Source organism: Temnothorax americanus, unplaced genomic scaffold (genome assembly GCF_048541705.1).
Source record: "Temnothorax americanus isolate GAGA-0224 unplaced genomic scaffold, ASM4854170v1 Scaffold247, whole genome shotgun sequence".
NCBI lineage: Eukaryota > Metazoa > Arthropoda > Insecta > Hymenoptera > Formicidae > Temnothorax > Temnothorax americanus.
The window spans coordinates 3,263-65,807 of NW_027509388.1; the positions used below are offsets into that span (position 1 = coordinate 3,263).

Consider the following 62,545-nt stretch of genomic DNA (forward strand, 5'->3'; position numbering starts at 1 on the left):
TGTTATATAGCAAAACGATGGCAGAGAGCTGGAAGAAATCTCAGAAGAGGAGGATTTCGCGGAAGAGGAAGTATAAGGGGAATGAGAGGAGCAATATGTACAATGAGAGGAAAATTTACACACGACAATATCCCGTAATAAATCACTATTACGCATAATAATGATTTATTAGGGGATATTGGCCCATTGTCTTAGACCCAAGTCCAAGACGAGATGGATTTGGCAATGTCTCTTATGGGCAACCACCATTCTTACATTTTGTGATTCATTATATTTCATTAGATATTTATTTTTCTTTTTTGCATTTTAAAGATGTTATAAAACGTGTAAAGTTCCATAAGTTAGTTGACGTTATAACAGGTTCAAATAGATAGCCATGATGTGGCCATATTTTTATTTTATTACTCTTGTGCTAATGCAAAGATAGAAATGGATATTGGATCTATAATTAATTTATGTAACGCGAACAAATATATATATTATTGTAATAGTATAGTACTATTGTAATAGTATTTTATAATTATAATTATTTAATTGTTATAGTACTATTGTAATAGTATTTTATTATAATTCGTATGTAACTGCCAAAAATAATTAAATTGAATTTAAGATAATTACATTTTGCTATTTTTTATTAAAAAATCGTTTATTATAATTTTATTATCTAATTAATATCTAATTATTATCTAATTAAATAACTTTCACAAACGTTTAATTAAAATTAAAAACACTTACCAATAGCTTATTTTTGACAGATTTTTAACAAATTTATCGTTTCTATTTTCTCTATTTTTTCTTTTTACTCTTTTTTTTATTCTGTTCCTCTTGCTTTTTTTTGTAAATTTTTTTTAACATTATTTTTATTTTCGTTTCCAAGCTTTCGTTTTTTTGCCTTTTCTTTTATGATCTCTTGAAGTATTTCATCTATGATCAATTTCATAGATGTTACAGTTTCTTCGTAATTTAACAATACTTCAAGAAGTTTTTGGTCCATATTATCATCCAAAACTAAATAATTTAAAGAATATTATTTATTCTAAAAATTAAATTATTATTTATATTATTATTTATTAATTATTACTTTTTCTGCATTCTTTACTACTTGTATATATTTCGTAAACTTCGTTATTAAAATCTTCCATTTCGACAGTTAAATATATCTTCCAAAATATATATTTAAATATTCAAACGCCTCGTGTATTCACAGATTACTAAAATGAGATTAATATGTGAAACTATCAGCTTATACAGTCTTTTTGACGTAGAACTACGTTTTTCTCGGGGGGTATGCGAGTACGACTGCAACGTTTTCTTGCAACGTTTTCATGCAACGTTTTCTTGCAACATTTTCATGCAACTTTTTCTTTTTCTCGAAAAGTATTAAAGAAAAATATACTTTATTATATATAGTTTTTAGAAGCTCTCGATGTAAGCTAAATGTTTTCGTGGTTAATTTTTCGATATGGGTTTGTTCTGAAAAAGTATTAAAGAAAAATATACTTTATTATATAGTTTTTGAAAGATCTCTCTCTCGATGTAAGCTATGGGTTTTCGCAATTTTATAGATAAATAAATGAATGAATAAATGGATGAATGGATTTAATAAATACATAAATAAATGAATGAATGGATGAATGGATTTAATAAATAAATAAATGAATGAATGGATGAATGGATGAATGGGTGAATGGATGAATGGATTTAATAAATAAATAAGTGAATGGATGAATGAATGAATGGATGAATGGATGAATGGTTGAATGGATTTAATAAATAAATAAATGAATGAATGAATGAATGGATTGATGAATGGATGAATGGATGAATGGGTTAATGGATGAATTGATGAATGGATTTAATAAATAAATTAATGAATAAATAAATGGATGAATGGATAAATGGGTGAATGAACGAATGGATTTAATAAATAAATAAATGAATGAATGAATAGATGAATGGATGATATATATATGGATGGACGATATATTCAAGATCTTGTATACTAAATTATTTAAAGAAAGATATATTTTTTCAGTAAAATTTTATTTATTTAATTTAAAATTGATAAATATTTTTTTATTTTTGTAGCATTAACTTTTTAACATTTATTTTCTTTTTAATTTTTCTTCTGCTGTAAATTTTGTTCATCCTTTTTTTTCATTCTGTTTTCGCTTCCTATACAAAGAATAATTTTTTATAACGATATTTATACAAAAACAACAAATATACATGGTTAAAATTTTTTTTATGGTAAACGCTTTTCAGTTTCCTTTTTCTTAGTCTTCCGTTTTACATTTTCTGCTTGCTTCCTTTCATATTCTAACATAGCGCTCAGCAATCACCATTAACCAATCACAGAGCCGTATTAGCATCTTAAGATATTCCTTAAGACGGTCTTGAAATAAGATCTTGAGATATCGGGCTCATTTTTTTTTAATTGATAGAGAATTATTCAACGAAAATTGGTATTGAATTGGGCGATGATCTGTAAAAGGGTTCTTTAAAAAAAAAAATTTTTTTTTAGAAAAGTGTGTTTTACGCTGTAACTTTTTTAATATTTGAGATAGCAATCTATATTTAATTCTATTGTATTTTCCAGTTTTTTCTACCCCCATTTCATATATAATTAATTAAAATTTAGTCTGTAGAAAACTTCATAAGTTGCGAGTTTCACATGTCACATGTCATTTAGTGAATTTCAAGATAATATATAATATCGATTTTTAATAATATATTTTTACGAGAAACAAAAGAAAATAAATAAGTAATGGAAGAATATAAGAATTATTAAAAAAGAACCCCTTTACCGATCATCGTCAAATTCAATACCAACTTTCTTTAAATGATACTCTATCAATTAAAAAAAAAAAAAAAAAAAAAAAAACAGCCCGATATCTCAATATTTGCGAAAGTTAGAGCAACTACGGACATTTCTAAAAAAAATTAAAATTTTTTAAAAAAGAACCCCTTTACCGATCATCGTCAAATTCAATACTAACCTTCCTTGAATGATACTCTATCGATTAAAAAAAAAAACGGCCCGATATCTCAATATTTGCGGAAGTTAGAGCACAACATCAAATGTGCACATACGCACACACACATACATACACACATACAGACATTTTTTTTTAGGCGATATTTTGACGTTTTACAACAATCTGAACATATTGGCAGAAAAAACTAAAAAACCAATCTCTTCGTTGGTTTCTTCTACCCCTATTTCATATATATTTTTTTTAAATTTGGTTGACTAGATCCAACTTTATACACAATCAAAGGTTCATATACAAAAATCACGAAAACAAAGTTTCCTCTATGAGGAAGCAATTTTTGACATTATTTTGTTAATAATGTATACAAATGTGCTTATTAAAAGATCTAAAAATTACTCAAGAAAAGTTATATAACTGACAACTTTTCTTGAGTAATTTTCAGATCTTTTAATAAGCACATTTATATATATTATTAACAAAATAACGTCAAAAAAATTTAAATTTTATTCTACATATCACCTGTCAAATGCGATACAAATCCGTAATGTGTCACAACAACAGTTTTTAGGTTTGTTTCCTATCGCTGACTGCATTAGTTCAAAAATTGTACATAAATATATAATAATAAATAATATATATATATTGTATACAAGATTACTAGTAATTACTTATTATTATGTATTTTAGATAAGAGCAGTATGGAATGTAACATATTGGGCGAATTTGATATTAATTTATTTGATAGTTCTGAAAGCTCTTCGGATGAAGAAAATGACAATATTGGCATAATACGTGAAAAATGATATGTACGAGATGCTATTAATCCATTTACAGCTTATCGTGAATACGAATTCCATATAAGATACAGATTTTCAAAAGAATCTGTTATGTATGGACTACTGCCTTTAGTTATTGATAGTTTAACAAAGCCTGATATGCGAGGTCTTCCAATTGAACCAGTTATTCAATTACTGATTTGTCTAAGATTTTATGCTACTGCTAGTTTTCAGGTAACATAAATTCTTTGTATTACATGTTTTTAATTTTAAAGAAAAAATACAAATAATTGTATTATGTATATTGCTTTATGGTTTAGAAAGTAAACGGAGATCTTATGGAATTACCACAACCTACAATTTGCAGAATCGTATTTAGAGTAACTGCTACATTAGCAACTTATCTAAATACTTATGTCAAATTTCCGACAAACCAAGCAGCTATACAAGAAAATCGAAGATTGTTTAAAGAATTAGGATATGGTTATGGAGCTATTGGGCTTCCTTGTATTAATGGAGCTATAGATTGCACCCATATAAGATTATGTGGTAATAACTTTGGAGGAATAGCTGAAATTTATAGAAATAGAAAAGGTTATTTTTCCTTAAATGTCCAGGTAAGTTAATAAGAGTAATGTTTATTTACATATATTTATTCTTCTTTTTATTTGGTTATTTTTTATGTGTAAGGCTGTAGTAGGTCCAAAAATTCCATTTGGTCCAAATGGCCATTCTGGCTGTAGTAATTCCAAAAATTCCATTTGGACCAAATGGCCCAGAATGGCCAGGAAGTCAACATGATAGTAGAATTTTCCAAAATTCTTGAGTTTTTATGCGATTTCAATAACGTGAACTAACAGGAATGTTAGTTGGAGATTCAGGATATCCTTCTCTCACATTTCTTTTAACGCCATTCAGAAATTCACAAAGCGATGAAGAACAAAGGTTATAAAAAAGCAGAATTTAATACATTTTAATACATTTTAAAGCTTCTGGAGGTTGATTGTGTATTTTAAAATGAAATAAAAATTGCAAAAGTAAACAGTTTAACTAGATTTTGACAAATAAAATGTAGATTAGTGAATTTTTTCACTGTTATAATTTTCACCTCGATTCAAGATACACAATTGACTCCCTGGTCTTTTGTCGTGATTCTCTTCATTTATGACGTTAGAAGCGAGAAAATACATTCTTTTAAAATTCTTGCAAAATACGATGACATAGAAAGATGACACTTGCAATAGAGTAGATGCAATAGATTATTATAAAATAGTCCAAAAACTTTTTTCTTACTCTACAATCTTACTTACAATCAACAAATAACTGCATAATTATTAATGAAGAAAATTGTGACAAATACCCAGAAGCTTTAAGAGATACACAGATAAAAATGTATTTTCTATTAAAAATTTCTTACTGTAGGTATAACGAAATTCAATCACAAACGAGAATGGTTGTGGAGAGAACGTTTGGAACATGGAAAAGACGATTTCCTTGTCTATCGAGAGGACTATCTTTAAAACTTTTAACATGTACTGGAGTCGTATCAGCTTGTGCAGTTTTGCATAATTTATCACTACATTTCAAAGACATTCTCCCAGAGGAACCAGAACCTAATGCAATAATTGAAGATAATGAGGAGCTACCTTACAATGAACCTCATTGGCAACCTGGAGATAATCATATTATTTGGCAAAACGTAGTTCGAGAATTATTTTATTAACTATATTTTAATGATATTAAGAATCAAACCAGTTAATAGTAAATCATTACTTTTATTCTTCACACCTTATTACACTGTTTATTAATTGCGTATTTTTATTGCGTATTATTATAACTAAAGCGACGTATAATCAACATAATATATTAGTTTCACATTGTTAATAATTATATATCTCATATAAAACTTATTCGAACTAATCAATATCCGAGACTTAATCATCCCCCCTAAAATTTAAAAAACGTTTTGAAATAAAATTTTTAGTTAGTTTGGAAGAAAAGTAATTGCTTACATCTCTTTTTGAGCACGGTACTTTGCTAACTTAAATTGCTCCTGCAATTCCTTTTTTTCTAATAATAACTTTTCCATTGTAATTTTATTGATAAATTTTTCTCGTTGTTTCTTAAGCTTACACATCTCGATTTCATGACTGATTTTTATATTTGCCAATTTTATTTCTTTTTCACTAATTAATGTAATTCTTTCCAATTTCTGTATCTTTGGATTGGAACATGAATTGGCATCTATACGTTTGCTTTTCTTAAAATCTATTAAGGCTCTGTTTTCTTTGTCAATTATAAATATATCTAAAGCATGATTTCCAATTGTATGCATATGTTAAAAATAAACAACATTTTATTTTAAATATTTGTATAATTTTTGAATGATATTGTACCACTAGATTGATTGCTGGATCCTTTATCCATAGATATTGAATCATCAATTTCAATTTCCACATTATTTACTTCTTTGCCCACTATATCTAATAAAAAAATTATACATGCAGTTAACAATAATTATCTCATTAATACAATTACTATTTAAAAAACTGTATTGAAATTAATTATTTAACCTACTTATATTCAATGCTGGTTCAATATGGGTGGTAAGGTTAATGACTTTTGTTGTCCTTTTGAAAGTCCTTCATTAATAATGTGATCAAATGTCATAGAATTCTGCTGGATTGCTTTCAAAATCTCTTTTTGCCGATCTAGAATATGCAACTCAATCATTCCTCTTGTCAAATACAATTTCTTTAAGGAAGGATTCTAGTGTAACGGGTCAAAAAAATCGAAATTTTTTTTTGCATAAATTAAAAGTATAACATCTTAAAAATATGCTCCTACAGTTATAAAGTCGAATTCGCAAAAATAAAGAAGTTATAGCTCTGTTTAGTGAGACGCGTCAGAGTCCCAAACAGCAGATAGTCGGCCGGTAAATACAAGAGCCTAACGGATCGATATTTAGGGTCGGCTATTGTTATGTTTGGAATAATTGTTATGTTATCTTTAAAAGTACTTTTCTGTTCACACATAAACACGTTTGTGTGTGTATTGTTTCACTTTTCGACCAATATAGACGTGTCTAACGTAGAAAGTAGAAAGATGCCTCGCAAAGGTGATAAATCTGGAAATTTTCGTCCAGGAAAACCGCGAAAAAAACGTTTCCAAGGAAATCAGCATACATTAGAAGAGGAAACTGAAGCAACGTCATCTGCTGCAAAAAAACTGAAATCTGCGGATTGTGTATTTCTTATCAATCAAAATCATGGCTACAGATTCATCGAAATCTTTACCGTTTTCAGCGCTATTTCACAAATGTTAATTTGTAAAAAATGTAAAAAAGATATAAGTTTAGCTGAAACGGGAAATCGTGGATTGGGTTTTAAAATTGCCATTACATGCTCATGTGGTATAAGAAAAATTGACTCAGGTCCTTTTGTAAATAATGCCTTTGAAATCAATCGAAGAATCGTACTTGTTATAAAACTGTTAGGAATTTGTAGAGAAGGTATTAATATTTTCTGTGGTCTTATGGATTGTCACGACTTTTTCACTCCCGGACCGCTCCGGGACGTGTGCCGGATCAAAAGGAGTAAAGAGAGCGGGATGACGGGCCTCTCCGACGATTCTCTCGCACCTCCGACACTTCGCGAAACGAATTTACCGTTGGGCGCCAGACGCGTCAACGCGCGTCCGCGAAATCGCGAAAGAAAACCAACACGAGACGCACAGCGAGACGTGCGGATGTGCGAGGAATCGGCTAGCTCGACCTAAGAGCTGGGGCGGGGGTGATGAAGGGCGGCGCGATATTCGGCGGGGTGACACGCCATAAATAAGGTTCCGAACTCAAGCAATCAATAAATCAAAATAACATTTATTCGGTAGGAATTTGCGCGTGAAACAATAAAGACCGATTCGGCTTCGGTCGGTTAGGCAAATTATATAATCAGTCGCGCGAGCGTCAGAGATGAAACAAAAAGAAATAATGATAGCGCGGACACCAAAATAAACGAAGTACGGCGTTATCGTATAATAAACGCGCAGAAGGCGCTGAGAGATACAGTATGACAAAACTTACAATTAATATGGAACATCAACCGTAAACACGAAATAATCACGGAAATAGAAAATAGGATCTCGCAGGAAAGATCGCGAGAGGACGATACCTCACGCTTGGAGCGCGTGAACGCAACGCCGGGAGTCGCACGAGAATTCTATCGCCAATTATCTTAAGCCTAACGCAAGTATGAATCGTGGCGTAAGCCACGTCCCAACGTAATGAGGACCGAACGCAACACAATAACGCGAGATCAATTTCGGCGCGATCGCAAGGAGACGCGGAATACTATAACAAACGCGAAAATACGGACTTAATCTAACGCGAGAAATGACCAAGGACAGCGCCAGTTATTCGGGCGAATACAACACACTGTCCTCAGTGATTTCCGAACGCGAAAAATGAGACGCCGAGGCACTCGGCGTAGCGCGAAATACTGGAAGGAACGCGAGAAAAATTGTGCGGGATTACCGCGAGCAATAATAACACGCAATCACCGAACAACGCATCCGAACATAACTACCCTAACACGCACGATTCTCTGAGGCAATTAGCCACTCACAGACGGCCGATTAACGCGAATGATGTGCCGACGCGGGCTACAATGCAACCTACGTAATATTAAGTAATCCGATACGCCGTGAACACGGAAGGCGCGAGACACAACCACGAGCGCGGACATTATACGAAATGGACTCGCAGTAACAGATTTCGCCACTAATCTATCGCAATCTCCAGAGGCTTGCAATCGCGTCTTTATTTCAATTCCGCGGCCACGATACCATCCTGAGGCCCTTCGCTCTCGCTGTCGATCGCCATTCGATACGCGGTCTCAAGGGACCGTACGCGTCGCGATATTACAACGTTTTTCCGGACGAGAGCGTGCACCGGAGGGCGGCGTCGTGGCTTTACATCTCGATATTAATTACTGCGGGCAACCTCACCGATGTGATGTCTCCTCGTAGGGCTCCTTGCCGTCACCTCGTACGGAGGATCGTCGCAGCGTAACAGATTTTCCCGACTCGGGGCGGCTATCGCTTAGTTTAAGAGAACGTTCGGACTTGCCGACGAACGACCAGAGAGTGTCTCGCTAGATTCGCTCGATAACGGAATCGATGCGGCACCCCCTTCCGTAGGAGCGTGCCAATCAATCGAGAGCGGGTTTGCAAGCTCGCGCGATATTCTAACGCAGGATCGTCGTAAGGTGGATCCTTCGGGGGTGCGCAACGGTCCCTCGGTGGCGTAGCGACTTCTTCAATTTGTCCCTGGGCAGCGGACTGGACTTTGTTCTGGCCGGTGTGCCTCCGGTTGCCCTCGGGGCGGTGATCAGTCACCCCGCGGGCTGGTATTTCGTGGAGGCAGATTGCTGAGGCCGGGTTTGCCCCGGTACCTGAGGCCCCGCTATCGGCGGCCTTGTCCATCGCTGCCTCATTTGCCGCATGCCTGCCGCGTTGCTCTCGCCGCCCGTGATCCATGTAGCTTCCGCTCTCGCCACCCCTCCTCGGTCCTTGGTCCTCCCGGACCCCTCTCGTTATCGGTACTCCCTCGAAGATTCGCCGTGGTGTGGGTGAGGCGCCGTGCGCATTACAATTTATACATGAAAATAAAAGAATAGTCAAAACGCGGAAACGATATCGACTTTTTGGCCTCTGGAGATCTCGTCGTCGCCTCTCTGGCTCGTCCCTGGGCGCAAATTTCCGCGCCTTGTGACGGCGGCGGGGCGCTGCCACGAAGCGGCGGGCCGCAACGTCACAGGATATGTGTACAGGATTGAATGTTTCTGTATATTACGCTGCTGTAGAAAATATTCACACTGCAGCAAATGCAGTTTTCCGTGCGTTATGTCGCAAAGCAGTAGAAGAAGAAAAGGAATTAATTTCACAAAAAGAAAATCCAGTTGTAAATTTCACAGTTTCTGGTAATGGAACTTGGAAAAAGCGTGGCTTTTCATCATTATTTGGTGTGACAATGCTTATAAGACTAAACTCTGGAAAAATATTTGACCTTGTAGTAAAAAGCAGTTACTGCCAATCTTGCACATTTTGGAAAAATAAAAAGGATACTCCGGAATATTTTGAATGGCTCGAGACTCATGAAGAAACATGCACCGTTAATCATTCTGGATCAGCTGGAAAAATGGAAGTGGATTCAATGCAAGAAATGTTTTTAAGATCTGAAGAAGAATTTGGTGTAAAATATACTAATTACGTCGGAGATGGTGATTCGAAAACTTTTAAAGCACTTCTGGATTTACAACCTTATGGCGAAGATGTAATATTAAAAAAAAGTGAATGTGTCGGACACGTAGAAAAACGAATGGGTACTCGATTGAGAAATATTAAAAACGTAGCAAAACTTGGAGGAAAAGAAAAATTGATAGACGCACTTATAAAAAAATTAACAAAATACTACGGATTGGCGATAAGAAGGCATCCGGATTCCGTTGAAGAGACGAAAAAAGCCATCATGGCTACTTATTATCACTTATGCTCAACCGATGAAGAACCGCAACATGAATACTGTCCAACGGGATATGAAAGTTGGTGCAAATGGCGAGTAGCAGAAGCGACTGGGAAACTTGATGCATTTGAACACCCGCCTGCTTTGCACAAGGATGTTCAAGAGAAATTGTTGCCAATTTACCAAGATTTGTCCAAGGATAATCTATTGAAAAGATGTTTAAGTGGATACACACAGAATTGTAACAAAAGTTTCAACGCATGCATTTGGCGTCTAGCTCCAAAACATCTCCATTGCGGTTCGAAGACTGTTGAAATTGCTGCTTATCTGGCTACCGCAATATTTAATGAAGGTTATTTTCCAATATTAAAAATTATGGAAATAATCGGCATTGTTATTGGACAACAGAGCAAGACATTTGCCGAATATCATAATGAGAAACGACTATTGAGTGCACACCATCGTAGTATATTTTTATTGTCGAAATTTGCATTTTGGCTTATACGTATAAAATTATTGCAAAAGCGAGTACTCACAGGTTGACAGCGTTCAAAGCACACGCGTTGCACTGGAATCTTATATTGTCGCTGCTGGGAAACTTGAACGCGTTAAAACTAGCCATAAACGATTTTCCGCTTCTGCCGCTATCACCAGAGCCAGACCACAGCTGACTTCTCCGCCCCTCGCGCCAATTTCGATACTTCTCGACGAAACAATTGCCACTTCTGGAGCTCCCTGATAGAGTAGCGGTCGTCGGAACTTCCTGGCTTGCGACGCTTCGGCCTGTCCACTGTCCCTCTCTCTCGCTCTCTCGCTCTCCCCTTTCGCACTCGCTCCTTTTGCTCTTCCTCGTCGTTCTCGGCTGCTCGTCTCTCACATCGATGACTACCGCACTTTCCTCGTCACACCTCCTCGCCTCGAATATCGGCGACTCGAGTTTACTCGTCGTACCTCCTCGGAGGGAAAACACCACCAATGCACCCGTCGCTCTCTTTAAGGTTAATCGTCGCGGTACACGACGCGATGATGACGGCCACCGGCCACGACGGCGAGAATGACGCAATCCCCAGCAATCCCGACACTGGAATATCACCACTCGCACGGAAACATCACCCGGGTACAAACGGGTATACTCCCTTCGGTAAATCTGAAGAATAGTGGCCTCCTCACCGATTTCGTTCAACTTGGACTTAATCGACGCGTTTTTGCACGAAACGACCGAATCTGGCAGAAAAAAGGGTCGCTCTGCCCCGCGAAGCGAGATATTAACGGTTAAAGTTGACAGGAATCAGGTTATGATTCCTGTCATACCGACGAGATGCAGCGACTACGACCATGCCCTGCGGCCACACGCGCATGCTCAGTGGCCGCACGCGCATGCAGCAGATCACGTGACAACTGTTTGGTTGGTATAAGTCAGAAGTGTAACATAATTTGAAATGATATTTACATGTACTTTTCATACACCAACTATTCTCTGCTTTAACAAATTATTTCTGTTACAAATATTAAGCGTTTAAGTTAACGAAACATAAATAATTTGTTAAAGCAGAGAATAGTTGGTATAATGAAAAGTATACATAAATATTTACTTTTCATATATCAACTATTCTCTGCTTTAACAAATTATTTCTGTTACAGTTATTAAGCGTTTAAGTTAACAAAACAGAAATAAAATTGTTAAAGCAGAGAATAGTTGGTATATGAAAAGTTCATATTTACATGTACTTTTCATATACCAACTATTCTCTGCTTTAACAAATTATTTCTGTTACAGTTATTAAGCGTTTAAGTTAACGAAACATAAATAATTTGTTAAAGCAGAGAATAGTTGGTATATGAAAAGTTCATATTTACATGTACTTTTTATATACCAACTATTCTCTGCTTTAACAAATTATTTCTGTTACAGTTATTAAGCGTTTAAGTTAACAAAACATAAATAATTTGTTAAAGCAGAGAATAGTTGGTATGTGAAAAGTACACATAAATATGTATGTACTTACCAAGCAGACAGTTGTCACGTGACCTTCTTTTGCATGCGCGTGCGGCCACTGAGCATGCGCGTGTGGCCACAGGGCATGTTCGTGGTCGCTACCAGTCGCTACATCGCGTCGGTATGACAAGAATCATAACCTGATAGTCGTCAACTTTAACCGTTAATATCTCGCTTCGCGGAGCAGAGCGACACTTTTTTCTGCCAGATTCGGTCGTTTCGTGCAAAAACGCGTCGATTAAGCCCAAGTTGAACGAAATCGGTGAGGAGGCCACTATTCTTCAGATTTACCCTCCCTTCTTCAAACTCGCTGAGAAAAGAGAAGGGAGTATAGTAGTGTGCACTCGGATGACGTTTCCGAACGCAGCCAATGTAGCACATAACCTCACAAAACCGTCTTAAGTCGACTATTTGCTCGACTTGACCAAGACCGGTTCAAGACAAATCTTAAGTAAGAACTGTGCATTGAATAATGCCATTTCGGTCTTAAGATTTATTTATGCAACGTTATTTGCTTACTTAAGACCGAGCTCAAGATTAAACTTGAAAGTCGGTCTTAAGCAAAAACTATGAATCGATCGTAGTTTTGAGAACGAGCTTAAAACCGTCTTGACTTTGAAGTTTGGTCTATGAATTCCGCTCTAAGCAAGTCGAAGATCAGAACCAGAGAAATGCAGTTAGGCAATCAGTCGGTAGCAGATGGTAATGCGTGCGAAAGCCACAGATGGTAACAAGCAGTAGCACGTGCCGAAGCACACAGATGGTAAATCATGCGTAAACCGGTGTGAAAAGTAGGACAGCGTAGAGATGAGAAAAGCAGGAGCATGCACAGCGAAGGTCCAAGTCAATCCAAAGCAATGAGGCGGAAGTGAGGTTAGAATAAGAAAGATATTATATTAGAACTGTTTAATTATGAAAAAGACCCAGAAAAGCGTGCTGCATTATTGAAAAAAAAGAAATGTACATATTTTGACGTTCACGCCGTAGCAAGAATGCTAATTTTTCACGAAAATAAACGTACCAAATCATATTAGTAAGCACTCTTTTTTTTTAAGTAAACATTTATTTTTTTTATTGTAACATTGTAAATGGCAATTATTTTATTATATTTAACATCCTTGGAGAATACACAATAACATTTATTAATTTCGAGTTGTTTAAGTTGAATCAGACGAGCGGAGAAAGGGCAATTTCGTTAAAAAATATTGGTAATTAATAGGAGTGTCAATCGATGCTGCAAAAAATTTTGCAGTGTCCCATTATTTCCAATCATTTTTGAGAATGTCAAAGACATGTAACGAAAAGCAAACTAGATTAATGCATGTACAACGAAATCCATCTTCGAAATTTGGACAATTGTCTATTTTTAAGCTAGATTGGGCCAACAAAAAAACGTGTCTCACTGTTCCCCATGTTCCACTACATTACAAATATGACGATTGTTCTCCAATATTTTGACATTTTTGTGCAGCATACCACCCTCAAGATTGGAATTACTGGCGGCAAGTGCAGCAGACCTATTCAAAGGTTACCTAAAAGAAACCTTTTATAGTCCTGGAAGCAGTGACAGTAATGCCCACGGTGCATTGCAAATGTTTTATAACAGATTCCATGAAAAGTCCATAGCGATCGGCAAAGTAAACATAAGAAAACAAAACTACTCAGAATCAGGTTAAAACTGTTCATATATTTTTCAAATTTTTAAATTTTTATATATTTGAAGATGACATGTAGAATATATTAATAGTATTTTTGTGTGATGTAGTAAGTGTAAAATTCAATTTAAAGCAACATTTTTAGTGCGTAAAATATGTTTTTGCCGCGGTCATCGCACGTGTGTGACATCATAAATGACCCACAAAAAAAAAGACACAAATTTCAATATTTTTGGTCAAATAACTCAATTGAAAGAATTTTTTTTTAATTCTTTTCCGTTTGTTAGGACATGCATTATACAATATAATAGAACTTGTCATCCCTCTCAAGGACAATAAACTCTATTTTCCGCGTTTGTTTCATAAAATATTATATTCGGCTCGTGTTACGAATATTGCACTCATAATATATGTATAAATCTCTTCTTCATCTCCCATTGCCCATACTATGATTTATGTACCGAACATAAAGAACATTAATGTTTTATTTTAGAGGAAAATTTATCTTTGGCTTACAAGAGCTTCAAAATCCAGTTTAAGTAATAGATAAAGAGTATAAAAAAAATGGATAAGTACGTCCCAAAATGAAAGAATTGCATATTACGAAAAAAATTACTTCAAAACAATTTTTATTATCTTCACCAATTTAAGGAATCTACTTGGATACATATTAGTAGGTCAATTTTTTATTTTTGTTGTTATATTATTACCTCAAAAAAACCTAAATAACAAGTTTTAGATTTTTATATCTCGAAAAATCTCAAAAAAATCTAAGCAGTAGTATCTTTATTTCCGAAAAATTATAACCCAAGTGATACACGTCACAAAATTATGTTACTTTATCAAAAAGAAAAGTCGCGCTTCAAGTGATCTATTACAATTACAAAAAAGAAATAATATCTCTTTAAATTAGAGCGCCAATTACAGAGAGAACATGTATATTGCCTCAAAAAATAATTGTTGCACTACTTTGAAAAATCTTTACATTGTTGTCAATTAGAAAAGAATGTATAATAACAATTTTATAAGATTAAAAAATTTTATTTAAATTTAACAAGGAAATACAAGATATTTAAATACAAAGTTATTTACATGTGTATTTTTTAATGGCCACAAAGAATTACAGAGGTAACAGTACAAAATAAAAATATTTTATTAAAATACACAAATTTTTTTTTGTAAAAAAACTTGGGGCGCTGCTAGACCTATTAAATAAATAAGGACAACAATAAATAAAAATAATTCAGAGAAGAATGCAATGGGAGTAATATTAAATGATTATCAGCGTGGATGTGGGAGTGAGTGATATGGGTGTGCGTGACTACGCGGACGGCGGATAATGCGGCTTATAAATAAGTATAGAATAAGTTTATTTATTTATTAAAAATTTTGAAGTCTAGCAACGTTAAATTTTTTTACAAGAAAAATTTATGTATTTTAATAAAATATTTTTATTTTGTACTGTTACCTCTGTAATTCTTTGTGGCCATTAAAAAATACACACGTAAATAACTTTGTATTTAAATATCTTGTATTCCCTTGTTAAATTTAAATAAAATTTTTTAATCTTATAATATTGTTATTATACATTCTTTTCTAATTGACACAATGTGAAGATTTTTCAAAGTAGTGCAACAATTATTTTTTGAGGCAATATACATGTTCTCTCTGTAATTGGCGCTCTAATTTAAAGAGATATCATTTCTTTTTTGTAATTGTAATAGATCACTTGAAGCGCGACTCTTCTTTTTGATAAGGTAACATAATTTTGTGACGTGTATCACTTGGGTTATAATTTTTCGGAAATAAAGATACTACTGCTTAGATTTTTTCGAGATTTTTCGAGATATAAAGATCTAAAACTTGTTACTTAGGTTTTTTCGAGGTATAATACTACCACTTTCTTTTTTTTTAGGTAACAACATATACACTACTATACGTGTAATTGGCGCCTTTTTTTTAACTTTTTTTAAAAAAGGTAATTTTGTGCGGATATCACGTCTTTTTGTAGTATATTACGCATTGTATAAACAGTATGTACAGGATAAAGCTATTTGGAGGTATAATACTACCACTTTGTTTTTTGGAGGTAACAACATAACAGGGTAACAACATAATACATATACACTATTATGCGTGTACTTGGCGCTCTTTTTTACCTTTTTTTTAAAAAGGTAATTTTGTACGGATATCACGCCTTTTTGTAGTGTTACGCATCTTAATCTTATAAACCGTATATAATACAAGGTATGAAGCTAAAAGTGTTACGGACTACTATTTCTAAAGAAAACAACAATTTAATATTTTGCTTAGTTTTTTTTAAATAATAATCTGTAACCCTTTTAGTTGTACACCTTGTATATATTTTTCAATTTCAACATAAAACATAATCGCAATAAAGCATGATTAATGTTAATAAGTCGTTAACTGTAAAATTCTTTATTTATTTTTATTTGCGTGTCTTACTGAATGTTGTTCGCAACTGTATATGTACCGATATCTTCAGGTATCGATGTTTTTGATAATTATTTTTACGTCAGACATAATTTTAATTCATCCAATTTTTATTATGTCTAGACATAATTTTTGTCCAATTTTTATTATGTCTAGACATAATTTTAATTCAGCGATTTTTATTATGTCATGACATAATTTTAATTCTGCCGCTAGAGAAATTTTAAGTCGATTGTTATGAATCAAGCTTGAATTCAATGTTTAAGTGTCCCAGGTTGCCGATGACGAGGTCCACATAGCGCGCTCTATAGTTTTCGGTGTCCAGATGTATTAATACCTTGAATTCGATGGCCACGTGTTCCAAGTTGCCGATGACGAAGTCCACATAGTGCGCTTCGTAGTTTTCGGTGTCTACATGTATTAATACCTCAAATTCGATATCTACGCGTCCTACATTGGGTGCGTTCAGCCGATACTTTGCTAGCGAAGTATCGGCTAAACGCACCCATTCAGATTTAAAGTTATTAATACACCTAGACACCAAAAACCATGAAGCGCACTATGTGGACCTCGTCATCAGCAATCTGGGACACCTAGATATCAATTTTAAGGTATTAATACACGTAGACACCGAAAACTACGGAGCGCAATATGTGGACCTCGTCATCGGCAACCTGGGACACCTAAACTTTGAATTCAACATATTATTACATCTTGACACCGAAAACTATGAAGCGCATTATGTGGACCTCGTCATCGGCAACCTGGGACACTTAGACATCAAATTCAACGTACGATTACACCTGGACACTGGAAACTATGAAGCGCATTATCTGGATCCCGTCATCGGCAACCTGGAATACGTGGACATCAAATTCAAAATATTAATACACCTAGACACCAAAAACAATGAAGCGCACTATGTGGACCTTGTCATCAGCAATCTGGGACACCTAGACATCAATTTCAAGGTATTAATACACGTAAACACCGAAAACTACGGAGCGCAATATGTGGACCTCGTCATCGGCAACCTGGGACACCTAAACATTGAATTCAACATATTATTACACCTGGATACCGAAAACTACGAAGCGCACTATGTGGACCTCGTCATTGGCAACCTGGGACACCTAGACATCAAATTCAACGTACGATTACACCTGGACCCCAGAAACTATGAAGCGCGCTATATGGATCTCGTCATCGGCAACCTGGGACACGTGAACATAGAATTCGAGGTTTTATTACACCTAGACACCGAAAACTACGGAGCGCGATATCTGGACCTCGTCATCGGCAACCTGGGACACGTAAACATTGAATCCAAGGCATTAATACACGTGGACACCGAAAACTACGGAGCGCACTATGTGGACCTTGTCATCGGCAACCTGGGACACCTAGACATCGAATTCAACGTACGATTACACCTGGACACCGAAAACTATGAAGCGCATTATCTGAATCTCGTCATCGGCAACCTGGGATACCTGAACATCGAATTCAAGGTATTAATACACGTAGACACCGAAAACTACGGAGCGCACTGTGTGGACCTCGTCATCGGCAACCTGGGACACGTAGACATCGAATTCAACGTATTATTACACCTGGACACCGAAAACTATGAAGCGCACTATCTGGATCCCGTCATCGGCAATTTGGGACACGTGGACATCGAATTCAAGATATTAATACACGTAGACACCAAAAACTACGGAGCGCACTATGTGGACCTCGTCATCGGCAACCTGGGACACGTAGACATCGAATTCAACGTATTATTACACCTGGACACCGAAAACTATAAAGCGCACTATCTGGACCTCGTCATCGGCAACCTGCGATACATAGACATCAAATTCAAGCTTGATTCATAAGAATCGACTTAAAAATTTCCTAGCGGCACTTTCAGCCAAGCGTAGAGAACCTTCTTTTCCGTTGACTCAATATTTATTATATATATACCTAATTTACCTAAATAGAAATCTTCCTCCTGACCGATAAGTCTATCGACCTAATTTCGAAATACGCGCGCGATATCGAAACTGGCGATACCTGCGCCGCCAGTGTCGAAAAAGTGAAAGTGACGTTCTCTGTTTGTTACATGTATGTTATAAAGAGCGGTCGACGTAGACGACGACGACGACGTATCTTAAAAATAAATTTTCGCATTTGGACTTTGCGTCGCAATATCTCCGCTCGTAGGGCACGTAGTGGAATTTTATGAGAGAAACCCCCCCCCTAATTGGACCCCAAGCTATCGATCAAGCCTACTTAGAACTTGATTCGTTTACTCGTTATTGAGATCTCAACATCTCGGGTACTCGCAACCCGTCGCGTCGCGTAAAAGAGTCACGGTCGGTCTCGCTCCGCGTGTACTTGGCGCGAGACACTACCGTGTCTCTTGATTCGTATATGTATGAAATTATTATATTTCATTTGTAGCTAGAAGCTGATTTTTGCTCTATTTTCAACAAACCAGAAAATTTATTTTCTCAAAATTGGCCACCAATCGCCCAAAAAATCTTACGTCTTGTGGGAACAAAAGCCGACAAAGAGTTGAAAAAACTGTTAAAAAAAAAAAACAGAAAACGTCGTGAAAGACGGTAAATTACGTTGTCTCTAAATCGTTCAAAAATTCATTTTGATCATTTTTGTTAGGTTATGTACGTTTAGTGCTCGTATAAAAGCGTGCATCACATTTACATGTGAGATATCATGCAGGGATAGAAATTGCATGGAATAGTATCAAATCGCATTCAAAATTTTTGTATGCGATCTTGTTTAATGGGTTAATAATTTATGTAAAAATCTTTAATAGAAATTTATCTTCTTTAAAGGATAAAAATTTATTTGAACGGTGTATGAATTCACCAACATTAATTTGCATTCATGTGTAACTGCAGTTATCGAACAAGTTATTAGAATGTAAATTTATTAAAAACAAAGAAAGTTTTTTCGTGAATATAAAAATTGATTACATAGTATAAAGGTTTATTTATTTAACTTGATAATGGATTCACAGGAAACGTTTCAAACATATCCGAAATCGGTAGAGACATGCTTGATAGAGAGATGTAAAAGTTGACATTATCCCTTTACAATCATCCTTTTCTATCTCGTAAAGCGGTTAACGATGTCATCGATATGTTTGTTTGTTTCGCAATCGTTCCTTACATTCATTCAAAACAGAGTAAAAATGTGTAAAAATGAAATGAATGATTCGTCGTGCGCAAAAATACAGTACATATTAGAAGACTGTAAGAATATGTTTGGAAAGTTTTCAAGTGAACATTTTCGGTTCCAAACATATAAACAGGAAAGTCTGTACATCCCTCCAGAGACATTTGAAATCGGAAAACAGCCTGTCGTTGAAAATGACAATGAACAAAATGAACACATCGTAATGAAACCAGTATTCGGTGTTCACATTCCTCTAAGAAAAACGTTGCAAACAATATTTGCCATTCCTGGTATGTTCGAGCAAATTCAAACTTACATGGATGAAGTATCGAATGAAAAAATACGACTTTTGAATTTCATTCAAGGTAATTTATGGAATAAAAAATATAACAATACAGATAAAGTAGTTCTTCCGTTGTATTTTTATTATGATAAATTTGAAACCGGGAATCCGTTAGAAAGCCATGCGGGAGAAAGAAAATTAGGAGCAGCATACGTTACGATCGCCACATTGCCACTTTATGTCTCTGCTAAATTGAAGAACATTTTTATTTCTTCGGTGTTTTATGCGAAGCACATAAAGAAATTTGGCAACAAAAAAGTATTCACGAAAACAATCGATAATATTAAGAGTTTATCCAAAGAAGGAATAAACCTCAGCATCAGTGGACAGAATATAGGATAATTTAGGACTGAACTCTCAATATTTGGATTTTCGGAAAGCTTCAGTGCAAATTATTATTGCAGAATATGTAAGGCTTCCAAATCTGAATGTAGTGATCTACTGGAAGAAAATGATGCAGTTTTGAGAACGGTCCAGTCGTACAATGTTGATGTTGCAAAGCAAGACTTCCAGCATACCGGTATTAGAGAAGAATGCATTTTTTACAAAATTTCAAATTTTCACGTTGCGGAAAACATTACGGTTGACGTAATGCATGATGTGTTTGAAGGCGTAGCCGCTTATGACCTGGGGAACATTTTGATTGCATTAATTAAGGATAAAGTGCTAACATTGCAAACTATTAATTTTAGAATCGATACATTTTCTTATAACGAAATCGAAAAAGGTAATAAACCAAGAAAATTATATTTTACTTCAAATCAAAAGGGAGGGCAACGGATAAAAATTAAGCAGTCAGCCGCCGAATTGCTACGTTTAACGCGATATCTTGGATTAATGATAAGAGATTTGATTCCTTCAAATAACAGATATTGGGAATTATATAAAGGACTTCGGAATATAGTTGGCATAGTAACATGTCATTCACTTGACAAGGGTCAGATAATGCTTTTTAAAGAGTTTGTTAAAAAACACCACGCTTTATATTTGGAATGCTTCGGACCATTGAAGCCTAAAATGCACTTATTAACCCATTATTCAAAAATAATGCTTTTAAATGGTCCCGTAATTCATTTTTCAGCCATGAAGTTTGAGAGAAAAAATAAACAACTGAAAGAATTTACAATAGGAACCACGTCTGATGTTAACTTGCCACTGACCTTAGCTATCCGACATAATTTAGAATTATGCTATATACATGAATTCAATAAAGAAATTCAAGGGAAGATCGTAAATGGACCAACAAACAATGTTGATGGCTGAAATCTTTTGACAAAAATGATCGATTTAAAGGAAAAGATACCAGTCACAACGTTGAAATATGTGACAGTAAATGGCATAAAATATTCACCAGAAACAATATTGGTGACGCGTTTTGCAGAAGATCCTCTATTTGGAAAATTAAAAACAATATTTTATTTTTTACAACAAGTTTATTTTCACGTGCAAGAATTCGACACTATTTGCTTCAACGAGCATTACCATGCATATCAAGTACATTCTAAGGTCTTGAAACTGCTATTCGTAAATGCGAACTTAGTACCGGAAAAGCCACCTTGTTTGTACATAACAATTTATCAGGATGAATTTGTAGCATGCAGATATGACCTCTAAATATTATACTTTTACATGTATTTACGATTGAGTAAAACATATTTTTATGAGAAGTTATTGTCGATTATTCATTCCTGTGGCAAACAGAGATGTTTTTTAATGAAGTCGGTAATTCTCATAAATCTTTAAGTATGAAACTCACACTACTAATCGGTAAGAACCCATGTCACTCTGTTAAAAGGTTATGTTATTTAATATTATTTTCATAATCATTTACTCCAAAAAAAAAAAATTTTACGAATTATATTAAATAATTAAAACTAATTTAAAGAAAGTAACCGAAAAAACCAATACTCGTATTTGCATTGCCACATCTGCACGGTGTCTACGGACGGACATGGACACGAATGGTCAATCCACGCGTTTCACAGTCTCAGACTGTGAATGCGTTAGGATGGAAATATGGCTCCAATCACACTTTTGCAGTGATATTTGGTAGGTATCACATTTACTGAGTGGCGGTATTAAACCATACTCTGCTAGTTCCTATCCTTACGAAAAAACTACACTAAGGTATTTTGTATCCTGAATTCGGAAACTAGTCAACAACAGTATACTAGCGAGCGAAAGCGGTTGGTATGATTGTAAATAAGTAACCTACAGTGTGAAACTTGAACAGTTCTCTCCGTGTAGGCAGCTTTCGACTGCTCTCAGGCTCACAGCCAAGACCAGGAGAAGTCTTTTGGATAAGAGATCTAGCTACATCTCGCCGTCACCTTGCCGCCGCCAAAGCTACGGCCACCACCGAGACGAGCTGCGCCACTCCGCTTGCCGCCACCGAGACACCCTCAGCGGCCCCTGGACGAATGTCCAGGCCACATGTGGCAGCTCGTCCCGCTCCAGCTCTCGCCGGTGCGACTGACTCGTCCTCCACGCACACTCATCTCAACTTATATTCTCAAGTAGCAAGCTGACGTTATTTATCGTCGATTTAACGTCAAAATATCATCAAAAGTCAGCTTGCTACCTGGGTTGATGTTCTCATTAAATAATATTTTTCAATATTAAATTAATTTTTCTTACATTAATTAGATTTATCTTTTATCTAGATTTATCTAGATATTATTTTTGACAGCAGTTCTTTTTTTTATCAGGTAAGAATAATATTTTGTATTAAAAATGAGTACCTAATTAAGTAATATGTTATGTGTTATGGTTATTCTTGTTCAGAAGCTCTAAATCATATATATATAACTTCTTGTGTTACAGCTTTGGTTATAAGAGAGAAATAAGTGCTAAAGAAATAGTGTGCTTTTTCATTATAAGAGAGAAATAAGTGCTAAATAGTGTGCTAAACATGACAGAGTAAGTACAATCTATGAGAAATTCGTGGTTATATGTATAAAAAGTGTAATACATCTTTTTCAGAAAAACTAGTAAAACACGACAAGGCAGAGCTAATCGCCAACAAATTGAGGCTCTCATATACCATTTAGAACGCCACCCATACATGGCCACGGGAAAATTTAATAACATTCGCGGAAATGAAAATGCACAGGACAGTTGGAACGAATTAGTCACATTATTGAATTCGTTAGCACCAGATGGAAAAAAAAAGATGTGAAATCCTGGAAGACCGTAAATATATAGTGCATTAATATTCTTTTATGTAACACGTGCATGGAAAGTGCCTTATTGCGCACGCTACGCGTGCGTGATAAACCACTTTCCACGCAATTGCAACATGAAATAGGGTGTGCAAGTCGTGCGTCAACTCCGCACCCTTGAATTTTCATCTTACAGCACTTGTTGCACAAATAACTATATTGATATGTATATATATATATATATATATATATATATATATATACACAATGCACCATATATATATACAAATATATGTTAATAGATAAAGTCATAAAGGCAAATGAGAGCTGTTTCGCTCGATGGACGGGCGACAATAACAACAAAATTATAAAATTATTATATATAATATAACGCAAACGTTTCGGTCCTTGGTTTGGACCCTCCTCAGTACATACAGATGGTCATCAGGGTGAATGCAGTGGTCAAAAGGTATAAAACAGTGGTCACAATAATATAATGTAGTCAGCTTCCGCTCTCCGAGATTTTTTGAGAGTATGCATCTCAAATCCCCAATCCGACTGTTACCTTAATTCCGTCAGAAGAAAATTAAATAAATATAAATGGTCAATCGTTAAAAATTAAATCGTAAAAGTTACCTGACAGTCAAATTGATCAGAGTTAAGATATCTTCTCAACGCGCATTATTACAACGAAAACGTCCTTCTTTAGACGAGCGCAAGAGTTACAGTGACGAAATATCATGAGGCATCGGCATAACATTAAATAGAACTGTTGTGAGAAAAGAAATCAACAGTGTGGAAGTCCCTCGATAACCGGCGTATAAATATTACTAAGTCCCGCCGTGTCCTCCTGTAAGTTAATGCCGTTGTTTTGGCGTTTAATATAAAACATCTCCGAAATGCTTCTCCTTAAGTAAGATCTCTCACGATCCATAATTAAGACATTGTCCCAATCAAACTCATGCCCCTCCAAACGGTGTTGTGACACAACTGATAGGTCCCTCAGATTTCTGCTAAGCTGATTACGATGCTCCTTAATACGGGTTCTCAATTGTCTCTTAGTCTGGCCGACGTACGAAGCGTCACAATCTTGACAGCAAATTTTATAAACAACTCCGCTTAAGAAGTTATTATGTAGCTTGTCTTTTAAAGGTTTGATAATCCATCTCAGTTTGTTCAAGCCAACCATTGCAGTGCGCAAATTAAATTTGTTAATTGTATTACAAAAGCTATTAGTGATTTTATTGATGTAAGGAACAACAAAGAAACGATCTTTAACCATGTTGTCAGTAGCGTGAGCGTCTATCACGCTTCCCCGCTGTTGCTCATTAATCAATTTGATAATTCTTTTTTTGACAATCTTAAACACGAGTTCAAACGGGTATCCATTAGCCAGCAAAATATCCATCAGCATTCTTATGTTTTTTTACTGATACCTCGGATGGGACAGCAAGAACGCTCTATCTACCATACCAACGATCGTGCCGATTTTCTGACAATGAGGGTGGTGTGAGAAAAAATTTAAGTATCGTCCCGAAAACGTGGGTTTATGATACCAGTCGAACTCAATAATACCGTTATTGATTATAACAGTGGTATCTAAAAAATTGATCCTATTAAGTCCTATTTCAACAGTAAATTGCAGTCTCCGGTGGAAAGCATTAAACACTTCGAGGACAGTGTTGACTAAGGACCTCGGCATAGACATCAAAATATCATCTATTTATCTGAAATAAATCGGCACAACAATAGGCAGGCGCTCGAGCGCCCTGACCTCCAAATCCACCAGCACTAAATCCGCAATCACAGGAGACAATGGGGAACCCATTAGGGAGCCAAAGGTCTGCTTATAAATAACACCATCAAAAATGAAATAGGTGGAATCAAAAACGAATTGAATAGCTGATAAAAATTCATCCAAAGGCAGATCAGTGTTTTGCGAGATAAATTGCCATCTATGTCTAATGCTCGTGATTGCCAAATCTAAAGGGATATTCGTAAACAAGGATACCGCATCAAGCGATATCAGATCAAAATGGTCGTCAATGCGCATACCTGACAGTTTCTTAACTAAATCGAAGCTATTATTAATGTGGCTGTTAGCCTTGGGAACGCTAGCCTGTATCACGTCCTGCAGGAATCTGGCCAAGGCATGCAAAGGGCTGTTAACAGTCGACACGATCATCCTGAGTGGACAGTCGGCCTTGTGTATCTTTGGCAGGCCGTAAGCTCTAGGAATTACCCCGTCCGTGCAATTAAGAAGCCTATACTGTTGATCATTAATATATTCTTTTTTTAACCAAGATTGAAGAAGGTTATTTAAATCCTTCGTAATTTTCCGTGTAGGATCCTTACTCAGAACAGTATAAGTATTCTCGTCACTCAACATCGCATTCATCTTATTCGAGTAATCGCTGCCATCTAAAACAACTGTAACATTACCCTTGTCGGCCCTAGTAATTGCTAAACTATCATTATCCTTGAGAAAACGTGTGGTCTCGATTAACGCTTGTTTTAATGAGTGATGGACGCTCACGCTACTGACAGCATGGTTAAAGATCGTTTCTTTGTTGTTCCTTACATCAATAAAATCACTAATAGCTTTTGTAATACAATTAAAAAATTTAATTTGCGCACTGCAATGGTTGGCTTGAACAAACTGAGCTGGATTATCAAACCTTTGAAAGACAAGCTACATAATAACTTCTTAAGCGGAGTTGTTTATAAAATTTGCTGTCAGGATTGTGACGCTTCGTACGTCGGCCAGACTAAGAGACAATTGGGAACCCGTATTAAGGAGCATTGTAATCAGCTTAGCAGAAATCTGAGGGACCTATCAGTTGTGTCACAACACCGTTTGGAAGAGCATGAGTTTGATTGAAACAATGTCTTAATTATGGATCGTGAGAGATCTTACTTAAGGAGAAGCATTTCGGAGATGTTTTATATTAAACGCCAAAACAACGGCATTAACTTACAGGAGGACATGGCAGGACTTAGTAATATTTATACGCCGGTTATCGAGGGACTTCCACACTGTTGATTTCTTTTCTCACAACAGTTCTATTTAATGTTATGCCGATGCCTCATGATATTTCGTCACTGTAACTCTTGCGCTCGTCTAAAGAAGGACGTTTTCGTTGTAATAATGCGCGTTGAGAGGATATCTTAACTCTGATCAATTCGACTGTCAGGTAACTTTTACGATTTAATTTTTAACGTTTGACCATTTATATTTATTTAATTTTCTTCTGACGGAATATTAAGGTAACAGTCGGATTGGGGATTTGAGATGCATACTCTCAAAAAATCTTGGAGAGCGGAAGCTGACTACATTATATTATTGTGACCACTGCTTTATACCTTTTGACCACTGCATTCACCCTGATGACCATCTGTATGTACTGAGGAGGGTCCAAACCAAGGACCGAAACGTTTGCGTTATATTATATATAATAATTTTATAATTTTGTTGTTATTGTCGCCCGTCCATCGAGCGAAACGGCTCTCATTTGCTTTTATGACTTTATCTATTATTGTTTTCGAGAGCTTTATTCCTGATAACAAATAAATGTATTATTTATAGTATTGTGATATAAGGATTAATATATTTATATTCTTATTATTTATTATGGTATATTACATTATGTTGTAGACTTGGCGAGATTATAAATCTAGAGTTTCAGAAAAAGTGCAAAAATTAAGACAATTAAGACCACAGACAGGAAATAATCTAATAAATATTACTATAGACGAATTGGACAAGCGTGTGTGTGTGTGTTAGGTATCATTGGACATGACTATGTTCAAGGTTTACCTAATGTACCAGATAGCTTTCCAGAAGAAAATAATGTAAGTAAATATGTTTCATATAAAAATATATGTACACTTATTTCTATGCAATATATATATATATATGTATATATATATATTAAACATTATCTTATTTGCAGAATGCTATAGAAGAATTAACAGCAGAAAATGTTGAAATATTAAACATTCCGCCTGTGCCAGTTGTTATTCCAGAGATAACAAACAGAATAGATGAGATTGGTATGTTTTTTATTTTATTAATGTCATAGTAAGAATTCATTAAAACGTAATATACTTATAAATAATTTTAATTTGAGTTTAACTTTAGCTACATGGTGTATGTGTTTGCATATTAACTTTCATTTATATATGAATACACTCTATATATGAGTACACTCTCGGACGGAATAGCCTACAAGTATGAATAAATTGGGTGCGTTCAGAGTTTATCTTTTTCTTTTCAATGTGGAAGAAGAAAGATGAACTTTTAATATACGGCCAACTTTATACTTGTAGGCTATTCCGTCCAAGAGTGTAAGGTAAATGCACCTATTTGCGTCCATGTAAGGGTTATAGCAGAATAAAAGACCAATAAACGAGTATAATCTAATCCAATTTGATTCAAAATCATTACTGATTGAAAAAAATATATTTTTTTATGAAAAAAAGCTTTTGTTTTGACAAATTGCTACATATTGCACCGGAAAATTCTAAAATTACGCGAAGGTATCATTGTACGTCGTTGCGTCCGCCTGATTAGTTTTCGAACGTATTCGCGTCCATTGCGTTGCCCCCTTTGCGTCAGGACGCAAACTAGTAGGACGATTTGACTGCACTATTTTGCGTCCGTCATGGTCATGGATAAAACGAATATGTATTGGATGTTTTCAGTCGCAAATAGAAACAGAATGTGTAGGGCCCCCATTTGCGTCTGCTCTTCAGAGGTTATGGTGGACTTGAATTATTCTGATAAAACTTATATTACTTTATAGGTTGTGCCGCAGAAAAAAACAGTGCACATCAAAAAAATTATATTTTTCGCATCATTCACAACAATTTTTAGCATGAATATACTGATGATTCAATTACTTTGAATATTCGAAGCAACCAGACGCACGCATGAACATTAGGATGTTGTTGCGCTGCTTTGCTACTATTGTGTGAAATTAATAATTTACTGACCTTTCGTGTGATGAAATCACACGTTTTGAGTAGCTTGTGGAGCTGGATTGCTTAAAACACTTGGATTTACCTCGTAATTATTTCTCAGGATCCGCAACAACGACAAAAATGACAGTCACTTTCACCGTCCGATCTACTAAGAATTTGTCCTCAGCGCACGCGTATACACAGATGATCACTCACGGCGCGCACTATGAACATTGAAACCGTGTTATATTTTTTTAATTTCAATGAAACACATTTTAAAATAGACGCAATTATAGAATATTGTCTATAGAATGGAATAAATATTCTTCATGAATCAATAAGTGTGGATATTAATTGATTTTATTATTATTTAATCAGATTCGGACGCAAATAGGTGCACTGACGCAAATAGGTGCATTTACCTTACGCTATAAAATATAAGTAGTGTATATAAGGGAGTTCTAACTTGGGAGCTCCGAGGGGGGGTGAGAGAGGGGGGGTATCGGTTTACGCGGGGAGGTGAGGGAGGAGGGGGGGTATCGGATTACGCGGGGAGGTGAGGGAGGGGGGGTATCGGATTTCGCGGGGTGAGAGGGAGGGGAGTGTCGGGTTACACAGAGGTATCGGATTTCGCGGGGGTGAGGGGGAGGGGGGTGTCGGGTTACATAGGGGTATCGGATTTCGCGGGGGTGAGGGGGAGAGGGAGTGTCGGGTTACACAGGGGTATCGGATTTCGCGGGGGGAAGGGAGGGGAGGGTATCGGATTTTGCGGGGGTGAAAGGGAGGGGAGTGTCGGGTTACACAGAGGTATCGGATTACGAGGGGAAGGGGTGACCTTGGCATACCACCGGGATGACTCACCTGGATGACTCACCGGGATGACTCACCCGCGCCGCTGGTCCACGCCGCTGGTCCGGGCGGGGGGAGGGGGTCCGCGTTCGCGGTCGCGCCGCGGGTTCGCGTGGGGGTTCGCGGAGGTCCGCGGAAGCCGCGTGGAGGTCCGCGGTTGCGCCGCGGGGTCCGTCGGGTCGCGGGGGCCTCGTTCGCAACGACGCCGCTAGGCGGCGTACAATGGGTAAGACTAACTCAATAGCGCACTGTGTAGGGAGCGTGTTTTGTCGATGACGCATCGAACCTATCGGGACATGTTTGTCGTAAACAACATTTTTCTAGGAAAAAGGGGGTGTTATCTCGTAGACTAAACAATTTCGCGTTATTTTTTACGACGCAATTATAGTCATATTTATAACACACACCTTCTGCGTTAATATAAATATATTATGCAGCAATTAAATCTGAGGAAATAAGTATTTTTATGTTCAATGTTAAACTAAAAAAATTTTTTTACTATAAGTAAATATATAAGATTTTATTTTATTTATTATCATTGGCGGAACTGCCCTTTGTGGACCAGCGTCTGCTCATTGTATTAATTTATAATATTAATAAATATTTCTTTCTGTATTTATTATTACTTATAAAAAATGAGTCCCTTTGAAACGGCATCATGTTGAAAACCAGGTATTGCCACATGCGATAAATGCTTTAAATTTTGCAAATACATCTTTTGCGATTTGAAATATTTTGTGATTTTTTCAAGAAAGAGAAATGTAAATTTTATGTAATGAAAGTGAGGAGTTATTAATTCCCATCTGAGTACAATTAAATTGTGAATATCATGTATTTTAATAGAACAGAAATGTGGTAACAATACTGCTGAGACATGATAAGTGGGTATTTAAAAAGTTTTCTTAAAAAGTGTCCATATGTCAGTATCATAAGTATTATATGTTTCTTGAATTGGCATATTCGACAAAATTTTTGTAAACTTTTAAGGATGTTTTATCATAATGCTAAAATTCGTCTGAAATACCGGATCGTCCCAACAAAGAAATAATCGTCGAGCTCCCATTGGCCACAGATTTGTCACCACTATATCCATCTGTCACATATTAACGATTAGACAACTATAAATATTTAATTACTGTGATTATTAAAAATCGAGGAATATACAATTTAGCCTTTTTATACGCTATTTCAAAATCAATTTCAGTTTTGTTTTATTGTAATATTCCAGCGAACACTAAGTTACATGTAACTTACATGCAAGGTACAATTTTTTACTCAACAATGTAAATGCAAATATAACACATCATGTTTGTGTTTCCATTAAAATAAATTGTGAATTTGTCATACAGCGTGTAATATACAAATCCAATATAAACTTCTCAATCATGGTAAGAATTTAAGAAATTTTTAGCATTTAATTCTTAATTGTTATTTTTATTAATTGGTTTATATGTATATGTGCAAAAGGAAATAGACCAATCCATCTCTTTATACATATGCTTATATGCACCTATGCAAGTTTGTCTAGGTTGACCTTGGACAAAGCAGCGCCAAGTTTTTTACAAGAAAAATTTATTTATTTTATTTTAATTAAATATTTTTATTTTATAATGTTACCTTTTCAATTCTTTGTGATTAAAATAATTCTTTGTAATATTATAATTTTATCAAGGAGAATTAAAACTATTATATTACCACTTGGGTTGATAGAAAGACTCTCAGGAATACAAAGATACATACCACTTGGTTTTTTTTTTAGGTATATATTCTCTTTGTAATTGGCGCAGTATTAAAAGATTTCACATTTTTTTTTTTTTAAATAGATACTACTTGTTATTTAGGCTTTTTCAAAGTAGATATCACTTGGATTAAATAAAGTAACAATTTTGTAATTTAATAATTTTGTTTAAAAAACTTAAAGCTACTACCACCTAGGTTAAAATAGATTTTATTTATTTTTGAATAAAATTAATGATACTACCACTTGGGTTTTTTTTCGAGGTAACAACCACGCGTGTACTTGGCGCCCTTTTTTACCTTTTTTGAAATTGTATTAACGTTACAACGTTGCTGCAATGTAGTTGAAATGTTTCTTGATATGCTTTTCTTACTAATAGACATTTATTATTAGATATTTATTATTACTGTGTAACTATATTAAATTAAATGTCAAGTTTTTGTAAATTCTACAAAAACACCATTTAACTGGTTTATTTTATTATGTATTATAATATCTTTATGATTTAATGTTTATCGTATGTCTTAATTTACGACAAGTAAAGAGATATCAGAAGTAGTTTGCAGAGAATAGTAATTTGTAGTAAAGTATTCGCAACGCATTGCTTAACAATATACCTGCAGCATTTCAATTTTTACTCACAATTTATCTCCCTTATGATTTATGAATGATGTTCTAAAGATGCTTCCCTTGTTACTGTCATCCTTTGTTACTACATTGGTATATGTTAAATACAGGTCGTAATAACCAGATAATTTCTCTGCGAAACAGAAAGTACAGATGTCAGTTTTAACATTGTACGTTGCTGTACTATTTGCAGATTTCATTTGATCAAATTTTAATTCTCGTATATGCGATCTGTCTGTGTGAAAACTTATATCTTGCGTTGGACGGTTGATCAGAATGGAAATTTTGCATTCACCGCGAGATAAAATATTACCATATGTGTCATGTAGATCTAAATAGATTTCATAGTGGAGCGGTATTACATCGTTCGATAAACGGCTTCCATATCTGTTAAACTATTATTATTTCTTGAATTTTTGTCGATAGCTAGCGTTGTCGCAATAAGAAATAGTAGGCTCTTTAATAATAGTATGAAGGGTTCCATGCCAAAATTCGTTGCATGTATCTGTACAAAAGATTTCTTTGTTAAATAAAATTTCAAAGTAATGGTTTGTGGTTTATATGTAAAATCATGAGACATATCTGTTAAAATGACTGCCGTGCCAAAACTAAACCGTGTTATGACTCATAACACAATTAACACAATACAACAATATACATTACCATATGTAAAATATGGTTTATTATCCTAAATATATTTAGTATAATAAAATGTTATTAAACCATTAACACAATAACATTAATATGTTATGTGTCTCTTTATAAGATGATAAATTAATTAACAAAATTTTCTCATTTTCCTCTACTTATCTTGTTCGTTAAAGCGGCGTAGAACATTGTCTATCATATATATCATTTAGCATATTAAAAAAAATGAAAAAAAAGGATACATTATATATAAAACCAGAAACTTTTTACTTAGAAATTTAAAATCTCTGAGTACAAGATTTTAAGATAAAATTGTAAACTTGAACTCGTTTTTATGACAACGAAAGAAAGACAGCAATAATAGCAATGTTATTGCTTATAACAATAATAAAATGTATTTAAATATATTTATTAAAAGAACTAAATTTCTGATGACAATAATTTTTAGAAGATAATTTTTTCAAAATTAGAAAAACAAAAATGTATTGTTGCGCTCGCCGCAGTTCGATATCGCGTCACTACACTCACTCACTTACTCACTCGCGCAACCGGCACTCGCGGGCAATGAAGTGACAATATAAGATGGTAAAGACTCGTTTTAATAGTACACACGAAGTACAACAGAGATTCGAGCTGTTACGTTCGCACCAAGTCCGCCGCTCGAAAACAAACAACAACAGAACATCACAGGAAAATCAATAATCCATCAGCTGGTCGTCAGGGACGATTCTCAACTCGCCGCTAGCACGGGCGCATACCGGGCGTCTCGGACAGACTCGCACGGGCGCAACACTGCCCCCCCCCTTCTTCTCGATTGTCGTCCCGACAATCAGGGAGGGCAGTCTCCAAGCGGTTCCTCTTTTTCCCGCAGGCTCCAGGACTCCGAAACGATCTCCGCCCATTTTCGAGCTGTTGCTACGGGTTTTAGGCTTTGCTTCCTTCGTCCAACCCGCAATTTCCCGTCCTATCTCATAAGACAAACTTGTAGAAACCCGCTTCCATTGCCCCGACGTTGACTTCCTCGTCGCCGTATCCCATTTCGTCGTCGATGTCACTCTTCTAGTTTTCGGACAAGGGGGGGGGGAATTTCCTGAGGACCCAACGTCATTTAGACTTCCCAAGTCCCTGCCTCGGCATTTGCCCAAGTCCCTCGGGAAACCTCAATCAAAAACCGAGGGAGAGGCAGTCTTCAGTTAGCTTTCTTCCGAGAAGATGTAGCTAAAACTCAATTCCTTAATGATGGATTCTCCTTCCTCGAAACTCGCCCTTAAACAAAACAAATAACGAATGCAGTAACTTTTAACAAAATAATAAGTTTTTTTTCTATGCATAAATTCCCTTTAATAGATTACGAAGTTCCGATTTTACTAACAACTTCCGACCAACCTCTCCGAAAAAGGAGCTAATCTGTCTGCATGTACTACCTTCTTTTTATGTCGAGGTGTCTTCTGAATACAATATACTACATCACTTAATCTTTTCACAATTTGAAAAGGACCTTCCCAATTTCTTTGCAATTTTGGAGCTTTCCCTATCTCTCTACGAGGATTATATAACCATACTTTTTGAGACTCCTGAAAAAGATTCTTTCTAGCTCTTTGATCATACCAGTTTTTTACTTTAGAAGACTTAATTTCCAACTTTTCTCTAACCTCGGAATGAATATCCTCTAATTTTTTTCTTAGCCTCCCGATAAAACTTTCTTCTAACTTATGTTTCTCCTCTCCGGGAGGATTTCCTCGCAATAAGTCCAAAGGTAATCTAAGATCTCGGGCAAAATACATTTCTGCAGGAGTAACGCCTGTGACCTCATGTTTCGAAGACCTATACGCTAAAAAAAATAAGGGAATCCACCGATCCCAATCACTCTGATTTTCGGAGACGTATTTGGCTAGATAATTGGTGATCGTTTAATGCTGCCTCTCAACCTGTCCGTCGGATTGTGGATGCAATGCAGTAGTCCTTGTCTTTTTAATTCCAAAGAGTTTCATTACTTTCGCAAAAAGCTTTGACTCAAAATTCCTCCCTTGGTCCGTATGGTCTTCCAAGAAATCCCCATGCCTGGAGACAAATCGATTAACAAAGGCTTCAGCCACTATTTTCGTTCTGATACTCCTCAAAGGGAAAGCTTCTACCCACTTGGTGAAACAATCCACAATAACCAACAAATATTTATTACCCAATTTTGTCAAAGGGAGAGGACCAAGTATGTCCATTTGAACTTTTTCGAAAGGAACCCCAACATTGTAAATTTGTAGTGGGGATTTTCCTTTTCCCGAAGGGCCCTTTTCAGAGACACAAATCTCGCAAGACTTACACCAATCCTCTACGTCTCGCTTACAGGTGGCCTAATAAAATCGCTTTCGGATTTTTTCAAGGGTTTTATTAACCCCAAAATGACCACCTGACGAAGAATCGTGCGCCTCTTCCAAAACCTGTTTAATTCGTTTCCGGGGGACTACGAGCTGGTAAATCCAAGACTTTAAATTAGGAGCCTCCCATCTTTTGTAGAGGATACCATCCCTCAAAATAAGAGCGTCCCAATAAGAAAGATAAATCCGAGCTGAAATATCCCTCGCAGAAACCTCAGTATGGGATGGGCGTATTCCTGACTCTTTGCCCCGATAAATCGTCGCAATACTAAGATCCTCTAGTTGGTCTTTTCTCCATTCGTCCAAAGTTTCTCTTTTTAGAATTATACGCGCAATTGTTTTCGGCTCCCCAGCATTACTTCTTGCTACCCTCTCACAAAAAGTACAGTTATCTTCTTCACACTGACGCCTGGAAAAACCATCGGCGTTTCCGTGTGAAAGACCTTTACGATAAATTATTTCAAAATCGTACTGTTGGAGCCTTTCCAGCCAACGAGCTAATTGTCCTTCCAAATTTTTGAAGAACATGAGCCATCTAAGAGAGGCATGATCCAAACGAATAATAAATTTGCGTCCCAAAAGATAATACCAAAAAGATTTAACCGATTCTACTATCGCTAGCAATTCACGACGAGTTACACAATAATTTCTTTCCGTCTTGCTCAGCACGCGACTAAAGTACGCAATGACTTTCTTCAATCCTTTCTGCCTTTGAGACAAAACTGCACCGATTCCAATGTTGGAGGCGTCCGTGTCCAGCACGAACTCACCCTCCCCTTTTGGAAATGAAAGTACAGGGGAGGACGTTAACACTTGTTTCAAACTTTAAAACGAATTCTGAAATTCTTCTCCCCAAATAAACTTCACTTGATTCCCGGTTAACGTGAAAAGGGGTTTTGCCAAAGAAGAGAATCCCCTAACAAACTTCCGGTAGTAAGAACAAAAACCAAGAAAACTGCGCAACTGCCTTTTGGTATGAGGGACCGGCCAATCTTTCACAGCAGAAATCTTATCGGGATCTGTCGCGACGCCCTCTGCCAAAACCACATGTCCCAAATATTTTACATTATTACCAAAAAGTACACATTTTTTAGGATTAATTTTCAGATTAGCTAAACGTAATTCAGAAAATACTTTTCTTAAATTTTCTAACATCTCTTCGAAACTTTTATCAAAAATAATAACGTCATCCAGATAGGTCAAACAAATCTTTGATAACTTCTGTAGAATTTTTTTCATTAATCGTTCAAAGATGGCAGGAGCGTTACAAAGACCAAACGGCATCACAATAAACTGCCATAATCTACTTCCAATAAAAAAAAACCGTTTTTTCGCGGTCTTCCGGGCGGATCTTAATTTGCCAATACCCGTTTTTAAGATCAAGAGTAGAAAACCAACTATTGCCTGACAACTGATCAAGAATATCGTCTATTCTGGACATGGGAAAATAATCCTTCCTGGTAACTTCATTCACTTTCCGAAAATCAATACAAAAACAAATTGATCCATCTTTTTTCTTAACCAGCACAACTGGCGAAACCCAAGGGCTACGTGATTTCTTTATCACACCCTGCTCTCTCATTTCTTCGATAATCCGATCAACCTCCCCCCTCATTCGAATAGGAATACGACGGGGAGTTTGTTTAATTGGGGTAGAGTCTTTCAGATTAATTTCATGATTAACAATTCCGCAGTTCCCTGCAACAATTTTTTCCGAAAAGACGTCCTGGAATTTATTTAAAAATTCAGCAAAAGCTTTCTTCTGTTCTTTACTCAGATTTTTAGAATCTCTTTCGAAAAGCTCTTCTAAGAAGGAAGGGACTATTTTAGAAGAACCTTCTATCCGAGAACAATTCAAAACCTTTCCGACATCCCGCCTTGATTTTTCAAAAACCGAATCAAAGATTCCGTCTAGGTTAACAATTTTCAAGAAATCTCCACCCAATAGACATTCATCGCTAATTTCCGCTACGTACATAGAAATCTTTTCAGAGAATTCCCCGATTTGAACTCTCACCTTGACCTTAGACTCAACTTGAACTTTCTCTCCCGTAGGATAGCGAAGAAAGCAATTTCCGATCTGAGTCTCCTCATCAAACTCTCCAAGGAACTTTTTATTTACGATAGAGACATCGGAACCCGTATCAATTTTAAAGAAACAATCTCTCCCATTTAATTTGCCTTTATAACAAAAATCACAAGAATTGTACTTATTACTAATAGAACAAATCACAACATTCGGGGCTTTATCTGCGCAGGTTACTCTCTCCCCGCCGAGAGCAACTAATCCGCGTTTCCCTTTTCCGTGTTCCCGAGGCACTCAGCCCGGAAATACCCGACTTTTCCACAAAGCCAGCACTCTTTGGCAGTGGCACGGTAACGGTTATTGCGGTAACTGCTACCGTTTTCCTCCTTCTTCCCCTTTCCCTTTTCGTCGCTCCCGTTTTGCAGCGCGGGCTTTTTATTCCCTTTTTCAAAATTTTCTTTTCTCTTTCCGAACCCTCCAGAATTCTCTCCGTAAATTATTTTAACGGCTTTCGCCCTTTCAACCGATAATTTTAAGAAAGTCACGCCCTCTAACTGAAGGGTCCTTTTCACAAATCCGTCCGTTAACGCCGAGATAAATTGCGCACACGCAATTTTTTCTCGAATCACAAAAGGACTGTGCCAGACTAGAGTCAAGATCAACAGGGTCTTCTTTCCCCGCTAATTTTTCCAAGCCCGTTCCCTTGGCAGTGGTTTCGCTAGATAGTAGATAGGGACAGAATCTGTCATTTGATTTTACGTGCGGCACCTGCTCGTGGAGCCTCATCCACACGTCCCCCATGGGCGCGGGATTGGGATACGCCCAATCAGCGCGTACCGACCGAGGTCGATACTACCAGTTTTACCGCAGGATTACAGGATCCCGCGGCAACCCACTGGTCGGGGCGAGCGACTATCCACGCTCTACCAGCTAAGCAGGCTGGCACCCGAGCTGTGGGGACGCAAGCTCACCCGTCGGACACCCAAGTTCGTGAACTCGGGTATCCTAGCCAGCATTTGGCTGAACCACTGCCACCACGATGGTCCTACCCGCGACCGGCAGGAGCAAGCTCCTTGGGCGGCCGGTCCCCGTGGTACCAGTCTAGATCACTGGTCGGATCTTCGCAGCCGAGGCCACTCCCGGTTGAGTCTCCTGCAGACCCGGCCCCGGTAAGCCACATTCACACGTCTCACGCATTCTCGTTCATTCTTCGCTGAAACACACAAGCCGCAAACCTGCTCAAACTCTCGTATCTTCCCTTTCGCTCCAGTACCTCGCTCACGTCCACTCTTCCATCCTCACTCACTCTGACTCCCCATTCGTCCAGGTTTCTAACATCCTCGTACTTTTCACACTCAACCATCACATGCTTCCAATCCTCGCACTCAGCACCACACGCACAACTTTCCGTCTCAGACAATCCCCTTTTATGCAGAAACTCATTCAAACTGCCGTGACCCGTCAGGATATAGCCGAGCCATAGGCTCGGCTCAAACCCCGGGCAAGCCTCGGCAAACCTCACATCCCGTATGAAGCCATGCGTCACTCGTCCTTTCGCACCGTTATCCCATTCATTCTGCCATCTTTCATACAATCTAACATTCAGCAGTTCCAAACTCTCATCCACGTCTCTCACTCTCACTTCTTCTTCGCTCACAACACCTCTTTCACCCAATCTCCAGCCATTCTTAATTCTCACAGTCATACCTCTTTTCACGCACTCCAGGTCCCACGGAAGACCACCCATCAATACCTGCATGGCCTCCGTGGAGACCGTTCTACAGACACTCAAACAGGCACTCATCGCCACTCTTTGGCACCTATTAATTGCCACTCGCGCATATTTGTACTCCATGGCTTCGTACCACACGCTCGCACCATACATAACACATGCAGCAAACAAACCCTTATAGATCACACGCCATGCACTCTTTCGCAATCCCCATTCGCTCCTCATCACACGTCTCAAGTTACCTACTACACTCACACACTTTTGTCTCATACGCTCCAGGTGCGGCTTAAAACTCATTCGCTCGCCCATCCACACACCCAAATATCTCACACACTTCACACACCTCACATGCTTCCCATTCACACTAACGCTCGGGTGTCTCGCTTCCGACATATTCCCTTTCAGGAGCATCATCACAGTTTTGCTCTCTGACACTTTCACACCGACATTCGCACCCCATTCACTCACTATCCTCATCCACTCGTTCCCCTTTCTCTCCAGATCTGCCCGGCTCTGTCCTTCGACAGGCACGAACAGATCATCGGCATACGCCGTCGCCATACATCCATGTCTGCGGAGTTCCCACAGGAGCTTATCCATCTGTAGGACCCAGATTTCTGGGCCACCGATGGACCCCTGCGGTGCGCCCCGCAGCACTCTCTTCCACACTTCTTCATTCATTCCTATCATACATGCCCATCTTTCATCAAAATAACTTCTCCACAACCCAATCTCTTCACATTCTTCCTCACACAGTTTCTCTATCACACATGGCCATTCCAGGTTGTCGAATGCACCCTGGAAGTCCACAAAGATTCCCAACACATACTTGTACTCGGATCCATTCACGCACTCACGCACGCTATTCCACGCACTATCGGTCGAACGTCTCTTCACAAACCCGTGTTGTGCCTCACACATTCTCCCACTCATCAATCGCTCCAGCCTATTCACCATCATTCGCTCCAACACTTTCCCAAGCACAGACAACAGGCTGATCGGTCTGTAAGACCCGGGGTCCGACCGCACTTTCTCTGGGGACTTCAACAGTACAACCACTCTCGCTTTCTTCCACACCTTTGGAAAGCAGTTGGTACTCAGACACACATCATACACTCTCTTCAGCCATCCCGGAATTGCGCGCCAAACGGCACGCACCATTTCCGCAGTAATTCCATCCAACCCGGGTGCCTTACCCACTTTCATCGCTCTCACAGCCACATCCACTTCATTCCACTCGAACGTTCTTTCAGTCATCTCTCTCTCTGCCAATCGTACATCTTCCATTCCCGTGTCTGGGAAGAAGCGATCTAGCAGCACATTCGCACTCTCTTCCCACGTACTCGTTGTCCTGTCACCCACTTTCATAGCACTCAGTCTATCACGTCCGTACTTACCCATGCACACTTTATACACATCACCCCACGGATCCCGATTTCCCTTGTCACTCACGAACTGTCTCCAGTTCTCCTCTTTCACTCTCCATATCGCTCTCTTGTACTCTCTAAGAGCACGTTTGTACACGTTCAAACATCCTTCCACTCGACTTCGATCTCTCCCTCTCATTCGCTGGTAGGCACGCCTACGCTTCCTCACATCCTTCTTCATGCGCTCAAGCTCATTCGTCCACCACACAAGCTTTCTCGCAACCCCACACACTCGCCTTTTCATTCTATTATCATTCGCCCTCAGGATCCATGATGTGACACGCTCCGCCAACCTATCCGCATTCCAATCATCCATCACATTCACAGCATCCTCAGACGCATACTCCACTAGATCACTCATGTAACCCTCCAAGTCCACGTCTTTACACACCCATCTACGCACACCTTCCATCCGCTCAGCATTTTCACCATAAGTCATACGTATCAGCAACACATTATGGTCGCTGATACCCCAATCGCTCTTGACTCCCCATTCGTACCGGCACCCCCCAAGCGCATCGCTTACGAGAGTCACATCGATGTCGCTTTCCCCATTGGGTCCGCTAAACGTGTAACTCTCGCTCGGCTCATTCAACACAATCATACCATTCGCGACAATCCACTCCTCAAGCATTCTGCCACGCATTTCGCTTTCTCTACTGCCGCCCCTACCCTTACTGTACCATAAGGGAGAGACGGCATTCGCATCCATACCCACCAGCACACGCTTTCCTCTGGTTACCATTCGCACCCTGTCCATGTACGCCAGGTACGGCTCGATGTCCTCACCGAACCGGCAGTACACGGACACCACATACATCTCGCCGAAGTCTCCCTTCAGCCATACACACACGCCATACTCATCCGAGCACTCCCTTACACACAACACATCGAGACTGGGATCATTCACCACCACTGCTGCTTTAACATACTCGCTCTCACTCACAATCACATCCATTCGTAGCGGGAGTCCAACTACCCTTCCATCCTTCACACACGGTTCCTGCAGCAGTGCCACACTCACTCTACGTTCACACAACATTTCACCCAGATCACACATTACCGCATACGCTCTTTGACAATTGTACTGCAACCACATTCATACTCGAGACACCCTGCGGGTCCTGCCTAGCCATGGTCAATGGTGCCCGCATACCTGTCCCTGGCTATCTTATACGAGGGGCACCCAACATCATTAACCGCGTGACTCGCCGGCCGCCCTCGTCTTTTGCAGACCGCGCATACTTTCGGCCCTGTCGCTTTTGGACACTTGTCCTGTCGATGGCCGTCGAGGCCGCAGTGGGAACAGGTATCATTCGCCGCTTTACAATATCTCGCGACATGACCTAGATCCAGACATCTATAGCATCTGGTCAACGACGTAAAGTCCGCGACCCTACAGCTCCTCCAACCTACATAGATACGCGACGCCTTCTTAAACCTGTCGCGCATACCAGGCGTCACTTCTACTACCCAGTTTACCGTCTCTCTTCGTCGCCTTTACCCAGCTTAAATCTAAATACGACCTCCTCTAAATATGTCCTCTCTCCTATCCCTTGGAGGAGCTCCGGGTTTTGCCTAGCTATCGCTTGGCGGACACCATCGACCTCCAATCCCCTGGGCACGTCATACAAAATGATACGGGGCCTTCTGGCCGTTGGCAGAGCCGCCGTAAGCCCCTTCTCCCTAATAGCCTGATTGGCGACTAACTTATCCACATCCTCTTTCGCATGTGCCTGTACAATGACTCTGCCGTCCCTGGTCTTTCTAACATTTTTTATCCTAATGTTAGACACTACCGGATCAATCGCCTCCAGCAGTGTCTTTCTCACCTCGTCCACCGATCTACCTTTTTCGGCCTTACTGGCCACGACCACCGAGTAATCCCTATCTCGTGGCCTTGCCTTGCTCGGTTCCGGCACCGCATAGGCCCCGGCCTCAGTCCTGCGACGAGGCTCCTTCTGCCTGTTCACCACATCGGCAAACGTCGCTGGCGGTGGTCGGTTCGCCTCCGACCTCTCCGCCAGACGACCCCTCAAGAAGGTGTTTCTCACACCCCAGCTGCATGACCAGCTTGTTGGTCTCGCTGAACAGCGCGGAGACCTTTTGTGCCGCTGTCTTGCTGAACTTCGCATTGGGGTCTGACAAAATGCACTCCAACTTTATTCTGATGTCATGCATCGTTTCAGCAGCCATCATCTCCCTTTTCGCCGCACCGTCCCGAACAAAGACGTCGTCGTCATCAGACTCGCTGTCTTTCGCGTTCTCGTTGTCACCCAGCATGGGCAAGACCGAGTTTGCCCGCTGCTGGCCGGTCTCTCTGACCATCCCTCCTCCTACAACTTCAGTTGACTCGCTCTGCGTGTCCCTAACCGATGTCTGAGAGCCAGGCGGGCTCCTCCTCAACTTCCCACTACGTGGGAACGTACGTTGAAGGAGATCACCCACCAAACTCTCATCGTCCGTCCCTGTCTCGTCTAATGTCTGCGTATTCGCCCACTTCTTTAGTTCGTTCGTGGGTGTCTTCTCCGCGACCTTCACGTCAACTTTAGACAGTGCCACCGACACTGCCTTCGTGATCACTTTCTGTCCAGCGACCTTGTCGCCGCCTGTCACCGTCTTTGTCACAGTCTTATCCGTATCCGTAGCCTTGTCCGTTTTCGTTTTCGCCTTTTTGTCAATAGTCTTTTGTCCGTCCGGGTTGGGTGTGTTTTTAGCGTTCTTCATAATGCATGTACTTATTTGTTTCGACGGTTCGGCCATCATGGCAGCCCATACGCGTATGGGCATCTATCCCCGCCGTTTCAAAACCCTAGTTAAACTGCATGAAAGCTGAGAAGCAGCTTGTCGGGTGATCAGCCCTATTCATGCAGACGTGACTCTATAAAAAGGTTATGTAATTTGATGCTAAAGGTTTAACGTCACCCCTACTGATTGAGCACGTATGCTCCGAGACACCGCCCACTCAAAGTTCGGGCTAGACGTTGCCAGTGTATCTTCCCACTAGCAGGATATGAGGAAATAGTGATCAGCTAATCCTCCACACATGCGCCCGGGGGGGCCAACTTCAACTCCCGAATAGGCTCCGCCCGGACACGGACAGCGGGTCTCCCACATTGAACATGCGGCGTCACATGGACCTTACTGGCGCTAGGCCAGAACTTACCATTTATTACGCCGCAGAGGTCAGGTACTAACGTGACCGCATCCTACGGTCGTGGGGTCTACTACTCCCCACTTGGTTAGTCTCCGAGAAATATCCATCGACACCCGACCGCATCTCTGACACCCGACGGTTACAATTACAGACACACAAACAAACATCGACACGCACACACTCACACACCCCCCAGAACCCCCGCACCCCCTCCGGAAAGAGCCGGTAGCAACCCGAAGGCCCGCTGGCCGGGGGAAGCCCGCGTATCGCCTTAACTCCGTTGGCCTACGACGGCTAAGGCCAAAGCCCGAGCCAAATCATAGTTACCGGTGGGAACCACGATGGAGGTGGAGTTCGGCTTGACTGTGATAGGCTAAGTGCTGCGGCACAGCATGTATTGCGCTTCAACAGTCCTGTAGATCATGACTTAATACGACCCGAAAAAGATCGCCGAACCCAAAAGATCGGCGCCGCGTGTTGCTTTAGGTGGTGTTTAGCAATCAAACCTAAAGTTTTCCGCGGCGTGCCGCCCCCGACGGCGAGCAGCCCAGCCGCGTGTTGCTTTGTGGGCAGACACGCGGCGCGCCGCCCCCGCCGACGACGGCCGCTCAGCGGCGTGTTGCCTCGGTGGGCACTCACGCGGCGTGTCGCCCCCGCCGACGGCAGAGTCGCCGCCGACGGCAACACCCACGAGAAAACCAGGTTCGCCTACGGCGCGTCACTTCGAGTCCGACGACTCGCGACGCCAGGTCTCTCGCGGCGTGCCGCTTTATAAAAGCAACTAAACCGAACCGAGCACGACGACTCATTCTACAGTTTTCCGCGGCGTGCTGCTTTCTAAAAATCTGTCGGGGGTTGTCACCCACCGTTCAGATAACACCTACGTGTTATGACGCCCTACTCCCCCGCCGTGCGTGGCGCAACACAGCAGGAGAGCAGAACGCCCCTGGATCGCCTCTCACTCGCAACACTGCCGGGACGGGCCAGCCAGCCCTCCGGGTACGCCACGTCTCAAAGAGAGACACCCGGGAGCTCCACTGAGCCCTTTTACCCCATTTCGGGATCACCAGACAGCATCGCGAGCACGCCTAGAGGACGGCCCGTATTTCTCGAGCGGACGGCAAGATCGTGACACAGGCGAGTGCCAACCGATCCTAAACCGCCGCCCGAGCAGTTATCCCTGTACTTATAAGCAGCAACACGCCGCATCTCTCTACTTCTCTCAGCACGTGAGCACCGTTCACTGAAAGCGCTATTTCCCGTAAGTCATGTCTACTCTCACCAGTAGATAGGGACAGTGGGAATCTCGTTAATCCATTCATGCGCGTCACTAATTAGATGACGAGGCATTTGGCTACCTTAAGAGAGTCATAGTTACTCCCGCCGTTTACCCGCGCTTGCTTGAATTTCTTCACGTTGACATTCAGAGCACTGGGCAGAAATCAGAAATTCGGGATACGCTAAACGTATAAGCCTTTCTAATTCGGAACCGAGAGACGCATAATCCTCTCCGAATTTCTGTTTCCGGTTTGTAAAAATAGAATAATAATTTTGAAAAAGGTGCCCCTCCCCGAAACGCAACTCTAACTTTGATTTTAATTCTGCGTACTCTAAATTATCGACATCCTCGACCGAATCTAAAACCGAGCGCGCTTTTCCCTTCAGACACGAGGCCAATGCGATGGTCTTTGACTCGTCTCTCCATTGATTCGCACGCGCAATTATGTCAAATTGCGAGAAAAATTCCCGCAACGGAACCGACCCATCGTAGATATCGGGCTTGAGCTTGTAACCAAGCTCCGTGCGCGCGACGCTCTCGCCCGAGTTAGTTCGCGCCTCGCTCACTCCCGGATACACGAGATGGGACGCCGGACCCAAGCGCGAATCACTCGCCCCGGAAAGTTCACAACGCGTCCCCGCATCACCGATATCCCCAGACGCTCTATTAATGGAGGGACTTAGCTGAATTTCCCGTCGAAGTTGGAGTAGCTCCTCATCCCGACGCAGCAGCTCCGCCGCATTAGTCACCTCCCTCTGCGACTGCTCCTCTCGCATCGCCCGCATCTCCAGGAGAACCGCCTGAAGAGTCTCCGCTTGGGTCACGGGCTGCGGGGCTTCCGCTGAAGGAGTCGCGGCACGAGCCCTCTTCCTCGAAGGAGCCGCCGCCGCGCCGTCGTGGCTATTACGCCTGTTTCCTGGCCGCTTATCTTTGCCGAAAACGATCGTCCAATCCCGGACGAGCCCCCAAAAATGTTGCGCTCGCCGCAGTTCGAGATCGCGTCACTAAACCCACTCACTCACTCACTCGCGCAACTGGCACTCGCGGGCAATGAAATGACACAATATAAGATGGTAAAGACTCGTTTTAATAGTACACACGAAGTACAACAGAGATTCGAGCTGTTACGTTCGCACCAAGTCCGCCGCTCAAAAACAAACAACAACAGAACATCACAGGAAAATCAATAATCCATATCAGTTGGTCGTCAGGGACGATTCTCAACTCGCCGCTAGCACGGGCGCATACCGGGCGTCTCGGACAGATTCGCACGGGCGCAACAGTATATTTTGAATTCCTTCTTACAAATTATTTAAACGTACCTCTACGCTATATATTTGTTGAAATAAGTGAAGGTGTAACTTACTATCTGAATCGAAATATTGAAATTGTGTGCCGATTAGAATACAACTTTTAGAACAATTAGCTATATGGTTAACACATGCTTACCACGATGTGGCTTTGGAAAATTCTTCAATACGAGGTTTAAGGAGAACAGTCTAACTGTCCTGGGAAATCTCTGAGAACTGACAAGTCTAACGTATCATAATAAGTATGTATCAATATATGTAAACAAGATATCTAGCTAGATAGCTAAATGTGTAGGTAAGAACGAGAATACATAACAGTCTTGAAAGTAGTTCTCGTTCTGATCAAAGTACTGCGCGGTATTCTTTTGTTAGTCAGATAAGAAAGAGAGAGAGAGAGAGAGAGAGAGAGAGAGAGATTTATTATGTTAAAATATAAGATGTTTAAATGTTCTATTTTTGCAAATATAGAAGTATCAAAAATGTAAAAACAATAAAAACGTTGAACATAATTATATTTGTAATAAAATTTTAAAGTGATTTGGAAATATAATCAAAACTGAAATTTTGTGTGGTTAATGTGGATAGTGAAATCGAAAGTCCATTAAATTTACGACTCTCGACGTTTGTCAATAATTTGACATTATAGGCTGCGTTTCAAAATTCATTGTACTAAACTGCCAGTACTGAAAATCTATAACACATGTGACGTAAACTATAGATTTTTAGTATGTTTGAGATCGCAAACTTTAGCATCGCGACGAAGTCGCGTTCGGCTGCATGTCTGCACATGCATGCCTGCAGTAAATTCAGTAAAGTAATATTCGCGTGAAATGCCGTTCAAGAATTGTCACGGAAATATTCGGTATAGCATGGATCTTTCGGGATCAACTTTCCAGAAACTTTAACTTTGTTATCAATAATAAAGTCACACAACAATGCTAGAACAAAGGAACGATCCATGCTATACACAAAGCACTCGAAAACAGGTGACGACCCGTCGGGTCACCACGCAAACGGTGACGTCAGCTCCATGACGCGAGACTCCGACGGCCAATCACCCTCCCGAAATTCTGAGAAATCTGCAGGGAGGGAGTTTCGCCTCGGAGGAGTTAAAAGGACCGCCGCTGCGCCGCGATTTCGATTTCGCTCGCAGATCACCGCTAGTATCTTTATACAACCGCCTTGCTTTACCGCTCATCACCGCTTTTCGTTAGCTTAATTGCTATATCGCCGCTTTCGCCGAGCTAAACTCTGTGCGCGCTCACGGTATTTTGCCTGAAAAGGAAACTTGTGTAAATAACTGTACATATATTGAACATTAAACTTTGTATTTCTGTACTTGCTGTTCCTCTCCGTTTCCTTTGTGGTCGTCCTCTACCGCGCGCTATCTCGCGCTACCGAGCGCTCTCGAACATTTTGGTCCTTCGAGCCGGATCATACCGGCACCCGCGAATTCGGGAGTGCTTCCGCAAAGAACGACCGCAGCATTGAGCATGGACCAGAGCGCCTTGCTGAGCAGCCAGCACGACATCCACGGCCGCATCTCCCGTTCCATGGACAACCTCCGGAAGCTGGGTGCAGATAAGCTCACCCTCGACGCTGTGAGCACCCGCATTCGCATTCTCGACGACCTGTGGGCAAAATTCGAGTCAAACCATGACCTCATTCGGCATGTTACGGGCAACTCTACAACGAGAGTGAGTACGCAAAAACAGATTTTGTCGACACTGTTGAGAACACTTACGTGCATCAGCATAGTCTACTTACCGGTCTCGCGAACAAACTGAAACCCGCGATGCCCAGAGTGCCAGCTGGGCCGGTGCAGAACAACGAACACTCTCCTAAGACCTCGTTGCCCCGCATTACGCTGCGCGATTTCTCAGGCGCGTACGAAGACTGGCCGTCGTTTCGTGACCTCTTCCAGTCGGTCATCGGCAAAAACTTCGCCATCTTAAACGTCGAGCGCTTCCATTATTTTCGGTCGTGCGTGAAAGGCACAGCTGAAAAATTAATTCGATCATTAAACGTAACCGGAGATAATTACGAACGCGCATGGGCGATCTTAGACAAGCATTACGAAAACAAAAGGGAGTTGATACGCTCCAACTTTGCAACGTTCACCGCCATCGCAAAGATGAAGGGAGATACCGCCGATGAACTTAGCCAAATTTCCAACGCCGCGACGGCCGCTGTTAACGCGCAGGAGAGCATCGGCCGGCCTATCGAGTCCCACGGGATGGACCTCTTCAACCACCTCGTAGTTGAGCTCTTTGATCCGCGTACGCGTCTCGAGTGGGAGTCCTCCATCTGCGACTCCATCAATCCACCGGATCACACGGCACTCACAGACTTTATGACCAAGCGCATACTAACACTTAATGCCGCGAAACCGAAACCCGCGTCGAAAGCCACAGAGACACGATCCGCAAAAACTCACGCCGCGAAACGTAGCTTCGATCCACAGTGCGCGTTGTGCAAGGGAAAGCACACCCTAATGACGTGCAACAATTTCAAGGCCAAGCCGGCCAACGAGCGTAAATTCTTCGTCGAGACTAATCGGCTGTGCTACAACTGCCTCGGTAATCACATGATCGCAAAGTGCCAATCGTCAAAAACGTGCCTGACGTGCAAATCTAGGCACCACACAATGCTCCACGAGGCTCAAGTCCCCGCACCGAAACCCGTGGAGCTGACTCCCGCAGAAGTCAGCGCACTATCCGCAGTGCGTCAAGACGAAGATAGCAAGGCCGTTCTTCTGGCAACCGCGCGGGTGATGGTCGCCGACCGCCTTGGAGATCCTCACGCCGTGAGAGCTCTAATCGATCAGGGATTTGAAGTATCGATTATCTCCGAATCTCTGGCTCAGCAGCTCCGCCTTAAACGATCGTACTCCGCCGTGTCAATCTTCGGGATCGGCAGCTCAAAATCGGGATCGACCCGCGGGAAGGTGACGATGAGCATCACCTCCATCACGACCGGGTCCACAATCTCCGCCGTCGCGTTTGTTCTGCCGCGTCTTTCGCTGTATCAGGGCTCGACTACGAGGCGCGCTCCAGCGTGGCCACACATTCAGGGACTTCCTCTGGCCGACCCGCAGTTCCTGGATAACGATCCAGTCGAGATACTCCTCGGAGCGGAAGTCTGCTTCATCATCTTCGAGGACGGTATCCGCAAAGGCGGGCCTGAAGCGCCCATAGCGCAGAAGACGGCCCTCGGTTGGATCCTCTCGGGGGGCTGTGGTGCAACAGAAGGGCACCGCAGTTCACTTCAATGCACTGCCGACCACGAGCTAGTCGATCTAGTGCGCCGCTTCTGGGAGCAGGAAACCGACGTCTCCGCTCCCGCCGCTCTCACGCCCGAAGAGGAAGAATGCGAGGAGATCTTCGTGCGCACCCACGAACGTACGGCCACCGGACGGTACGTCGTGAGACTCCCGTTCCGGAAAATTCCAACGAGCCTGGTTGAGACTCGCAAGCCGGCGGAGCGCCTGCTGTCCACCATGGAGCGACGATGCGACCAGGACTCGCGGTTAGGTGAGCTCTACCGAGCCTTCATGCAAGAGTATAAAGACCTGCAACATATGACGGAGGTGAGCACCACCGAAGACAACACCACCGGGAAGTGCTACTTACCACACCACGGAGTATTCAAGGAGGCCAGCTCCACCACCAAGCTCAAAGTGGTGTTCAACGGGTCGCAACGCACGAGGTCCGGTGAATCGTTGAACGCTCACTTACACGTTGGAGCTAATCTCTTGCCCGCGCTCGCCGACGTAATCTCGCGTTGGCGCCGGTACCGCGTAGCACTCGTGTCGGACATCAAACAGATGTATCGCCAAATCCTGGTGCACCCTGAAGACCGCGGATTCCAGCAAATCCTATGGAGACGAAAGGTGACCGAGCTACTGCGCGAACTACTCCTGAACACGGTGACGTACGGCCTCGCGTGTTCACCGTTTCTCGCGATCCGGTCACTTATTCAGTTAGCTAACGACGAAAAAACGCGATATCCGCAGGGCGCCGTCGCACTGCTCGAGGACCGTTACGTCGACGACGTCCAGACAGGGACGGACACAATACCCGGCGCGATCGCGTTGCAAACTGAACTTCGCGAACTTTGCATGGCGGGCGGGTTTCCGCTTCGGAAGTGGTCGTCCAATTGCGAGGAAGCTTTAGAAGGCATTCCCCGGGAACACCGTCTGTTTCAAGAACCGCACTCTTGGCAGAACGAAAGTCAGACCACGTTAGGTCTCCTTTGGTACCCGAGCGCGCACGATAACTCAGTACACGAAACGACACGTCCTCGCGGAAACCGCACGTCTCTTCGACCCACTGGGATGGCTCGCTCCGGTCATAATCCGCGCCAAGATATTAATTCAGTCTGCATGGCTGCAGCAGCTGGATTGGGATACTCCGCTCCCTTCCGCCGACGCTCACCGCTGGGAGCTCCTCTTCAAGGAACTCCCTTTGCTCGAAGGCCTCCGCGTGAATCGCTGGCTCGGCACTGGCACCGAGAACCAGTACTTGGAAATACACGGCTTCGCCGACGCATCCGAACGAGGATATGCCGCAGTCGTGTACCTCCGCGTCTCCTCAGACAACTTCCAGGCTGTACACATCCTGGCCGCCAAGAGCAAAGTGGCACCGGTGAAGCAAGTGACACTGGCGCGCCTCGAACTGTGTGCCGCCGCGTCACTTTCGAATCTCGCAAAGCACTATCGCAACACTTTAAGTCTGTCCACAGTACCTGTCTTCCTCTGGTCAGACTCTAAAACCACACTGCAGTGGATCCGAGGGCACTCTTCCCGCTGGAAGACCTTCGTCGCAAACCGCGTGGCTCACATCCAGACGCAGATTCCGGCGCTCAATGGCGACACGTCCCAGGGCGGGACAATCCAGCCGACTGCGCCTCGAGGGGGATCGCACCAAGTGAGCTACTGCACCATCCCTTGTGGTGGACGGGTCCAGCCTGTCTCCAGGAGGACCCCTCTCACTGGCCGAACGAGGACTCCAAACTACCCGCAGACCAGATGCCCGAACAGCGAGTCGTGGTGCAAGCAGCCACTGAGAAGGTTGAAGTCGAGCCTGACATGCTACTCAGGTTCTCATCCCTGCACCGGCTACTGAGAGTCACGGCTTGGTGCTCTCGATGGCGACACTCCGTCGCCCGCACGACGCTCACGCTTCAACCTGACGAGATAGATGAGGCACTGTTTCTGTGGCTCCGCGTGGTGCAAGGGTTGCACTACGCTGCCGAAGTCACCGCAGTCGCCTTCAACCGCACTGTACCACTGAGGAGCTCACTGGTGCACTTAAATCCATTCCTGGACGACCACGGCGTGTTACGAGCAGGAGGACGCCTGAAGCACGCTCCGCTACCTCACGATGAGAAGCACCCAATGATCGTCCCACCATCTTTATGGCTCACTCGATTACTGATCGACTCCTGCCACCGTCGAACGCTGCACGGGGGAGTGCAGCTCACTCTCGGGCTCCTCCGCCTTTGATTCTGGATCCCTCGAGGTCGGACCGTGGTCAAACAGATGCTGCATCGGTGCGTCACGTGCACGCGATGGTGAGCGGCCACACCGCAGCCGCCCATGGGAAATCTTCCTCGAGGACGAGTCACACCAGCGCGCCCGTTCCTCCGGACCGGCTTGGACTACGCCGGCCCCATTCTCATCCGCACGAGCCGGGGACGAGGGCACAAGGCCCACAAGGCCTTCATCGCCGTGTTCGTCTACCTCAGCTCCAAGGCAGTGCATCTCGACGGGGTCTCCGACTATACGACGGATGCATTTCTAGCTGCATTCCGTCGCTTCACAGCACGTCGAGGCCTCTGCAAGGAGATTTACTTGGACTGCGGCACCAATTTCGTCGGGGCTGACCGAGTTCTCCAAGACATGTTCCGCGCGTCATCCGCCGACGGCCGTCGCATCGCTTATTCTGTCACCTTCGAAGGTGTGAAATGGCACTTTAATCCGCCTGCCGCACCACACTTCGGCGGACTTTGGGAGGCAGCGGTGAAATCCACGAAACATCACCTGCGACGAGTGATCGGAGAGAGCACACTCACGTTCGAGGAAATGTCCACGTTCCTCGCACAAGTCGAAGCCTGCCTGAATTCACGACCGCTGCAGGCTTTATCTGACGACCCGGACGATATTTCCGCACTCACTCCGGAGCATTTCCTGATCGGCTCCCCGCTGCTGGCCGTGCCCGAGCCTTTACTCGAAGAGACTGCCGACGGCACGCTATCCCGGTGGCAGCACATTCAGAAAATGCGCGATCACTTCTGGTCTCGATGGTCACGGGAATATATCCACGGGATGACAGCCCGGCCGAAGTGGCACAAAACCGAGGACGTCCCGGACGTGGGAGCCTTGTGCCTCGTACGCTCCGAGAACACTCCGCCGAGTCGATGGCCTCTCGCCCGGATCGTGAGACTGCACCCAGGGGACGACGGCGTGGTCCGCGTTGTAAAGATTCGGACAGCCACCTCAGAGCTCGTGCGCCCGCTGTGCAAGCTCGTGCTACTTCCCTGGATCAAGGACCAGCCGCCGCCGACGCGACGGATGCGTGAGCCACTCGACATTCACGATTGTTTGATTGTCGGTCTCGGCCCTCAGCCTATGTTTAATCGTTGTTATCGGCCCTCAGCCCATGCTCAATTGTCTTTGTCGGCCCTCCGCAAATGTTTAATTATCTTCGTTGGCCTTCTGCCACTATTCACAGTTCACGTCGTAAAATTACTTTTGCGCATCACTTTCACATACCACGAACTCGCGTTACGCATGTATCGCGAATATTTATGTGTCTTGCTCGGGATCGTCGCACGTTATAACACTGCGCAGGCGCGCCACGCCGCTGGCGCTCGCCTGCACCACGCGCTGAAATCGCGTTCAGTGAAATCGATCGCATATCGATTCTGTCGACCGCGACGTCAGGCGCCTCATCTAGCGAGCCATCGAACACACCGTCCTGTTTCGTCAAGCATGACGATGCGGGCGGGATGTTTGAGATCGCAAACTTTAGCATCGCGACGAAGTCGCGTTCGGCTGCATGTCTGCACATGCATGCCTGCAGTAAATTCAGTAAAGTAATATTCGCGTGAAATGCCGTTCAAGAATTGTCACGGAAATATTCGGTATAGCATGGATCTTTCGGGATCAACTTTCCAGAAACTTTAACTTTGTTATCAATAATAAAGTCACACAACAATGCTAGAACAAAGGAACGATCCATGCTATACACAAAGCACTCGAAAACAGGTGACGACCCCGTCGGGTTCTTTCCGCCTTATTAGGGAGGAAAGTGACCATTTTCGTCTCTGTTATTTTATTTTAACAACGTTTGTTTGATAGCAATACTCTGCAAAGGTTTAGCTGCACCATCAGTACAATCTGAATGTCGGTACAACGATGAATGGATTTCATGCAAATATCCATGCAGTTCCACCAAGAACAAGAGCAACATTGTCATGTGCAAACAGTTATCGACCTAAAACTAATCAACATCTACTGTCCGGACAAGGAACGAAAACGTGAGATGTAAAGCGAATGGTGAATGGGAACCAGAACCTATGCGATGTGTTCCAGGTCCGCTCACGATAAATATTTACATAAATAGTTATATTTATGGAAAAAATACAAGAGACCTTCTTTGTAGATCGTACAATTTTCTACAAAAATGTGTATTGATTATTTTATAATTTTTTATAGTCAATATGATACAAAATTTATATAAGAAGCAAAAACAAGTTTTATAAAATTTATCAAACTTTAACTTTGAATATCTTTTGAACAGTTGAATTTATGAAAAAATGATGAGATCTTTTTTGTAGAGCGGTAAATTTACTACAGAAAATCTATGTGGCGCAATGCTGTATTACTGTTTGTTAGATAATTATAAAATTTTTTTTTATTTTACTAAATAAAAAATAAGAAAATTACGATAAGCGACCTGTTAATATTAATATTAAAGGCTAAAATTTTAACAAGTATCTTATTTTACCTTCCTGGAAGTATATATGCTATTCGTAAAATGAAAAAAAAGTTGCCCCAAAATGACACACCCTAGTGCACAGGTAATTGTCGCATTGCTTATAACTTATAATTAGGAACATAATTTTGCTGTATAAGGTGAGTTGCTAGAAATAATTTTCACCTCAAAGCAGTTATTCTGTCATTGAAGCACATTAATTTATAATCAATTAAATGCATATTACTTTCATATCAAAATTTGTTTTTCTCGATTGTCATCAACAAGATTCACTCTTTATCTATACATTTCTCTCGATTACTGTAATATATTTATATTTTCCTTTTTTATATAAGTTAAAACTAGCAAAGAATTCTGCGTTCCATGTAGTCGTTTTTCTGAGAGATATGTCCTTACAAACACTTAAAACAAAAATTCGTATTTTTTAAAAGAAAAATCAAACAATTGATTACGCACCGAAGTTGTGATTTTCATATGAAGAAAAGATATATAGCACCGATATATTAAGGCTGTATTTTGATATTTACTGCAATTACTGAAAATCTATAGTTTACGTCACATGTGTTATAGATTTTCAGTACTGGCAGTTTAGTACAATGAATTTTGAAACGCAGCCTATAATGTCAAACTATTGACAAACGTCGAGAATCGTAAATTTAATGGACTTTCGATTTCACTATCCACATTAACCACACAAAATTTCAGTTTTGATTATATTTCCAAATCACTTTAAAATTTTATTACAAATATAATTATGTTCAACGTTTTTATTGTTTTTACATTTTTGATACTTCTATATTTGCAAAAATAGAACATTTAAACATCTTATATTTTAACATAATAAATCTCTCTTTCTCTCTCTCTCTCTCTCTCTCTCTCTCTCTTTCTCTCTCTCTTTCTCTATCTCTCTTATCTGACTAACAAAAGAATACCGCGCAGTATTTTGATCAGAACAAGAACTACTTTCAAGACTGTTATGTATTCTCGTTCTTACCTACACATTTAGCTATCTAGTTAGATATCTTGTTTACATATATTGATACATACTTATTATGATACGTTAGACTTGTCAGTTCTCAGAGATTTCCCAGGACAGTTAGACTGTTCTCCTTAAACCTTGTATTGAAGAGTTTTCCAAAGCCACATCGTGGTAAGCATGTGTTAACCATAGCTAATTGTTCTAAAAGTTGTATTCTAATCGGCACACAATTTCAATATTTCGATTCAAATAGTAAGTTACACCTTCACTTATTTCAACAAATATATAGCGTAGAGGTACGTTTAAATAATTCGTAAGAAAGAATTTGAAATATACATTTTTGTTCCTCTAATTTTGAAAAAATTATCTTCTAAAAATTATTGTCATTAGAAATTTAGTTCTTTTAATAAATATATTTAAATACATTTTATTATTGTTATAAGCAATAACATTGCTATTATTGCTGTCTTTTCTTTCATTGTCTTAAAAACGAGTTCAAGTTTACAATTTGTAGGAACTATAGTGTAATGCGGGCTTAGCAACTCGATCGTCCTTCGGTCGCGTAAATATTTTCGTGCCCGCTTCGCGACAAGAGCGTTAGTTTTATGTTCGACGTTATTTTGTTAAAAAGCAGCGCGTCCCGGCAACGGGAAAACAGGCTCAGTCCTGCAACGACCGCCGAAAGAGCCAGTCTCTCTCGTTTTCACGATTCTGTATTCAGTAATAAATCCTGACTAATATAATACATTTTAACGAGTGGCTTCCTCCCCTTACAAATTCAGAAGTGGGATCGAGGTTCGGTATTCGAGTGTTGACGCAGTGAACCGCCGTGATAAACTTCCGGGTAATTTCAATCGCGGAACTGTATCGGTGAGGTGTCCTTCAGTGTTCCGAGCTTCCGTATCGTTATCGGAAACGTGATGGCCGTATACCAGTGTAAAGTGCTCCAGCTCAAAGAGTTGCTGCAAGAACGGCAGTTGCCGACATCGGGCAGCAAGGCGGAGTTGATAGCCCGATTGCAAGCGGCAGAGCCAGATAACGACTGGATTAACGAATTAAGAGCGATCGGTGTGGTACAGAATCAAGATGAAAGCGAGCAGCACGAGGACACGGCAGGAGATCGACGACGAGAGGCGGAGCATACGTCGATAAGTGATATCGAGCATGCGAGTGAGCGGTCGGAGAGAGATCGACGCGCGAACCGCGGCGGGACTCTGCCAGAAGACGTGGTGCGTAAGATGGAATTCATGCGGCGAGAACAAGCGTTAATGCAGCGAGATATGCGGATGCTGGAGAGAGAGAACCAGATGTTGCGTAATGCCCCGCGGAACGATGCAAGACCGGAAGTGCCATCGAAACATAGCGTGAAAGCAATATGTGAATTGCTGAGCGATTTTCAAGGAAAAGAGGGCATGTTCCGAAATTGGGAGAAGCAAGCCCGATTATTAATTGCAACATATCGTTTGGATGACAACAGTGCAAAGATTCTCATAGGAGCGCGTTTTAAGGACAAAGCGTTAGAGTGGTTTCACTCTCGCCCCGAGCATGTCGAGCTCAGCGCGAATGATATACTTCTTGAAATGCGCAAGATGTACGATCACCGTCAAAGTAAATTGAAGCTGCGGAAGCAGTTTGAAGAAAGAAAATGGAAGCAGGGAGAAGCGTTTAATGCATATTACCACGAGAAGATTATACTTGCTAATCGCGTTCCAGTGGATGAAGAAGAAATTTTGGAGTACGTTATCGAGGGTATATCGAGTTTGCAGTTACGTAATCAAGCAAAACTTCAACAGTTCGCCTCGAAAGACGAGCTGCTAACGGCGTTTGAAAATGTCAATCTAATGGAGGAGAAAAGTCGTCCGGAACGAGAGCTGAAGTGGAAGAACAAGGAGCAGAAGGACGTGCAGTCTCATACGAAGGTGTCGGAGAGAAAGGATGCGTCGACGGAGTCAAGTGCGTCACAGGTCAAAATACGGTGCTACAATTGCAGCAAATTTGGACATATGTCTAAGGACTGTAAGTCGCCTAAGAGAGAGAAAGGTACCTGTTTCAAATGCGGAAAAAAAGGGCATGTAATGAGCAAATGTAACGGTAAGAGTGAATCAGAACAAGTTAATTACGTAGATGCCTCGTTGATTAGTAATGAATTTCAAAAAGTAGTTACGATAAAATTGAGTGATTCTATTGCGAAGTATGAAACTAAAGTAGATGCGTTGATCGATACTGGGAGTCCAATAAGTTTTGTGAAAGAAAAGATTATTCCCAATTGTTTTATTAAGCCGACTGATGTTGGAAATAAATTTTGTGGAATTAATGGCAGTCAGCTAAACGTAGTTAAAACTACTACAATTGATATTCATTACGATCAAATTAGTGAAGCTAACGTGTCAGTATACGTGGTTGCTGATAATACTACGTCATTCTCTATGATAATCGGTCGGGACATTCTAAAAAGAGCTAAAGTTAATTTAATTGCTATTCCTGTAAACGTTGCGGAAAATTTAGATAACGACGAGATTCTGAATGTAGATAACGAGATTCTTAATATTAATATAAGCGATATGCCAGATAAAGTAAGTGAAACGTTAGTAATTAATCCGGATATTTGTCCTGCTAAACAGTTAGAGTTTAAAAAATTGTTCGAAAAAGAATATTCATTGCCAAAACGTCCTTTAAAGCCCAAGGTTAATGCGGAACTGACATTAAAGTTTGATAATGTAAAAAGCTTTCATTTTTCACCGAGGAGATTATCGTATAGTGAAAAGGAACAGTTGAGGAAAATTTTGGACGAATTATTAGCGAAAGGAGTCATTAGGCCTAGTAACTCCGAATATGCGTCGCCGGTTGTACTTGTACGTAAAAAAAACGGAGAGTACCGAATGTGTATCGATTATTGAACTTTAAATAAATATATATTACGAGATAATTCTCCAATTCCAGTGATAGAAGATCAATTAAATGTTCTTAGAGATAAAGAATATTTTAGTGTATTAGACTTAAAAGATGGATTTTTCCACATTCGCATGTCTGAAGAGTCCATTAAATATACTGCATTTGTTACACCATTCGGCCAATTTGAGTTCGTTGTAGTGCCGTTTGGATTAAAAACAGCCCCGACTAGATTCCAAAAATTTGTAAATGATATATTGCAGGAGCTGATCCGTGAGGGAGATGTAATAGCATACTTCGATGATTTCTTGATAGCAACCAAGTCGTTAGAACGTCATCTCTATGTATTAAAACGCGTATTTAGATTATTGATCGAAAATAGATGTAATCTGCGAATTGACAAATGTAAATTCTTATTTACCAAAATAGAGTATTTAGGCTACTCCATCTCTTCACAGGGCATAAGTCCGACTGATAGTGGCATTGAGGCTGTTTTAAAATTTCCCGTTCCTCAAAGTGTGCGCAATGTGCAATGTTTTCTCGGGTTGTGTTCGTACTTTCGCAAATTTGTTGAAGGATTTGCATTAATCGCTAAGCCTTTATATGACATACTGAAAAAAGATGCTACGTTTACTTTTACTGAAAAGGAGTTAAATGCTTTTGAGGCTTTAAAATCTAAGTTAGTAGCAGCGCCGATATTGGCCATTTATGATCCTCATAATTATACCGAATTACATTGTGATGCTAGTTCACACGGCTTCGGAGCCGTACTGGTACAGCGTAAGTCAGACCGTAAATTGCATCCAATTTTCTATTTCTCTAAACGAACAACACCAACGGAGAGCAAATATCACAGTTTTGAGCTAGAGACATTAGCTATAGTATATGCTTTGAAAAGATTTAGAATATATTTAGTCGGTATATCTTTCAAGATCGTTACAGACTGCAATGCTCTTAAATTGACGTTACAAAAGAAGGATATTAATCCTAGAATTGCCCGCTGGGCCTTAGAGTTGCAAAGTTTTGAATATACAGTAGAACACAGGCCGGGCAATCGAATGAAGCACGTGGACGCACTCAGTAGATCCTTTAATATTTGCGTCATAGAAGATAATCCGTTCGAGTATAACTTATCAGTTTGCCAGTCGCAATATAAAGATATTATTGAACTAATAGGAAAACTAGAGAAATCAGAAAGTCCATTCTTCGAGATGCGTAATGGATTGGTTTACCGTAAAAAGAATAATGATCTGCTCTTTTACGTTCCTCAAAATATGGAAAATAATATCTTGTTTAGATATCATGATCAAATGGGGCATCTGGGGGTAGAAAAAACTATGGAGGTAATACTTAAAATTTATTGGTGTCCTGATTTAAAAGCAAAAGTAAGAGCGCATATCTCTAATTGTTTGAAATGCTTAGCATATTCTCCACATTCAGGAAAAACGGAAGGCATTTTGCATCCGATACCAAAAGGAAACACTCCCCTGGACGTATTGCACATTGACCACTTGGGACCCATCGATAAACGGTGTGCGACAAAAAAGTATATTTTCCTAGTTGTAGATGCGTTCACAAAATACGTCAAGTTGTACGCCACAAAGACCACCGCAAGTAAAGAAGCTATTAAAGCACTATCCGATTATTTTAGCAACTATAGTAAGCCTCGAGTTATTGTCTCCGATAGGGGCTCTTGTTTCACTTCGCAAGAGTTTAAGAGTTTTCTTGATAAGCACGTTATTAAGCATATATTGATAGCCACTGGTTCCCCTCAAAGCAATGGTCAGGTGGAACGAATTAATCGCGTAGTGATTCCTATGTTGGGCAAGCTTGTAAATAAAGAGGAAGATCAACTTTGGTATAACGTGTTACCGCAGATCGAACACGCTTTAAACAACACGATAAGCAAAAGTACAAATGAAACACCCAGCCAAATGCTTTTTGGAATCGACCAACGTGGCACAGTAGATGACCTGATCAAGGAATACTTGAAAAAATTCGAGCGTAAATATTAAAGATAGAGATTTAATAGATATTAGAGCAAGGTCTTCCGAAAAGATAGCGTCTTCTCAGGAATATAATAAAAAATACTTTGATAAAAAACACAAGAAACCGACTGTATATAAAGAGGGCGAATATGTATTACTGCGTAATTTTGATAGTACTGCCGGTACTTCTAAGAAGCTCGTTCCTCAATACAAAGGGCCATATGTTGTTGCGAAAGAATTGCGAAATGACCGATACTTAGTTTCCGATATCTCAGGATTTCAAAACACCCAAAAAAAGTATCAAGGCGTTTAAGAAGCCAAAAACATGCGACCCTATGTTAAGTAGACCATTAGGGATAAATAGCTTGTAAGACGTCACACTATGTTTAATTATTATTGTTGTATGCGTTATCCTTTCAATGAATAAATCGAGGACAATTCTGAGTCAGGATTGCCGAAACTGTAGGAACTATAGTATAATGCGGCATAGCAACTCGATCGTCCTTCGGTCGCGTAAATATTTTCGTACCCGCTTCGCGACAAGAGCGTTAGTTTTATGTTCGACGTTATTTTGTTAAAAAGCAGCGCGTCCCTGCAACGGGAAAACAAGATCAGTCCTGCAACGACCGCCGAAAGAGCCAGTCTCTCTCGTTTTCACGATTCTGTATTTAGTAATAAATCCTGACTAATATAATACATTTTAACGAGTAGCTTCCTCCCCTTACAAATTTTATCTTAAAATCTTGTACTCAGAGATTTCAAATTTCTAAGTAAAAAGTTTCTGGTTTTATATATCTGTACAAAATTACCTTTTTTAAAAAAAAGGTAAAGAAAGGCGCCAAGTACACGCATAATAGTGTATATGTTGTTACCTCGAAAAAAAAACAGTGGTACTATTATACCTAAAAAAAATCTAAGTAACAAGTGGTAGACGTAATCTTTGTATTTCGAACAATCTCGAAAAAACCTAAGCAGTAGTATCTTTACCTCGAAAAAACCGAAGTAACAAGTGGTAGACGTAATCTTTGTATGTATCTCGAAAAATCTCGAAAAAACCTAAGCAGTAGTATCTTTACCTCGAAAAAACCGAAGTAACAAGTTGTTTGGCGCACCGCCGTGTATCATAGTGTAAATAGTAGTTAATTATAAGATTGATTTCGTGTTGTCGTTTCACATTGATTAATTATACCGGGTTAAATTATCGCGCCTATTAGCGAAACGTCGGTGGATCGCGATTAGTACACTTGTCGATATCCGCGCGACTCACCCGACTCGTGCTGCCCGCCCACGGGTGGCATCCCCAATTATGAGAAGAATTCGGTACTCGCTCGCGCCGTACTTCGCAGGTGCGCGAGCCGGAAAACGCCGAAGAGAGGCACTCACCAGTCGAACGTCGTGAAGCTCACACGTTACCGTTTTTGCATGTGCAAACTCGGAGTGCTCGGTCGCCTATCGCAGACCACGAAGGCCTAATTGCTTGATATCCTGCCTATCTGTGACTGCTTACTATCCTGCCTATCTGTGCCTGCTTGCTATACCTGCCTGTCCGTGCCCGCTTGCTATACCGGACGGTTGCATGCTTTCGCCTTGCACGCCAGAGATCTCGCCAACGGGAGGACGACGTCGACACCCAGGAGGCGCCGGGCAACGACACGGTGAGTCGCCTCGCATTTTTGATATTCGCTTGCTTGCTTCGCTTTATTCGCTTTCGCGAGGGCACGGGCCCTCTGGTCCTTCGAGAAATTTTGTTGACCAATCGCAAATCCGGGGAGCGCCTCATACCGCCCCGTGCACAAGTGGTAGACGTAATCTTTGTATCTCGAAAAATCTTGAAAAAAACTAAACAGTAGTAATTTTATTTCCAAATATGTTGTTACCTCGAAAAAAAACAGTGGTAGACGTGGTAGTATTATACCTCAAAAAAATCTAAGTAACAATTGGTAGACGTAATCTTTGTATCTTGAAAAATCTCGAAAAAACCTAAACAGTAGTATTTTTATTTCCAAAAAATTTTTACTCAAGTGATACACATCACAAAATTACGTTACCTTATCAAAAATGAGTCGGACTTCAAGTGATCTATTATTTTACAATTACAAAAAAGAAATGATATTTCTTTTTAAATTACAGCGCCAATTACAGAGAACATACACTGAGAAAAAAAATGTGTCAATCCCAAGAAATATTTAGTCCGATACGTTTAGCTAAACATTTTAGTTAGTTAACTAAACATTAGTTGAATTAATTAATTCTTGATTAAAGAAACGAAATAAATTGTTGAAACAATTAATATTTAATACAATTAAGCATTGTTATTGACTGTAACTGGCAATGATTATAATCGTAGCAGCGATTATACTCGTCGTGACGAATCGTCACCCCATTTTTCGACCAACGATTCTTGGTCATTTTTAAATTGATGTAATTTTAGATGCTTATAATATAAGCGTCTTGATTAAATAATAAAATTTATTGCGAAAAATATTACCTCAGCCAGGGTTCGAACCTGGAACCTCCCTCATTCCGTGCGGGCGTCGTACCGATTCGACCACCGAAGCATGTGGCAATATTCATCGCAATAACAATGTAAGATGGAACACCGATTTTTCAGTCAACGGTGTAAATTCAAACCGAATAAGTAACATTTGCTTCGCCAGTGAGAATAATAAATACAATTAAGCATTGTTATTGATCGTAACTGGCAATGATTATAATCGTAGCAGCGATTATACTCGTCGTGACGAATCGTCACCCCATTTTTCGACCAACGATTCTTGGTCATTTTTAAATTGATGTAATTTTAGATGCTTATAATATAAGCGTCTTAGTAGTAGTAGTAGTAGTACAAAAGTGGGAGGTACCACCAAGGTCCCTATCGGCCACTAGATCTAGCTGATCCTCTGTGCCTTCCCACTCGTTTTCTTTGCTAGGTCTCGAGATACAGTCTTGAACCTTGTACCAGGTTTATCAGATCTGTAACCCTAGCATTTTCTAAATCCTGGGGGGTTAAAAACATACTCCCCCAGGTTTTGTATCTTTTGCATATAAATGCCGGGCATTGGCATATTATATGTACGTTGTCTTCTTTCTCGTCTCCGCAAAGGCGACATGCCTTTTGCTCCGCAAGCCCGAGATTAAAAAGGTGTGTTCTGAGTAAGGCAGAGTGACCAGTGAGCAGTCCCAACGCCATTCTCAGTTTCTGTTTACTTAGCGCCAGTAGTTCTTTAGCCCTACCTGGTCTGCTGTCTTTCATCAAAGTCCTGGCCTGGCGGCAGGTTTTTAACTTCTCCCACCTGGCCAGGTGTTCTCTTTTCAGGCGACCTTTGATGATTTCTTTGCCTACTGCAAAGGGTATTCCCGTCACCTGGCCGATTGGTGCTTCATTAGCTCGTTTCTTGGCCAGCATGTCTGCGGTTTCATTCCCGGGTATTCCTTGATGCCCAGGCACCCATACTAACGTGACTTTGTTAGG

The 62,545-nt window shown here is 40.6% G+C and overlaps 4 protein-coding genes and 1 long non-coding RNA gene across 5 annotated transcripts; 4 read left to right on the top strand and 1 right to left on the bottom strand.

Moving 5' to 3' along the window:
* The first annotated feature begins 3,795 nt into the window (after nt 1-3,795).
* Nucleotides 3,796-10,963, top strand: LOC143898902 (uncharacterized). Its single transcript, XM_077408699.1, has 3 exons — nt 3,796-3,802; nt 10,102-10,758; nt 10,818-10,963. The coding sequence occupies exons 1-3, from the start codon at nt 3,796-3,798 to the stop codon at nt 10,961-10,963; spliced, it is 810 nt and encodes a 269-aa protein (XP_077264825.1).
* Nucleotides 10,964-22,831: 11,868 nt separating this feature from the next.
* Nucleotides 22,832-26,863, top strand: LOC143898906 (uncharacterized). The gene is made up of 3 exons (XR_013257326.1): nt 22,832-22,848; nt 22,912-23,121; nt 26,746-26,863. It is a non-coding gene; the product is annotated as an uncharacterized LOC143898906 (long non-coding RNA).
* Nucleotides 26,864-46,575: 19,712 nt separating this feature from the next.
* Nucleotides 46,576-47,153, bottom strand: LOC143898907 (uncharacterized). The gene is made up of 2 exons (XM_077408702.1): nt 46,985-47,153; nt 46,576-46,848 (listed from the first exon to the last, which is right to left on the bottom strand). The coding sequence occupies exons 1-2, from the start codon at nt 47,147-47,149 to the stop codon at nt 46,612-46,614; spliced, it is 402 nt and encodes a 133-aa protein (XP_077264828.1). The 5' UTR covers nt 47,150-47,153; the 3' UTR covers nt 46,576-46,611.
* Nucleotides 47,154-47,351: 198 nt separating this feature from the next.
* LOC143898903 (uncharacterized) lies at nt 47,352-50,149 on the top strand. Its single transcript, XM_077408700.1, has 3 exons — nt 47,352-49,499; nt 49,597-49,872; nt 49,961-50,149. Exons 1-3 carry the CDS (start codon nt 47,352-47,354, stop codon nt 50,147-50,149), a joined length of 2,613 nt encoding a protein of 870 aa, XP_077264826.1.
* A 667-nt stretch (nt 50,150-50,816) lies between these two features.
* Nucleotides 50,817-52,720, top strand: LOC143898904 (uncharacterized). Its single transcript, XM_077408701.1, has 2 exons — nt 50,817-51,795; nt 52,581-52,720. Exons 1-2 carry the CDS (start codon nt 50,817-50,819, stop codon nt 52,718-52,720), a joined length of 1,119 nt encoding a protein of 372 aa, XP_077264827.1.
* Nucleotides 52,721-62,545: the final 9,825 nt, after the last annotated feature.

Coding starts and splice junctions, on each gene's coding strand:
- LOC143898902 (XM_077408699.1), top strand. Junction 10,759..10,817: donor ATTGAGTGCACACCATCGTA/GTATATTTTTAT, acceptor TTATTGCAAAAG/CGAGTACTCACAGGTTGACA.
- LOC143898907 (XM_077408702.1), bottom strand. CDS start 47,149: ATGACCGACTGGAAGAGGTCACGAAACGACGGCCAGTCTTCGTACGCG. Junction 46,849..46,984: donor TCAGTTTGTTCGCGAGACCG/GTAAGTAGACTA, acceptor TTTTGCCCACAG/GTCGTCGAGAATGCGAATGC.
- LOC143898903 (XM_077408700.1), top strand. CDS start 47,352: ATGAAGGGAGATACCGCCGATGAACTTAGCCAAATTTCCAACGCCGCG. Junction 49,500..49,596: donor CGAGCGCGCACGATAACTCA/GTACACGAAACG, acceptor ATATTAATTCAG/TCTGCATGGCTGCAGCAGCT. Junction 49,873..49,960: donor AAGTGGCACCGGTGAAGCAA/GTGACACTGGCG, acceptor GTCTGTCCACAG/TACCTGTCTTCCTCTGGTCA.
- LOC143898904 (XM_077408701.1), top strand. CDS start 50,817: ATGGGAAATCTTCCTCGAGGACGAGTCACACCAGCGCGCCCGTTCCTC. Junction 51,796..52,580: donor GCCGCCGACGCGACGGATGC/GTGAGCCACTCG, acceptor TTTGTTTGATAG/CAATACTCTGCAAAGGTTTA.